Raw genomic sequence first — 72,089 nt, forward strand, 5'->3', positions numbered from 1 at the left:
TAGCCTAGCGGTTAGAGCGTTGGGCCAGTAACTGACAAGATGAAAAATCTGTTGCTGTACCTTGAGCAAGGCACTTAACCCAATTGCTTCAGGGTCGCAGTTGATTTCACACATTCGTATTAATGCACACTTGTACATGTGTGAAATAGGACACCCACCGATGTGATGCCTGAATGTATTTGTGAAGGCATTTATATGTGTGAACGTGTGAGTGTGTGTTAACTTTTGTTGGATAGGGGGCAGCATTCGGATTTATGGATGAAAAGCATGCCCAAAGTAAACTGCCTGCTACTCAGGCCCAGAAGCTAGGATATGCATATAATTGGTAGATTTGGATAGAAACACTCTAAAGTTTCTAAAACTGTTAAAATAATGTCTGTGAGTATAACAGAACGTATTTGGCAGGGGAAACTCTGAGGACAAACCATCCAGGGAAAAAAAATGTTGAGGTGACTCTGTTTTCAATGAGGTTTCTATGGAAACCTATATTTCTGTGGCACTTGGTTGCGGTTCCTATTGCTTCCACTAGATGTCAACAGACTTTAGAAATTGGTTGATGTTTTTCTTTAGAGAAATGAAGAAGTACGGCTGTTCAGAACGAGGGTCCAGCCTAGTGCTCTCTAATGTTTTGATGCGCACTCCAGGTCACACGCTTCACGTTGTTTTGTATTCCGTATTGAACACAGTTTATCCTGTCTTCAATTTTATCGATTATTTATATTTTAAAATACCTAATGTTGGATTAGGAAAGTTGTTTGAAATGTTTGGACAGCGTTTACAGGAAACTTATTAGATATTTTGTTGTCATGCTGGCCAGTTGGAACCGGTGTTTTTCTGAATCAAACGCGCCAAATAAATGGACATTTTGGAGATATAACGAAGGAATTAATCGAACAAAAGGACCATTTGTGATGTTTATGGGACATATTGGAGTGCCAACAGAAGAAGTTCTTCAAAGGTAAGGCATGAATTATATTGTTATTCCTGAGTTTTGTGTTGCGCCTGGCGGGTTGAAATCTGATTTTCATGTGTTGGTTGGAACCCCTATCCATAACGGAGCCTATGCCATTGGTCCCGTTAAAATCTCTTTATTAATGGGACACGTTACATTTTGTACGGAGCTAGCCAGTTCTCAGTTTAATCACAAATATGTGACTCGTTTCAGGAAACTAGGTGTATGTCGCGTGTGACTACATTTACATTTTACATTTTAGTCATTTAGCAGACGCTCTTATCCAGAGCGACTTACAAATTGGTGCATTCACCTATAATATCCAGTGGAACAACCACTTTACAATAGTGCATCTAAATCTTTTAAGGGGGGGGGGTTAGAAGGATTACCTTATCCTATCCCAGGTATTCCTTGAAGAGGTGGGGTTTCAGGTGTCTCCGGAAGGTGGTGATTGACTCCGCTGTCCTGGCGTCGTGAGGGAGCTTGTTCCACCATTGGGGTGCCAGAGCAGCGAACAGTTTTGACTGGGCTGAGCGGGAACTGTGCTTCCTCAGAGGTAGGGAGACGAGCAGGCCAGAGGTGGATGAACGGAGTGCCCTTGTTTGGGTGTAGGGCCTGATCAGAGCCTGAAGGTACGGAGGTGCCGTTCCCCTCACAGCTCCGTAGGCAAGCACCATGGTCTTGTAGCGGATGCGAGCTTCGACTGGAAGCCAGTGGAGAGAGCGGAGGAGCGGGGTGACGTGAGAGAACTTGGGAAGGTTGAACACCAGACGGGCTGCGGCGTTCTGGATGAGTTGTAGGGGTTTAATGGCACAGGCAGGGAGCCCAGCCAACAGCGAGTTGCAGTAATCCAGACGGGAGATGACAAGTGCCTGGATTAGGACCTGCGCCGCTTCCTGTGTGAGGCAGGGTCGTACTCTGCGAATGTTGTAGAGCATGAACCTACAGGATCGGGTCACCGCCTTGATGTTGGTGGAGAACGACAGGGTGTTGTCCAGGGTCACGCCAAGGCTCTTAGCACTCTGGGAGGAGGACACAAGGGAGTTGTCAACCGTGATGGCGAGATCATGGAACGGGCAGTCCTTCCCCGGGAGGAAGAGCAGCTCCGTCTTGCCGAGGTTCAGCTTGAGGTGGTGATCCGTCATCCACACTGATATGTCTGCCAGACATGCAGAGATGCGATTCGCCACCTGGTTGTCAGAAGGGGGAAAGGAGAAGATTAATTGTGTGTCATCTGCATAGCAATGATATGAGAGACCATGTGAGGATATGACAGAGCCAAGTGACTTGGTGTATAGCGAGAATAGGAGTGGGCCAAGAACAGAGCCCTGGGGGACACCAGTGGTGAGAGCACGTGGTGCGGAGACAGATTCTCGCCACGCCACCTGGTAGGAGCGACCTGTCAGGTAGGACGCAATCCAAGCGTGCGCGGTGCCAGAGATGCCCAGCTCGGAGAGGGTGGAGAGGAGGATCTGATGGTTCACGGTATCAAAGGCAGCAGATAGGTCTAGAAGGATGAGAGCAGAGGAGAGAGAGTTAGCTTTAGCAGTGCGGAGAGCCTCCGTGACACAGAGAAGAGCAGTCTCAGTTGAATGCCCAGTCTTGAAACCTGACTGATTAGGATCAAGAAGGTCATTCTGAGAGAGATAGCAAGAGAGCTGGCCAAGCACGGCGCGTTCAAGAGTTTTGGAGAGAAAGGAAAGAAGGGATACTGGCCTGTAGTTGTTGACATCGGAGGGGTCGAGTGTAGGTTTTTTCAGAAGGGGTGCAACTCTCGCTCTCTTGAAGACGGAAGGGACGTAGCCAGCGGTCAAGGATGCGTTGATGAGCGAGGTGAGGTAGGGGAGAAGGTCTCCGGAAATGGTCTGGAGAAGAGAGGAGGGGATAGGGTCAAGTGGGCAGGTTGTTGGGCGGCCGGCCGTCACAAGACGCGAGATTTCATCTGGAGAGAGAGGGGAGAAAGAGGTCAAAGCACAGGGTAGGGCAGTGTGAGCAGGACCAGCAGTGTCGTTTGACTTAGCAAACGAGGATCGGATGTCGTCAACCTTCTTTTCAAAATGGTTGACGAAGTCATCCGCAGAGAGGGAGGAGGGGGGGGGGAGGGGGAGGAGGATTCAGGAGGGAGGAGAAGGTAGCAAAGAGCATCCTAGGGTTAGAGGCAGATGCTTGGAGTTTAGAGTGGTAGAAAGTGGCTTTAGCAGCAGAGACAGAAGAGGAAAATGTAGAGAGGAGGGAGTGAAAGGATGCCAGGTCCGCAGGGAGGCGAGTTTTCCTCCATTTCCGCTCGGCTGCCCGGAGCCCTGTTCTGTGAGCTCGCAGTGAGTCGTCGAGCCACGGAGCAGGAGGGGAGGACCGAGCCGGCCTGGAGGATAGGGGACAGAGGAGATCAAAGGATGCAGAGAGGGAGGAGAGGAGGGTTGAGGAGGCAGAATCAGGAGATAGGTTGGAGAAGGTTTGAGCAGAGGGAAGAGATGATAGGATGGAAGAGGAGAGAGTAGCGGGAGAGAGAGAGCGAAGGTTGGGACGGCGCAATACCATCCGAGTAGGGGGAGAGTGAGAAGTGTTGGATGAGAGCGAGAGGGAAAAGGATACAAGGTAGTGGTCGGAGACTTGGAGGGGAGTTGCAATGAGATTAGTGGAAGAACAGCATCTAGTAAAGATGAGGTCAAGCGTATTGCCTGCCTTGTGAGTAGGGGGGGAAGGTGAGAGGGTGAGGTCAAAAGAGGAGAGGAGTGGAAAGAAGGAGGCAGAGAGGAATGAGTCAAAGGTAGACGTGGGGAGGTTAAAGTCACCCAGAACTGTGAGAGGTGAGCCATCCTCAGGAAAGGAACTTATCAAGGCGTCAAGCTCATTGATGAACTCTCCAAGGGAACCTGGAGGGCGATAAATGATAAGGATGTTAAGCTTGAAAGGGCTGGTAACTGTGACAGCATGGAATTCAAATGAGGAGATAGACAGATGGGTCAGGGGAGAAAGAGAGAATGTCCACTTGGGAGAGATGAGGATTCCAGTGCCACCACCCCGCTGGCTCGATGCTCTAGGGGTATGCGAGAACACGTAGTCAGACGAGGAGAGAGCAGTAGGAGTAGCAGTGTTATCTGTGGTGATCCATGTTTCCGTCAGCGCCAGGAAGTCTAGGGACTGGAGGGTAGCATAGGCTGAGATGAACTCAGCCTTGTTGGCCGCAGACCGGCAGTTCCAGAGGCTGCCGGAGACCTGGAACTCCACGTGGGTCGTGCGCGCTGGGACCACCAGGTTAGAGTGGCAGCGGCCACGCGGTGTGGAGCGTTTGTATGGCCTGTGCAGAGGAGAGAGAACAGGGATAGGCAGACACATAGTAGACAAGCTACAGAAGAGGCTACGCTAATGCAAATGAGATTGGAGTGACAAGTGGACTACACGTCTCGAATGTTCAGGAAGTTAAGCTTACGTTGCAAAAATGTTATTGACTAAGATGATACAGTACTGCTGGCTGGTGGAGTAGGCTAGCTAGCAGTGGCTGCGTTGTTGACTTTGAACGTGTAGCTGGCTAGGTAACCTCGGTAGTTTCAGTACTACACCTTGTCATGATACAAAGCAACTTTGTAGCTAGCTAGCTAACATAACACTAATCAAGACGTTCCTTGTAGTGTATTTAGTTTCAACAATGCTGCTCGTCGGTAATAGTTGGCTAGGTTAGGAAAAATGGCGTCGCGGGGGACGGAAATAGCTGGCTAGCTAACCTCGATGGCTGGCTAGCTAACAATTATCAATTAACAATTATCAAGTTATGACAAAGACAACTAGGTAGCTAGCTAGGTAACACTGCACTAGTCTAATCGTTCCGTTGTTTAGTATTAGTAACTACAGCGCTGCTAGTCGGTAACGGATGGCTAGCTGGCAGTGGGTTAATGATGACTAGGTGTGTTGAGTAAGTCTGGCGCCGCGTCGCGGCTGGCTAGAACACCTCGATAATACTCAAACTCAAACTACACAATTATCTTAGATACAGAGACAGCACGGACAACTATGTAGCTGGCTAACTAACACTAACACCACACTAATCAAGTCGTTGCGTTGTAATGTAATAGTTTCTGCTAGTCGGTAGAAGTTGGCTAGCTAACGGTGATGACTAGCTAGCTAGCAGCTAGCAGTGTTGACTACGTTAGGAGGACGAAGATAGCTAGCCTCGATAATTACTCAGTTACTCTAAACTACACAATTATCTTTGATACAAAGACGGCTATGTAGCTAGCTAAGAAGAATTGCTCAGATCAAACAAATCAAGCCGTTGTAATGTAGCGAAGTGGAATATTACCTGTGGAGCGAAGCGTGGTGCGACTGCTCGCTCTGCTCGCTCCAGATGGTATTTTGCAGGAGAGCCATTTGAACGTAAACTTTTTTTTAGATCAAAATGTCACAACCTGATCTGTTTTCCCTGTTGAAGCTGCAACGTTTTCTGGGATTTGCCAACTTTTATCATCGCTTTATCTGGGGTTACAGCACCCTGGCTTCCCCCCTGTCTGCACTCACCTCTCCCAAGTTTCCGTTCACGTGGTCCCCAACTGCTGACCGGGCGTTCCGGGACCTCAAGCACCGCTTCATCACAGCTCCCATATTGGTTCATCCTCACCCGTCCCGTCAGTTCGTGGTGGAGGCTGATGCTTCGGATGTCGGAGTGGGGGCTGTCCTGTCCCAGCGTTCTGCCCTGGACCTCAAGTTACATCCCTGCGCCTCCTTCTCCCATCGTCTTAACGCCATGGGGAGGAATTATGATGTGGGGAATTGTGAGCTTCTTGCGGTGAAGATGGCGTTGGAGGAGTGGAGGAACTGGTTGGAGGGGGAGGAAAATCCTTACATTATGTGTGGACGGACCACAAGAACCTGGATTTTCTCCGCACCGCCAAGTGTCTCAATTCCAGGCAAGCTAGGTGGGCCCTGCTTTTCACTGTCGCTGTCACACCACTATAACGCTGCGGCTACACCCTCGGACCCCAAGGCCATCCTTCCCACTTCGTGCCTGACAATAGCACTCAGCTGGGGAATAGAGAATCAGGTCCGCGAAGGTGCAGTGTTCCCAGGCGAACACCAGGGGGGCCCAGATAACCTTGATGTTTGTTCCTTGTAGTTTTCCAAAGCCGCGCTTTTCATTCCTCTCCCCAAGCTACCGTCTGCCAAAGAGAAGGCCCAGCTCATGGTGTAGTAAGTCTTCCGGATCCATGGACTCCCGGTGGATATGGTCTCCGACCGGGGTCCTCAGTTCTTGTCCCAGTTATGGAAGGTGTTCTGCACACTCATTGGGTCATTGGCCAGCCTGTCCTCTGGGTTCCACTCTCAGTCTAACGGCCAGTCGGAGCGAGCCAATCAAGACCTGGAGACAACTCTTTGCTGCCTTGTCTACGCCAACCCCACCACCTGGAGCCAGCAACTCGTGTGGGCCACCCCTCTTCCCCGTCTCATCGATGGCCAACCGGCATACACGGTGAGGCGCCTCAGGTTTGACTGCAGTGCAGGAGATTCCAGTACCTGGTTGACTGGGAGGGTTATGGCATGGAGGAGAGGTGCTGGGTCCCTGCTAGGGACATTCTGGACACAGGCCTCATCGCTGAGTTCCACCACCGGCACCCCTAGGGGGGGTACTGTCACACCCTGATCTGTTTCACCTCTCACTGTGCTTGTCTCCACCCCCCTGTCGAGGTGTCGCCCATCTTCCCCATTATCCCCAGTGTATTTATACCTGTGTTCTCTGTTTGTCTGTTGCCAGTTCATCTTGTCTTGTCAAGCCTACCAGTGTTTTTCCCATACTCCTGTTTTTCTCTAGTCCCTGTTTTCTAGTTTGCCCGGTTTGACCATTCTGCCTGCCCTGACCCTGAGCCTGCCTGCCGTTTTGCACCTTATGACACTACCCTGGATTACTGACCTCTGCCTGCCCTGACCCTGAGCCTGCCTGCCGTTCTGTACCTTTCGGACTCTGCTATGTATTACTGACCTCTGCCTGCCCTTGTCCTGTCGTTTGCCTGCCCTCTGTCTTTGTAATGAACTTTTGTTACTTCGAACTGTCTGCATCTGTGTCTTCTCCTGAGCCGTCTTACAAAATGCATATTTTGGCAGAAATGCATTCTGGAACATGTGAACTTTCATATGCCTTAATAGCAAACCTGTAGGACATCTGTAAATACTGATAAAATTGCCTAGTTGGTTTAGCCACAGAAAAAGTGAGCAACCTTCCCACTAGCATTGATTAGCTGAGATAATGAATGGGCTGGACATGCCAAGAGATGAGTTTAGATTGGTCTGCCATGTAGAACGCTTCCGTCTATAACATGAGCTGGTCAGTATGTGTAGGTAATCCTTTCTAATGCTGCTTTTTTTTAAGTGTTGCTCTCCACTTTTTGGAGGACCAAGTTTTGAAATCAGTGGGAAATTCTGGCTTTTGATTGCAAATATGCAGACGGAGTTGAAAAGAGAACACACAGAAAGCTGTTGTATAAAACACCTGTCTCTAGATTGTCATGTCCTGACCAGTAGAGGGTGTAGTTGGGTCAGGACGTGGCAGAAGGGAGTGTGTGTGTTTTATTGTTTCATTGATTTTGGCCGTGTGACTTCCAATCAGGCACACCAGTAGAGGGTTGTGGTTGATTGGGAGTCACACATAAGTTGCCTATGTTTCCTTTGTGTTTCGTGGGTAATTGTGCTTGTCATTGTGGTTGCACCTGACAGGACTGTGTTGGCTGTCAGTTTTGTTGTTTTGTAAATTGCATAGTGTTCGTGTAATTAAATATGACGAACCCTAACTCCGCCGCATTTTGGTCCACTTCTTCCTCAGACAGCTGTTACAGAATTACCCACCAAACCAGGACCAAGCGGCGGAGGAGGAAGGAGCAGCAGGAGTACAGCGTTATGGACAAATGGACTTGGGAACAAATCCTGGACGGAGAGGGACCATGGACTCAGGCTGGGGATTATCGCCTCCCGCAGTGGGAGATTGAAGCGGCAAGAGCGGAGAGGCGCTATTACGAGGAGAGAGAGCGCAACGAGCGCGAGAGGCAGCCCCAATAATTTTTTGGGGGGGGGCACACGGGAAGGTCCGTGGAGCTGAGGTCGGAACCAGAGCCAGTCGGGATGACATTGGAGGTGAGCGAGGGATATGAGGCAGAGACTGTGACGGGGTTAATGGGGAAATTAGGAGAGAGAGAGATGAGAGAGCTGCTAGTATGGTGCATAAAATACGGCATTCGCCCTAATGAGCGTGTCGTGGGAATGATGTCACCTGAGGTAGCTCTCCATACTCGTCCTGAGGTGCATGCTGGTTGTCTGGTAAAGACTGTGCCTGCGCCCAGAAACAGGCCTCCTGCATGTCTTCCCAGCCCTGCACGTCCTGTGCCTACGCCCAGAACCAAGCCTCCTGCATGTCTTCCCATCTTGGTCAAGCCCGTGCCTCCTCCACGGACCAGTACTCCAGTGGGTCTCCCTATCCTGGTCAAGCCCGTGTCTCCTCCACGGACCAGTCCTCCAGTGGGTCTCTCCACCCTGGTCTCTCCTGTGCCATCTCCTCAAACCAGGCCTCCAGTGGGTCTTCCCAGACTGGTGAGTCCAGGGCCTGCGCCCAGAGCCAGGTCTCCGTTATGTCTCCCCAGCCTGGTGAATCCTGAGCCGGGTCTGCCAGAGTGGCCAGACTGCCCGGAACTGCCAGAGTGGCCAGACTGCCCGGAACTGCCAGAGTGGCCAGACTGCCCGGAACTGCCAGAGTGGCCAGACTGCCCGGAACTGCCCGAGGGGCCCTCCTGCCCTCCGGCCCAGCCCGAGGGGCCCTCCTGCCCTCCGGCCCAGCCCGAGGGGCCCTCTTGTCCTCCAGCCCAGCCCGAGTGGTCCGTCTGCCAGGGTCAGCTATCGGCGCCATCAAAGTGGGCAACGCCGAAGGTGGAGCGAGGTCCTCGTCCTGCACCTGAGCCACCTCCAGGATAGGTGGGTTGGGGAGGGAGGGTGTAGCACAGTGCCGTCGGTGAGGGCAGCCACCCTCCCTTCCCTCCCTTATTGTTTAGGTGTTATTTTTTTGTTGGGGTATTGGGGATTTTCTTGTGTTTTCCTTTTTTAGGTGCTGTTAATTCCTGACCAGTAGAGGGTGTAGTTGGGTCAGGACGTGGCAGAAGGGAGTGTGTGTGTTTTATTGTTTCATTGATTTTGGCCGTGTGACTTCCAATCAGGCACACCAGTAGAGGGTTGTGGTTGATTGGGAGTCACACATAAGTTGCCTACGTTTCCTTTGTGTTTCGTGGGTAATTGTGCTTGTCATTGTGGTTGCACCTGACAGGACTGTGTTGGCTGTCAGTTTTGTTGTTTTGTAAATTGCATAGTGTTCGTGTAATTAAATATGACGAACCCTAACTCCGCCGCATTTTGGTCCACTTCTTCCTCAGACAGCTGTTACAAGATTACACTTTCAAACGAAGGGCAACCATGGCATCCGTGACAGAGAGGGAGAAGCGTTTCTCTCATTTTGTCAGAAAGTTGTTTTCATTTCAGGTTAAAGTGTACTGTTAACCCCTGGTCGGGCTACGGGACGGACATCCAGCGAAAAATCCTATCGCCATTAGCATAACGAAATTAATTATTTATTTTTTTCAAATATAGGACTATGTTATATCGTTTTATAGATACACCTCTCCTGAATCGAACCACGTTGTCCGATTTCAAAAAGGCTTTACAGCAAAAGCAAAACATTAGATTATCCTGTTATGGCTAGGGGGCAGTATTTTCACGGCCGGATAAAAAACGTACCTGATTTAATCTGATTATTACTCCTGCCCAGAAACTAGAATATGCATATAATTATTAGCTTTGGATAGAAAACACTCCAACGTTTCTAAAACTGTTTGAATGGTGTCTGTGAGTATAACAGAACTCATTTGGCAGGCCAAACCTGAGAAGATTCCTTACAGGAAGTGCCCTCTCTGACAAGATCTTGCCCTTCTTGATTATCTCTATCCAATACAGGGGATCTCTGCTGTTACACGACACTTCCTACGGCTCCATGGGCTCTCAGAAGGCGGCAAAAAGCTCAATCGTGGCTTTGCAGGCTCTGGCTGAAAAACATTAGCGCGTTTGGATAGTGGCCGTCACAGTACTATGAAACTCAGGCTCGTGCACGAGGGGATCCCATGCTTTTATTTTCTCTCTCTTTGTACGTATACACGCTTTCCCGGTCGGAATATTATCGCTTTTTTACGAGAAAAATGGCATAAAAATTGATTTTAAACAGCGGTTGACATGCTTCGAAGTACGGTAATGGAATATTTAGAATTTTTTTGTCACGAAATGCGTTGTGCTCGTGACCCTTATTTACACTTCGGAGAGTGTCTTGAACGCACGAACAAAACGCCGCTATTTGGATATAACAATGGATTATTTTGAACCAAACCAACATTTGTTATTGAAGTAGCAGTCCTGGGAGTGCATTCTGACGAAGAACACCAAAGGTAATCAAACTTTTCTAATAGTAAATCGGAGTTTGGTCAGGGCTAAACTTGGTGGGTGTCTAAATAGCTAGCCGTGATGGCTGGGCTATCTACTCAGAATATTGCAAAATGTGCTTTCACAGAAAAGCTATTTTAAAATCGGACATATCGAGTGCATAGAGGAGTTCTGTATCTATAATTCTTAAAATAATTGTTATGTTTTTTGTGAACGTTTATCGTGAGTAATTTAGTGAATTCACCGGAGGTTTGCGGGGGGTATGCTAGTTCTGAACGTCACATGCTAATGTAAAAAGCTGGTTTTTGATATAAATATGAACTTGATTGAACAAAACATGCATGTATTGTATAACATAATGTCCTAGGAGTGTCATCTGATGAAGATCATCAAAGGTTAGTGCTGCATTTAGCTGTGGTTTTGTTTTTTGTGACATTATATGCTAGCTTGAAAAATGGGTGTCTGATTATTTCTGTCTGGGTACTCTGCTGACATAATCTAATGTTTTGCTTTCACTGTAAAGCCTTTTTGAAATCGGACAGTGTGGTTAGATTAACGAGAGTCTTGTCTTTAAAATGCTGTAAAATAGTCATATGTTTGAAAAATTGAAGTTTTTGTATTTTTGAGGAATTTGTAATTCACGCCACGCCTATCATTGGAGCAGGTGTTCCGCTAGCGGAACGTCTAGATGTAAGAGGTTATGTTAGAGGAGTATATCGTAAAAGTAGCCACATAGCCATTTTCCGACCAACCACATGCATCACAAATAACCAAAAAACAGCTAAATGCAGCACTAACCTTTGACAATCTTCATCAGATGACACCCCTAGGACATAATGTTACACAATACATGCATTCTTTTGTTCGATAAAGTTCATATTTATATATAAAAATAGCATTTTACATCGGCGCGTAACGTTGACTAACTATTTTCCCTCAAATGCATCCGGTGAAACAGCGCTACAATTTACTAAATTACTATTCGAAAACATTTTTTTAATTTAATATTGTCATTCTAAGATTTATAGATTAGCATCTCTTGAAAGCACCTGCAATGCCAGATTTAAAAATAACTTTACTGGGTAATCACACTTTGCGATAAAAGGGGATGCGATACTCAGAAAAATAGGCTAGCAATACAGGTCAGCGCCATCTTGGAACAATCGCATATCAAATCTAGTCTTGTATACTATTGTCAATAATCCCTTACCTTTGATTGTCTTCACCAGAAAGCACTTCCAGGAATCCCAGGTCCACAAAAAATGTATTTTCGTTCGAAAAAATGAATCCTTTATGTTCCAATAGCTTGTTCTTGTTAGCGCGTTCTGAAGGCTGCTCCAAAACTTCCGTCGTGCACAGGACACCTCTTTCGAAAAAACGGATATTTTTTTTATTTAGGTTCGTTCAAACATGTCAAACGTTGTATAACATAAATCTTTAGGGCCTTTTTCAACCAGAGCTCCAATAAGATTCAAGGGGGATGATTGCATTGTCTTTCAAAACGTTTCGAAAGGAGAGGGTAGCCAGGGGCGCCGGCGTCATAATGGTGATGGCCCTCCTCGTGACCACGTTCCACTGCGTCTCATTCATTCAGTTTTCACAGTAGAAGGCTCAAATCACTTTGTAAAGACTGGGGACATCTAGTGGAAGCAATAGGAAGTGCTCAATGAACCATTGCTCACTGTGTGAATTACAGGCAAAGTGGTGAAGTTGAGTCTGCAATTCAGAATTCCACATCCTCTTACGATCGGTCTCGGTGTTTTGACTGCCATATGAGTTCTGTTATACTCACAGACACCATTCAAACAGTTTTAGAAACTTTAGGGTGTTTTCTATCCAAAAGTATTAATTATATGCATATCCTAGCTTCTGAGTTTGAGTAGGAGGCAGTTTAAAATGGGCACGAATTATTTTCTAAAATCGCTGTAGCGCCCCCTATCCTAGGCGACCGTCAAGAGGTTAACTAGCTAGCTGACGTTAGCTGGCTGGCTCGCAAGCTAACGTTACGTGTTTGAGATCTGTGTAGTTATATTATTTGTAGCTCAGAGCCATATTCATTGCTAGTTATTGCCTAATGTTAGCTAGCTAATATTGAACCTGGTTGGTTAGCTACCTGTAGATTCATGCAGGGTAGTAACGTTATGAGATGGGTTTATGGTTCATTGTTTAGCTAGCTACATGTCTAAACAAAAGACTCCACTATGCAAGTAACCATTTCAATAGAATGTTCATGATGTCACTGCAACAACTGTCGATAGACGTAGCTGGTACATTCCCTCTGGCTATCTACTCCAATTTCAGAGCACTCTCATGTGAGTGCGCCAGAGTGCAAAATAACGGATAAATTTACAAATACTAAACACCCGTTAAATATGGAAGTAGCTAGCAAGCTAGCCAACGTTAACCAGTTAGCTTGGTGCTTGACTGCTGTTGTTAGGTCAAAACACTCGGATCAACCCTACTCCTCGGCCAGAGTGCGCTCTGAATGCTCCAAGATTGAAAGCTCTGAATTGACAAATGGACAATCTGGCAATGTTCTGAGTTTATGAACGCCCAGAGAGCACTCTGAGCAGACTCTGGCACTCCAGATTAAATTTACGAACCCACCCGTAGTATAAACCAGCCTTTAGTCTTGAAATCTTTGGTTGTTTAGTACATGGCCTCACATGTGAATCCTTAAAGAGATGGGTGGGGCTAAGGCTTTAGAGGGTGTGAACGATGCTGAATGGGTGTAGACAGAGAAGAGCTTTCCAGTATGTGTACCAAAACATTCAAGGCCATTTTCTAAAAGTGGGGTTACAAGTTTATCAACTTTCAAAGAAGAAATACTTTCCCTTTGTTCCTCAACTGTAGTGTATGATATACAATTGTCTAGCTCCGAGTCTATACTTTTATCCAATGTAAAAAACACAATTTCAAATGTTGCTACATAAGACCGAATTTATGAAGACATTTATGAAGGCATGTAGGAAGAGATGAGAATGTCAGCATGCAAAAAGCGCACTGGTGTCATTTGAAAAATCCAATGGAAAGACATCATTCTGTCTTTCCTCTTTCACTGTAAAATGCCATAAGCCACGCACGCACGCACGCACGCACGCACGCACGCACGCACGCACGCACGCACGCACGCACGCACGCACGCACGCACGCACGCACGACACACACACACACACACACACACACACACACACACACACACACACACACACACACACACACACACTTGGCAGGCAAGAACACTGTTACATGTTATACTTAATTCTCAGCTGTCCAACCAAACTCATGAAAGACTTAATTAGATACTGTTTGCTCCTGTCCCTAAGGGTGTGTGTGTGTGTGGTGTGTGTGTGTGGTGCGTACATGTGTATGTGTCTCCAGTGTGTGCAGCATCTGGCACCATCACATTAAACAGTGTCCCCTGGTACCTCTGTATTTACATTAACATACAGGTCATCTCTGCTTTCACTGCTTCACAATAACCACTGATTACTACGGAGGGAGGGAGGGAGGGAGGGAGGGAGGGAGGGAGGGAGGGAGGGAGGGAGGGAGGGAGGAGAGGTGCCACCAAGAGAGGAGGAGAGGTGGAGTGGGGTAAGGAGGAGAGGATGAGAGGGGGAGATGGGGAGAGGAGGAGGGGAGGAGCGGAGAGGAGAGTAGGAGCGGGGCAGGGGTAGGAGTAGAGGAGGAGAGGGAGAGGAAGAGAGGAGGAGAGGAGGAGAGGAGGAGAGGAGTTAAGTAGGAGAGGAGGAGGGAGGAGAGGAGCAGAGGTGGAGAGGAGGATAGGAGGATAGGTGAGAGGAGAGAGGAGGAGGGAGGCGAGGAATTAGAGGTGTAACAAAGAGAAGAAGAGAGGTGGAGAGGGGAGAGGAGAAGAAAAGAGGAGGAGAGGAGGAGAGGGGAAAGGAGGAGAGGAGGAGAGGGGAGAGGAGGTGTGGAGGAGGGAGAGGGGAGGACAGCTGATGAAGGAAGGATAGAGAAGACAGCAGGGGTCACAGTAAAAAAAGTGAAAGGTCTTCACTTGTGGCAAACAGTGATTGTCATTAATAGACCTGTCACACACACACACACACACACACACACACACACACACACACACACACACACACACACACACACACACACACACACACACACACACACACAGGTCTGCTGTTCAGTAGGCTGTGCACGTATCCTTGCTGCTGCGTCTTAATATTTTATTGGCGGTTTACTGCAAGAGAGGGACTACTTTACACACACACACAGCCTGTGCAGGTGGGGGAATACTCTACACAACAAAGAAATCTCCTACCACACAGCTGTACTGCAAGTGAGGAAATAATCTCCTCTACACAACCTTTATACATAACTATGCAACATACACACACTCACTCTCACACACACATCTAAATTATAATTTCTATTGCTGGTAAGACTGTAATTCTGCAGTGTGTTAGGCCTAAGGTGTTCTGTGCATCAGTCTGACTTTCTGAAAATATTGAACGCAGCCCATTACCCCAAATCACACTGCCATTACCCGAGTGATTCTCCTCCGTTTCCATGCCCTTTGTTTGAGACATTGTCTCCGGCGACTCCATAGCGGCTAGTTTCCTCCAACTATATTTATAAATGACACGGTGGAAAGTGGCAGACGGGTCCCTGGAGCCACACAGATCAGTGGGTGTCTTCTGAGCCTTTATTCATTCTAGGGCAGGGTAACAACAGAGGAGGGGAACAGTGATTACCATAACATTAATAAAACAAAAGGTAAGCTTAGACAAGGTGAAAAACAAAAAGGCGGCATTCATGTTTTCCCCATGGAATGGCAGAGCGGTATTCATTTCAGAGAACGCGCAGACACACTAACACAGAGGGGTGTTTATCCAGGCTTGTAATGGTATTATTCCTCTGAAAGGTTAATTTCTCCAGCTCAGGGCGAGTAAGAGAGAGAGAGACAGAGAGAGAGAGAGATGGAGAGAGAGTGGGAGAGAGGGTGAGAGAGAGGGAGAGAGCAAGAGAGAGTGGGGGAGAGAGAGAGGGAGAGAGGGAAAGAGAGAAAGGGAGAGAGAGAGGGAGAGATATATATCTATAGAGAGAGAAAGAGGAGAGAGAGAGAGAGAGAGAGAGAGAGAGAGAGAGAGAGAGAGAGAGAGAAAGAGTGGGAGAGAGAAAGGGAGAGAGAAAGGGAGAGAGAGAGGCAGAGAGGTGCAGAGGGAGAGAGATGCAGAAAGAGAGAGAGACACAGAGAGTGAGAGAGAGAGAGAGAGAGAGAGAGAGAGAGAGGAGAGACGAGAGAGAGAGAGAGAAGAGAGAGAGAGAGAGAGAGGAGAGAGAGAGAGAGAGAGAGAGAGAGAGGAGAGAGAGAGAGAGAGAGAGAGAGAGAGAGAGAGAGAGAGAGAGAGAGAGAGAGAGATAATGACAGTGCAACAGAATTGGACCCAACCAAATTATGAGAAAACAAAGAAAGAACTATTTCACTTACTGGAAAGAACAAGAGCAAATTGTAATGCTATCTGGCCCTAAACAGAGAGTACCTGACCACTGTTACTGACCCAACACTTTCAAAATCATTGACTATGAACAGATTCAGTGAGCATAGCCTTCCTATTGAGAGATGCCGCCATTGGCAGACTTGGCTCTTGAGAGAAGACACACTGCCCACAAAATTAGGTGGAATCTGAGCTGCACTTCCTAACCTCCTGCCAAATGATTGGCAACGTTAGAGACACATATTCCCGACAGATCACACAAACCCACAAAGAATTTGAAAACAAATCACTGATAAACTCCCACATCTGTTATGCAAAATGCTGCAGTCTGCAATCACAGCAGCAATATTTGTGACCTGTTGCCATGATAAAAGGGGAACAAATGCAGCACAAACAACATTGTAAATACCACCAATATTTATGTGTTTATTTATCTTCCCCTACTATCCCTACTATTTGGACAATACTAAAACACTATCTGACAACATAACACTTCAATGTCTATCTTTTTAAACCTTTGTGAGTGTTTACATTTTGATAATTATTTATTTCACTTGCTTTCACAATGTAGAGAGAGAGAGAGAAACAATTGGAGATGGAGATCAAGGAAGGGAAAGAGAGAGAGAGAGAGAGAGAGAGAAGAGTGTCAGCGAGGCAGACGGACAGATGGGGAGAGAGAGAGCGACAGAGGTCATCTGCCTTTGGCCTAAAGAGCAGGAACCCAGACTTCATCAAAGAAATTGGAAATGTAGACATAGGTTACAGAGAGCTGGTGGTCCCATCCACCAAACTACCAGGTGTGAAACAGGGAAGAGACTCAGGGGGTATGCTAATTTGGTCTAGAGCAGACCTAATCTACTCTATTAAATTAGTCAAAACAGGAACATTTTACATCTGGCTAGAAATTAATAAGGAAATTATCTCAACAGAGAAAAATGTCCTCATGTGTGCAACCTATATCCTCCCAATAGAATCCCCATACTTTAACAATGACAGCTTCTCCATCCTTGAGGGGAGATCAACCATTTCCAGGCCCAGGGACATGTACTAGTCTGTGGCGACCTAAATGCCAGAACTGGACAATAACCTGACACTCTCAGCACACAGGGGGACAAACATATACCTGGAGGTGACAGTATTCCCTCCCAAATATGTCCCCCTAGACACAGCTATGACAAAACAACAAACAAAAATGGCTCATAACTCCTGCAGCTCTGTCGCACGCTGGGTTTGAACATAGTCAATGGTAGGCTTCGTGTAGACTCCTATGGTAGGTAGACCTTCAGCTCATCTCTTGCCACTGACCTCAACCCAGAGTCTCTCAGAGCATTCACAGTCAGTCTGCTAACACCCCTATCAGATCACAGCAAAATCACAGTCTACTGTACCTGAACAGAGCAATACTCAATCTTGAGCCATCAACGCCAAAGGAACTGCACAATTTTAAGAAATGCTATAGATGTAAGGAAAGTCGTGCAGAAACCTACCAAAAACAATTAGGCAACAACAAATGAAATCCCTTTTAGACAAGTTCGTGACAAAACATTTCACTGTAAAAGTGAAGGTGTAAACTTGGCAGTAGAAAGCCGAAACAGTATTTTGGACCTTTCAGCTTCCCTATCAAATAAAACCATTTCAAGCAGACAACCTAAGAAAATTAACAACAATGACAAATTGTTTGATGAAGAATTAAAAAACCTAAAAGGAATTGAGAACCCTATTCAACCAAGAGCATAGAGACCCAGAAAACCTGAGTCTACGCCTTCACTATGGTGAATCACTAAAACAAAACCGAAATACACCATGGGAAAAAAAGGAACAGAAAATCAGAAATCAGCTCAATGTAATTGAAGAATCCATAGACTCTAACCACTTCTGGGAAAATTGGAACACACTAAACAAACAACAACAAAAGGAATTATCTACCCAAAACAGAGATGTATGGATAAACCACCTCTCCAATATTTTGGACTCTACTGTATAACAAAGAACAAACAGCGAAACATATACATGATCAATTACACATCATAGAATCAGTTATTAAAGACTACTATAACCCACTGGATTATACAATTACATTGAATGAACTACAGGACAAAATTACAAACCCTTCAACCCAAAAAGGCCTGTGGTGTTGATGGTATCCTGCATGAATTTATCAAATATACAGAACACAAACTCAAATTGGCTATACTTAAACTCTTTAACATCATCCTCAGCTCTGGCATCTTCGTCAATACTTGGAACCAAGGACTGATAACCCCAATCCACAAAAGTGGAGACAGATTTGACCCCAATAACTACCGTGGGATATGCATCAACTGCAACCTTGGAGTAATCCTCTGCCTTATCATTAACAGCAGTGAAATGAAAAAAATGTACTGAGGAAATGTCAAATTGGCTTTTTACCAAATTACTGTACGGTAGACCATGTATTCACCCTGTACACCGTAATTGACAAACAAACAAACCAATACAAAGGCAAAGTCTTCTCATGCTTTGTTGACTTCAAGAAATGTTGTGACTCAATTTGGCATGAAGGCTGGCTATACAAATTGATAGAAAGTGGTGTTGGGGGAAAAACATACAATATTATAAGAAACCATAAACACAAACAAAAAGTGTGCGGATAAAAAAATACAAATTTCTTTCCACAGGGCCACTTCAACATATGTATTTGGTATTTTATTAGGATCCCCATTAGCTGTTGCAAAAGCAGCAGCTACTCTTCCTGGGAACCACACAAAACATGAAACATAATAAAGAACATCATATGAGCGATTTGCAAAGGCACTAGAACAGTCTGCAGCACCGGGCCTCACCCTACTAGAATCTGAAGTCAAATGTCTACTGTTTGCTGATGATCTGGTGCTTCTGTCACCAACCAAGGAGGGCCTACAGCAGCACCTAGATCTTCTGCACAGATTCTGTCAGACCTGAACCCTGACAGTAAATCTCAGTAAGACAAAAATAATGGTGTTCCAAATTGTTTTCCAGTTGCCAGGACCACAAGTACACATTCCATCTAGACACCGATGCCCTAGAGCACACAAGAAACGATACATACCTCGGCCTAAACATCAGCACCACAGGTAACTTCCACAATGCTGTGAACGATTTGAGAGACAAGGCATGTAGGGCCTTTTGTGCCATCAAAAGGAACATAAAATTTGACATACCAATTAGGATCTGGCAAATAAAACTTGAATCAGCTATAGAACCAAATTCCCCTTTATGGTTGTGAGGTCTGGTGTCTGTTCAGCAACCAAGAATTCACAAAATGGGACAAACACCAAATTAAGACTCTGCATGTAGAATTCTGCAAAAATATGCTCTGTGTACAACGTAAAACAACAAACAATGCATGCAGAGCAGAATCAGGCCAAAACCCGTTAATTATCAAAGTCCAGAAAAGCCCCATTAAATACTTCAATCACCTAAAAGGAAGTGATTCCCAAACCTTCCATAACAACAGAGAGATGAACCTGGAGAAGAGTCCCCTAAGCAACTGGTCCTGGGGCTCTGTTCACAAACACAAGAGCCCCATGACAGCAACACAATTAGACCCAACCAAATCATGAGAAAACAAAAATATAATTACTTAACACATTGGAAAGAATTAACAAAAAAACGGAGCAAACTAGAATGCTATTTGGCCCTAAACACAGAGTACACAGTCGCAGATTACCTGACCACTGTGACTGACCCAAAATTAAGGAAAGCTTTGACTATGCTCAGACTCAGTGAGCATAGCCTTGCTATTGAGAAAGGTCGTTATAGGCAGACCTGGCTCTCAAGAGAAGACAGGCTATGTGCACAGTGCCCACAAAATGAGGTAGAAACTGAGCTGCACTTTAACTCCTGCCAAATACATGACCATATTAGAGACACATATTTGCCTCAGATTACACAGACCCACAAAGTATTTGAAAACAAATCCAATTTTGATAAACTCCCATATCTATTCGAATCAAATGTATTTATCAAGCCCTTCTTACATCAGCTGATATCTCAAAGTGCTCTACAGAAACCTAGCCTAAAACCTCAAACAGCAAGCAATGCAGGTGTAGAAGCACGGTGGCTAGGAAAAACTCCCTAGACAGGCCAGAACCTAGGAAGAAACCTAGAGAGGAACCAGGCTATGAGGGGTGGCCAGTCTTATTCTGGCTGTGCCGGGAGGAGATTAGAACAGAACATGGCCAAGATGTTCAAATGTTCATAGATGACCAGCAGGGTCAAATAATAATAATCACAATGGTTGTTGAGGGTGCAACAGGTCAGCACCTCAGGAGTAAATGTCAGTTGGCTTTTCATAGCCAATCATTCAGAGTATCTCTACCGCTCCTGCTGTCTCTAGAGAGTTGAAAAGAGCAGGAGGTCTGGGACAGGTAGCACATCCAGTGAACAGGTCGGGGTTCCATAGGCAGAACAGTTGAAACTGGAGCAGCAGCACAGCCAGGTGGACTGGGGACAGCAAGGAGTCATCAGGCTAGGTAGTCCTGAGGCATGGTCCTAGGGCTCAGGTCCTCTGAGAGAGAGAAAGAAAGAAAGAATTAGAGAGAGCATACTTCAATTCACACAGGACACCGGATAAGACAGGAGAAATACTCCAGATATAACAGACTGACCCTAGCCCCCCGACACATAAACTACTGCAGCATAAATACTGGAGGCTGAGACAGGAGGGGTCGGGAGACACTGTGGCCCCATCCGACGATACCACCGGACAGGGCAAAACAGGCAGGGTATAACCCCACCCACTTTGCCAAAGCACACATAGTTAAAGTACAAAAGGGAAAATACATAAACGTATATATGGGTTGTATTTACAATGGTGTTTGTTCTTCATTGGTTGCCCTTTTCTTGTTGCAATAGGTCACACATCTTGCTGCTGAGATTGCACACTGTGGTATTTCATCTATTTATTTATTTTCCCTTTTTGTGGGCTATACTCGGCCTTGTCTCAGGATGGTAAGTTGGTGGTTGAAGATATCCCTCTTGGCCATGTTCTGTTCTAATCTCCTCCCGGCACAGCCAGAATAAGACTGGCCACCCCTCATAGCCTGGTTCCTCTCTAGGTTTCTTACATCAGAGAGATATCTTCACTAGAGGGATATCTTCAACCACCAACTTACCATCCTGAGACAAGGCCGAGTATAGCCCACAAAAAGGGAAAATAAATAAATAGATGAAATACCACAGTGTGCAATCTCAGCAGCAAGATGTGTGACCTATTGCAACAAGAAAAGGGCAACCAATGAAGAACAAACACCATTGTAAATACAACCCATATATACGTTTATGTATTTTCCCTTTTGTACTTTAACTATTTGCACATCGTTACAACACTGTATTTAGACATAATATGACATTTGAAATGTCTCTATTATTTTTTAACTTCTGTGAGTGTAACATTTATTGCTCACTTTTTATTGTTTATTTCACTTTTGTTTATACATCGCTTTGGCTTTGAACGTAAGCTTTTGTTTTTTTGTCACAAATTGTTTTTGGGCAGAAATTCCTTCTAGAACATGTGAACTTTCATGTGACTTAATTACAAACGTTTATGCCATCTGTAAATACGGATAAAATTGTTAAATTACGAGCCTAGTTGGTTTAGCAACTTTCACGCGAGATAATGAGTGGGCTGGACATGCCGAGAGATGAGTTCGGATTGGTCTGCCATATAGCACAATTCTGTCTATTTGAGCTAGTCAGTATGTGTAGGTAATCCTGTCTAACGTTGCTTTAAAAAATATATATTGCACAGTAGAACAGCATAAGTGTTGTTTTCTACTTTCTGGTGTATCGAGTTTTGAAATCAGTGGAATTCGAGTATGATAGCTAAGGAGATGGAGAAAACACCTGTCTCCGGATGACATATTCAAACTAAGGGCAACCATGGCATACGTAATACATGGTCCATCCATGTATACGGATAAAATAGTCTAGCTAGCTACATTTTCAGCTATTACACGTTTCTAATTTTGTCAGAAAGTTGTTTTCATTTCAAGTTAAAGTGTACTGTTAGCTAGCTGACTGGCTCGCTAGGTAACATTATGTGTATGATCTGTGTAGTAATATTATTCGTATCTCAGAGCCATATGCTTTGCTAGTTATAGCCTAATGTTAGCTAGCTAACAATGAACCTGGTTGGTTAGCTACCTGCAGATTCATGCAGAGTAGTAACATGGGTTGGGATTATGGTTCATTGCCTTAACAAAAGGCTCCACTATGCAAGTATCCACTTCAATAGAATGTTCATGATGTCACTGTGACACGACAGCTTTTGATAGACGTAGCTGGTAAATTCGCTCTGGCTATCTACTCCGATTTCAAAGCACTCTCATCTGAGCGTGTCATAATATTATTTCTATCTAAGAGCCGTTTGCTTTGCTAGATATTGCCTAATGTTAGCTAGCTAACATTGAACATGGTTGGTTAGCTACCTGCAGATTCATGCAGAGTAGTAACGTCATAAATTGGGATTATGGTTCATTGTTTAGCTAGCTAGCTACATGTCTTAACAAAAGACTCCACTATGCAAGTAACCATTTCAATAGAATGTTAATGATGTCACTGTGACAAATGTCGATAGACGTAGCTGATACATTCGCTCTGGCTATCTACTCCGATTTCAGAACACTCTTGTGTGAGTGTGCCAGAGCGCAGAATAACCTAGAAATTTAAGAACGCTCAACACCTGTTGAATATGGCCAGTGTCAGTAAACAATGGCATAAAAAGAGTAAATTGTTGCCAGTAGCACAGTTGCAGTTACCAACGCTCTGGATAACATTAAAACAGCCTAACCAGCTCTGCTAGGGTGAGTAAAATCGTCAGAGTGAGCTGTTCCTTCATTTGTGTCTGGAAGTCGCTAACAAGCTAGCTAACATTAGCACGTTAGCTTGGGTGCTTGACTGCTGTTTTTAGGACAGAACGCTCGGATCAACTCTTAACCTGTTGGGGGTAGGGGGCAGTATTTACACGGCCGGATAAAAAACGTACCCGATTTAATCTGGTTATTACTACTGCCCAGAATATAGAATATGAACTAGAATATGAACTATTACTACTGCCCAGAAACTAGAATATGCATATAATTATTGGCTTTGGATAGAAAACACCCTAAAGTTTCTAAAACTGTTTGAATGGTGTCTGTGAGTATAACAGAACACATATGGCAGGCAAAAACCTGAGAAGATTCTGTACAGGAAGTGGCCTGTCTGACCATTCCTTGAGCTTCTTGGCTCTGTTTATTGAAGACTGAGGATCTTTGCTGTAACGTGATACTTCCTACGGCTCCCATAGGCTCTCAGAAGGCGGGAAAAAGCTGAATGATGAAATTCCAGCCCCAGGCTGAAACACATTAGCGCTTTTGGCAAGTGCTTTATCAGAGGACAATGGGCTGAGGCGCGTGCACGAGTTGACCCCATGTTTTATTTTCTTTCGTCTTTGAACCTAAACACGCTTTCCCGGTCGGAATATTATCGCTTTTTTACGAGAAAAATGGCCTAAAAATTTATTTTAAACAGCGGTTGACATGCTTCGAAGTACGGTAATGGAATTTTTTTGTCACGAAATGCGTCGTGCGCATCACCCTTCTTTACCATTCGGATAGTGTCTTGAACGCACGAACAACACAGAGGATATTTGGATATAACTATGGATTATTTTGAACCAAACCAACATTTGTTATTGAAGTAGAAGTCCTGGGAGTGCATTCTGATGAAGACAGCAAAGGTAATAACATTTTTCTTATAGTAAATCTGATTTTGGTGAGTGCTAAACTTGGTGGGTGTCTAAATAGCTAGCCCTGTGATGCCGGGCTATTTACTGAGAATATTGCAAAATGTGCTTTCACCGAAAAGCTATTTTAAAATCGGACATAGCGAGTGCATAGAGGAGTTCTGTATCTATAATTCTTAAAATAATTGTTATGTTTTTTGTGAACGTTTATCGTGAGTAATTTAGTAAATTCACCGGAAGTTTGCGGGGGGTATGCTAGTTCTGAACGTCACATGCTAATGTAAAAAGCTGGTTTTTGATATAAATATGAACTTGATTGAACAAAACATGCATGTATTGTATAACATAATGTCCTAGGGTTGTCATCTGATGAAGATCATCAAAGGTTAGTGCTGCATTTAGCTGTAGTTTGGGTTTATGTGACATTATCTGCTAGCTTGAAAAATGGGTGTCTGATTATTTCTGGCTGGGTACTGTGCTGACATAATCTAATGTTTTGCTTTCGTTGTAAAGCCTTGTTGAAATCGGACAGTGTGGTTAGATTAACGAGAGTCTTGTCTTTAAAATGGTGTAAAATAGTCATATGTTTGAGAAATTGAAGTAATAGCATTGATTAAGGTATTTGAATAACGTGCCACGGGATTCACCTGGCTGTTGAGTAGGTGGGACGATTTCGTCCCGCCGACCCTAGAGAGGTTAACCTGTTAGGGCTAGGGGGCAGTATTGACATGGCTGGGTACGATTTAATCTGGTTACCACTCCTACCCAGTAACTAGAATATGCATATACTTATTACATATGGATAGAAAACACCCTAAAGTTTCTAAAACTGTTTGAATGGTGTCTGTGAGTATAACAGAACTCAAATGGCAGGTCAAAACCTGAGAGATTCCTTTACAGGAAGTGGCCTGTCTGACCATTTCTTGAACTTCTTTTCCATCTCTATCTTTTACTAAGGATCTCTGCTCTAACGTGACACTTCCTACGTCGTCCATAGGCGCTCAGAGCCCGGGAAAAACCTGAATGTCGTCATCCCAGCCCCAGGCTGAAACACATTATCGCCTTTCTCAAGTGGCCGATCAAGGGACTCTGGGCTTAGGCGCGTGACCCGACCGCCCCCGCCTTTGTGATTTTTTCCTCTGTTTGCCGAAAAGGAGATTCCCTGTCGGAATATTATCGCTTTTCTACGAGAAAAATGGCGTAAAAATTGATTTTAAACAGCGGTTGACATGCTTCGAAGTACGGTAATGGAATATTTAGAATTTTTTTGTCACGAATTGCGCCATGCACGCGACCCTTCTTTACCATTTCGGATAGTGTCTGAAACGCACGAACAAAACGCCGCTATTCGGATATAACGATGGATTATTTTGGACCAAACCAACATTTGTTATTGAAGTAGCAGTCCTGGGAGTGCATTCTGACGAAGACAACAAAAGGTAATCAAACTTTTATAATAGTAAATATGATTATGGTGAGTGCTAAACTTGCCGGGTGTCTAAATAGCTAGCCCGTGATGCCTGGGCTATGTACTTAGAATATTGCAAAATGTGCTTTCACCAAAAAGCTATTTTAAAATCGGACATATCGAGTGCATAGAGGAGGTCTGTATCTATAATTCTTAAAATAATTGTTATGCTTTTTGTGAACGTTTATCGTGAGTAATTTAGTAAAAGGTTAGCGAATTCCCCAGAAGTTTGCGGGGGGTATGCTAGTCCTGAACGTCACATGCTAATGTAAAAAGCTGGTTTTTGATATAAATATGAACTTGATTGAACAAAACATGCATGTATTGTATAACATAATGTCCTAGGGTTGTCATCTGATTAAGATCATCAAAGGTGAGTGCTGTATTTAGCTGTCTTCTGGGTTTTTGTGACATTATATGCTAGCTTGAAAAATGGGTGTCTGATTATTTCTGGCTTGGTACTCTGCTGACATAATCTAATGTTTTGCTTTCGTTGTAAAGCCTTTTTGAAATCGGACAGTGTGGTTAGATTAACGAGAGTCTTGTCTTTAAATAGCTGTAAAATAGTCATATGTTTGAGAAATTGAAGTAATAGGATTTTTAAGGTTTTGAAAATCGCGCCACAGGCTTCAAGTGGCTGTTACGTAGGTGGGACGAATTCGTCCCGCCTAGCCCATAGATGTTAAAGAGATGGGTGGGGCTAAAGCTTAAGGGGGTGTGAACGATGCTGAATGGGTGTAGACATAAAAGGGCTCTCCAGTAGGTATACCAAAACTTTCAAAGGCCATTTTCGCTAAAGTTTTTCAACTTTCAAAGCAGAATTACTTTACCATTGTTCCTCAGCTGTAGTGTATGATATTACATTTTCTAGCTCTGAGCCTCTACTTTTATCATTTCAAATTTTGCTACATAAGACCGAATCGAGCCGGTCGGTCACATATGTTTCCCATGCCAATAAAGGCTCTTGAATTGAATTGAAATGAAATTGAAGAAGAGAAAGAGACAGAGAGAGAGAAAGACACGGAAAGAGGAAGAGGAAACGGGCAGGGAGACAGAGGGAGACAGAAGGAGAAAGAGAGAGAGAGAGTGGAGAGAGGGAGAGGGAGAGCGATATAGAGAAAAGAGAGTTGAAGAAGGGACAGAGGAGAGCGAGACAGGTAGAGAGAATGCAGAGCAAAGTAAGGAGAGAAATAAAGTCAAAGAATTTCAGGGAAGTGACAGAACGAACAAGAGATTGAGAGAAAAAAACATGGACAGAGAAAAATATGGAGAGGGGAGCGCAGCCGATCGATTCCACGGTGACGAAATACCAAATGAGTGTTTCTTAATTCTAATTCAGGGCCGTTGTCATGGTGTGGTGCTTTTCAACTCCAGAATATGGCCACACTTAATCAAGCTAACGATCTCACTCAACAAGCTCATTATTCTCCCTAATTTATGCTCCTGGAGAGACTCCTGTTTGGGGCCAGACAATAGCAGCAAACCAAAACTAGATGAATTTTGAAGTGACCAATAAACACAATTAAAACCAAAGGGAGAATATATCCAAAGTGTTTAATGAACTAACTCAGCTGGTGTTAAATGTTGCAGGTGAGGAGGCAATAGTTAGCTGTGGGCTGTGGCTTTCAGTATTTGTTATCACTCTATTTGTATACCTTATGAACTGCTTGTGAAGCACTACTAAATAGTTTAATAGAGAAGGCTCCTCAGAGAAAGAAGGGGAGGACCATCCTACTCAGTGAATTTCTGAAAAAAATCATAATAATCAAACATAAAAAATGTTTTTAGATAAAACTATACTAAATATATTCACGTCACCAAATACCTGATTAAAACACACTGTTTTGCAGTGAAGGTCTTCAATGGCCTCAACAGCATTCTGTAGTGTAGCACCATGGTGTAGCCGGAGACAGCTATTTTCCGTCCTCCTCTGGCTACATTGACTTCAATAATAAACCTACTGTAGGAAGATTGTGCTGCTGACCCCGTTCCATAGACCTACATGTTAGTTATGACATCTGAAGGACGTCCTCCAACCAATCAAAGCTTGTGAAGTTTGAACTGACATGTTGTCCATCTAATCAAAGGATCAGAAAATGAACCTAGTACTACGCATGTGAAATTTAGAAGCTTGGTGAGTTGGTGTCATAAATGGATAGATTGAGCATTATTAGGATATTATTCACTTCAAATTAATGTAGTTTCTTCAAACTACAGGAGACGGAGAAGGTAGATTATATATAGTTTTTTTGGTTTTAGAAGTTTATCTCTGTGTTGAGTGCAATGTATTTCAATTTGTGTTGCTAACTTCAGTAGCAAATAGCTACCTGTTTTCTTCACCAGAACGGCTAACCCTGTGAGTTCTGTTGTCCAATCATAGTTGTTGTCTCTGAGTCTGTGTAGAGCAACAGCATTCCCATTCCCCCTAGTATTTCACTATAAAGGTCTGTTTAGTCAAAAATTATTTGTCTGCTTTTTAAAGACATTTTTCCATCTCTGTGCGTTCCGCGCCTATACCGTGGGTCTACCATCCTCCTAAATTGTTCAAGTCAACAGCCTCCACTGGTGTGATCATCATTAGTATCATTAGTAAAGCACACACACACACACTCACACTCACACGCACACAAACAAACACATCTCTCTTTCTCGCCCCCTTTTCTCTCTAATCTGTGTGGATTACGACTGTTCTCCACCTGTTGGCTAGCACACGATCACCCAATGCAGTAGTCCAGGAAAAGGTTCAGGAGAAATGAATTGCAGATTTTTTAAAAAGGAGGATAAAAATGCTTCCTCGCACCGTCTGTCATAGAGGGAGAGTAGAAGGAAGCGGCGGAATGGGACCGGGATGGGATAGAAATGCGTTCGTCAGGGTGAAGAGGAAAGATATAAGGCAGACCCACACTTAAAAAGAAATACATTAATTTAGCCAGAGTAGGTTGTCAGATGTAGCGTGGTTTTACCGCAGGAGGGGAGAAGATTATAGCCTTCATGTTGGATCTCTCGCTGTGTGTCGCGCCACAAATGGGATTTTCCACCATTTCCTCTGTTTCACAGATGCTGCATTTGAGCAATGCTGTAGCACAGCAAAGCAGAGGTAGATAAACAGCCAAGTGCTTGGAAGTTGTTTGGGGTTATGTTTCGGTATCATTTCATTTTTTATTTTATTTAACCTTTATTTTGACAGGGAGTCATGCTGAGACCAAGGTCTCTTTAACAGATGAGCTTGCTTTGAGCTACCTGTGTGTAATGCATTATATACAGGTAGCACAAAGAAGGTGATACCAAAGATCTCCTTTTCTTGTTCATGGAGAAAACTCCATTATGGGAATCAATCCCTTAACTCTGGATTTTCAAGCACCATGCTCCAATCAACTGAGCTAATCGAACTACACAATATTGGTGTCAAGTAGGGCTGCGTCGGTCATAACATTTTGTCAGCCGGTGATCGTCAAGCAAATAACTGCCAGTCTCATGGTAATTGAACGTTAATTAACCTAAACACATTTATAATCTCCTGGCTTCCACAGATACAAGCCACTGATGCAGATCTTTGTAACATCTACATTTTAAAAAGTCTAATAAATCCATGTAATATAGCCAACACCATCACAATAAATCCATTATCAGGTCCAAAGAAACATGATGTAAAGAAAATATAGTGTATTTCAGAAGAACAGAATAGCATACTCTGAGTTGTCCTTATGTTAGGTCCTGATCTGGCTATGTCGTATGGCTGGTGCTACACTAGTTCATTTAGCAGACAAGATTTGCTTAGAATTCTGTGGCATTATTTTATATTGTTTTATAGTATGAAGAATAGAGTTGAACATAGCTCAATAAAATACCAAGGATGTTTTCTCCAAATAATTTCTGAGCGAGTGCACGCATGTGGCTATTCTGTGTTAACCTGTTAGGGCTAGGGGGCAGTATTTGCACGGCTGGATAAAAAAAAATGTACCCGATTTAATCTGGTTACTAATCCTACCCAGTAACTAGAATATGCATATACTTATTATATATGGATAGAAAACACTCTAAAGTTTCTAAAACTGTTTGAATGGTGTCTGTGAGTATAACAGAACTCATTTGGCAGGCAAAACCCTGAGACATTTTCTGACAGGAAGTGGATACCTGATGTGTTGTATTACCTTTAAACCTATGCCATTGAAAAACACAGGGGCTGAGGAATATTTTGGCACTTCCTATTGCTTCCACTAGATGTCACCAGCCTTTACAAAGTGTTTTGAGTCTTCTGGAGGGAGATCTGACCGAACAAGAGCCATGGAACGATGATGGCCCATTAGACACCTGGCGCGCGAGTTCATGTTGGGTACCCTCGTTCCAATACGTTATAAAAGAGTATGCATTCGTCCACCTTGAATATTATTCATGTTCTGGTTAAAAAAGGCCCTAATGATTTATGCTATACAACGTTTGACATGTTTGAACGAACGTAAATATATTTTTTCCCCTCGTTCATGACGAGAAGTCCGGCTGGCTTAGATCATGTGCTAACAAGACGGAGATTTTTGGACATAAATGATGAGCTTTTTTGAACAAAACTACATTCGTTATGGACCTGTGATACCTGGAAGTGACATCTGATGAAGAGAATCAAAGGTAATGGATTATTTACATAGTATTTTCGATTTTAGATCTCCCCAACATGACGTCTAGTCTGTATCGCAACGCGTATTTTTCTGGGCGCAGTGCTCAGATTATTGCAAAGTGTGATTTCCCAGTAAGGTTATTTTTAAATCTGGCAAGTTGATTGCGTTCAAGAGATGTAAATCTATAATTCTTTAAATGACAATATAATATTTTACCAATGTTTTCTAATTTTAATTATTTAATTTGTGACGCTGACTTGACTGTCGGTTATTGGAGGGAAACGATTTCCTCAACATCAATGCCATAGTAAAACGCTGTTTTTGGATATAAATATGAACTTGATAGAACTAAAAATGCATGCATTGTCTAACATAATGTCCTAGGAGTGTCATCTGATGGAGATTGTAAAAGGTTAGTGCATCATTTTAGCTGGTTTTATGGTTTTGGTGACCCTGTCTTTGACTTGACAAAACATTACACACAACTCTTGTAAATGTGCTGTCCTAACATACTCTAAATTTATGCTTTCGCCGTAAAACCTTTTTGAAATCGTAAAACGTGGTTAGATTAAGGAGATGTTTATCTTTCAAAGGGTGTAAAATAGTTGTATGTTTGAAAAATTTGAATTTTGACATTTATTTGGATTCAAATTTGCCGCTCTTGAAATGCACCTGCTGTTGATGGAGTGCACCACGGGTGGCACGCTAGCGTCCCACCTAGCCCATAGAGGTTAAATCTGGCAAGTTGATTGCGTTCAAGAGATGTAAATCTATAATTCTTTAAATGACAATATAATATTTTACCAATGTTTTCTAATTTTAATTATTTAATTTGTGATGCTGACTTGACTGCCGGTTATTGGAGGGAAACGATTTCCTCAACATCAATGCCATTATAAAACGCTGTTTTTGGATATAAATATGAACTTGATAGAACTAAAAATGAATGCATTGTCTAACATAATGTCCGAGGAGTGTCATCTGATGGAGATTGTAAAAGGTTAGTGCATCATTTTAGCTGGTTTTATGGTTTTGGTGACCCTGTCTTTGAATTGACAAAACATTACACACAACTCTTGTAAATGTACTGTCCTAACATACTCTAAATTTATGCTTTCGCCGTAAAACCTTTTTGAAATCGTAAAACGTGGTTAGATTAAGGAGATGTTTATCTTTCAAAGGGTGTAAAATAGTTGTATGTTTGAAAAATTTGAATTTTGACATTTATTTGGATTCAAATTTGCCGCTCTTGAAATGCACCTGCTGTTGATGGAGTGCACCACGGGTGGCACGCCTGCGTCCCACCTAGCCCATAGAGGTTAACAATGTTTTCGAATAGTAATTTTGTAAATTGTAGCGCTAATAAACCGGAAGCATTTGAGGCAAAAGATTTTCTGAACGTCATGCGCCGATGTAAAATGCTGTTTTTATATATAAATATGAACTTTATCGAACAAAAAATGCATGTGTTGTGTAACATGATGTCCTAGGAGTGTCATCTGATGAAGGTTGTCAAAGGTTAGTGCTGCATTTAGCTGTGTTTTGGGTATTTGTGATGCATGCTAGTTGCTTTGAAAATGGCTGTGTGATTATTTCTGGCTGGGTACTCTGCTGACATAATCTAATGTTTTGCTTTTGCTGTAAAGCCTTTTTGAAATCGGACAACGTGGTTCGATTCAGGAGAGGCGTATCTATAAAACGGTGTAAAATAGTCATATGTTTGAGAAATTGAAGTTATAGCATTTATGAGGTTTTGCATTTAGCATGACACGATTCCACTGGCTGTTGATTAGGGTGGGACGCAAGCGTCCCACTGGCCCAGAGAGGTTAACCTCTTGGGGCTAGGTGGGACGCTAGCGTGCCACCCGTGGTGCACTCCATCAACAGCAGGTGCATTTCAAGAGCGGCAAATTTGAATCCAAATAAATGTCAAAATTCAAATTTTTCAAAAATACAACTATTTTACACCATTTGAAAGATAAACATCTCCTTAATCTAACCACCTTTTACGATTTCAAAAAGGTTTTACGGCGAAAGCATAAATTTAGAGTATGTTAGGACAGTACATTTACAAGAGTTGTGTGTAATGTTTTGTCAAGTCAAAGACAGGGTCACCAAAACCATAAAACCAGCTAAAATGATGCACTAACCTTTTACAATCTCCATCAGATGACACTCCTAGGACATTATGTTAGACAATGCATGCATTTTTAGTTCTATCAAGTTCATATTTATATCCAAAAACAGCGTTTTACTATGGCATTGATGTTGAGGAAATCGTTTCCCTCCAATAACCGGCAGTCAAGTCAGCGTCACAAATTAAATAATTAAAATTAGAAAACATTGGTAAAATATTATATTGTCATTTAAAGAATTATAGATTTACATCTCTTGAACGCAATCAACTTGCCAGATTTAAAAATAACCTTACTGGGAAATCACACTTTGCAATAATCTGAGCACTGCGCCCAGAAAAATACGCGTTGCGATACAGACTAGACGTCATGTTGGGGAGATCTAAAATCGAAAATACTATGTAAATAATCCATTACCTTTGATTCTCTTCATCAGATGTCACTTCCAGGTATCACAGGTCCATAACGAATGTAGTTTTGTTCAAAAAAGCTCATCATTTATGTCCAAAAATCTCCGTCTCGTTAGCACATGATGTAAGCCAGCCGGACTTCTCGTCATGAACGAGGGGAAAAAATATATTTACGTTCGTTCAAACATGTCAAACGTTGTATAGCATAAATCATTAGGGCCTTTTTTAACCAGAACATGAATAATATTCAAGGTGGACGAATGCATACTCTTTTATAACGTATTGGAACGAGGGTACCCAACATGAACTCGCGCGCCAGGTGTCTAATGGGACATCATCGTTCCATGGCTCTTGTTCGGTCAGATCTCCCTCCAGAAGACTCAAAACACTTTGTAAAGGCTGGTGACATCTAGTGGAAGCAATAGGAAGTGCCAAAATATTCCTAAGCCCCTGTGTTTTTCAATGGGATAGGTTTAAAGTCAATACAACACATCAGGTATCCACTTCCTGTCAGAAAATGTCTCAGGGTTTTGCCTGCCAAATGAGTTCTGTTATACTCACAGACACCATTCAAACAGTTTTAGAAACTTTAGAGTGTTTTCTATCCATATATAATAAGTATATGCATATTCTAGTTACTGGGTAGGATTAGTAACCAGATTAAATCGGGTACATTTTTTTTATCCAGACGTGCAAATGCTGCCCCCTAGACCCAACAGGTTAATTACAGTTACATGATTAATCAGGTTTATCGCGTAATAATAATTACAGAGAGTTATTTGATAAATATGTCTTCAGTTTTAATGATGCCAAAGACACCACACTTGTGTTGTTAAGAAGGCAGAGCATTGCTTTATTATATATAGACTTCTCCCCATCTTAGCTACTACTGCATCAATATGTTTTGACCATGACAATTTACTATCTAGTGTTACTCCAAGCAGTTTAGTCATCTCAACTTTCCCAATTTCCACATTATTTATTACAAGATTTAGTTGAGGTTTAAAGTTTAGTGAGTGTTTTGTTCCAAATACAATGCTTTTAGTTTTAGACATATTTAGGGCTAACTTATTCCTTACCACCCACGCTGAAACTAACTGCAGATTTTTGTTGAGTGTTGCAGTCATTTCAGTCGCCGTAGTAGCTGACATGTATAGTGTTGAGTCATCTGTATACATAGAAACTCTGGCTTTACTCAAAGTCATTGGCATGTCATTAGTAAAAATTGAAAAAAGCAAGGGGCCTAAACAGCTACCCTGGGGAATTCCTGATTCTAAATGGATTATATTTGATAGGCTTCCATTATTAACTAGGAAGTCGGGCCACCAAGGAAAATATTCAGATTACAAAGTTATAATTTTCCTAATATAACTTTCAGATATTTTAATATCTGATCAATTAGTCTTCGAATTAATGAATTATTATTTACCTCACGCCAGTCTCATTCCAAACGTCGTAAATTGTTGGTTATCTGCACGAACACAGTCTTCACTATGAGTCACCCATACATCAATTGTCTTAAAATCATTTATTTACTAACTAAGTAATTCACAGAAATGCATAACAAACAGTAGATATCGTTACAAAGAAATGATAGAGGAATGTGCCCTATTGGTCTAAACCGGCATGGCGGCTTCTTAGACAAAAGGGGAGTGGGGGTCAGCTGAGAAGGCACTACAGAGTTGATAATTATAACAATTGAAATGCTAAACCTTTGCACATGAACGCTCACTCATTCGGGAATAACTGCAATCAATATATGTATTTACGCTCAGTGTGTCGTCGGGATCTCTGTTGAAAAGTTTGTTTCTGTTGGAGAGTTTGTCCGCTCTCTCTCTCTCTCTCTCTGTCATGGTTAGAATGGGTAGTTCAGAGTGACATTCATTAATGTCGTTATAGGACAGATGTTTCGGCAGTTGTCGGTCTTCGCGTTCAATGATACTGAATTCCTAGCTGCAGACTAGTAATTAATATCAAAGAGTTGTTCTTATTCTGTCGGTATCAATAGTCTAAGAGTTTAACCACATGGTATGGTTAAAAGTTCATCAAGAGAACTGCATGTCTCCAACCTTTAGCCATCTCGTAATTGAGGTAAGCTCGGTCTCCAACCTTTAGCCATCTCGTAATTGAGGTAAGCTCGGTCTGGTGATAGAAAACCGAGGTGGGGGTTTTATTCGGAAGAGCAGAATGCAGAAGCTGTCCCATGACGCCAGGTCCTGTCTGTGTCCCTGGGGGCGTGCCAAGGACTTAGTGAAACTTTAAACAGAAATACAACTCTCTCACATTAACATCATTACATAGCATCCCATCATCTCACAAATAGCTTCGTCCTTATTCATTCATTTTATACAACCATTTAGATGTAAGTCTCATAAATGAGGCTATTGTATAAACATGATTATGGTAATGTGGCCGTATTGTCTCTCATGAGTTTCACGAAATTGTACCAAACGGACCAGTTCATAGCTGGATTCTTCACCGATCTTTTATACCTTCTCCAGAACCTGAATATTGTTCGGTCTAATGAAGTGTTTGATTATATTTGCACTGATGTCAGAATGATTAGAGGGACAATGGAGTGATGAGCACCAGGCAGCAAGTTTGGTAGGCTACTAATGACCATCAGCAGCCACAGATCTTGGAGAAGCCTAGTGATTCACATAGAATCTGACAGCGGTGTGGAGGTAATACGGTCACGGCAACAGCCCAAGTGTCAACTCTTTGTTAATACTTATTTCTAGATCTCTCTCATCCCCCAAAGTCATCCTAAAACCATCCTCCAGTACCCAAAGCAAATGAGAAAATCCATGAATTTCTTCATTTTCAATTTGTCTACATTCTCCCATTTTTTCATTTTCTTTCTGGGGTTCCTCCAGCCTGGTGTGAGTGATGGAGCAGGAATGGTATCTAGTTTTCTAGCCCATTTGGTGCCAGCAGCAGTTAGTGTAATGTTGTGTGTCTAATGTCCACAGGCAGCCATGTTCAGTAATGATGGTAATTTACCATGGTGGCCAATGATGATGATGTGTGCTATGAGGACATTTAAAGAGCCACTCTTGTGGTATAATTAGTGAACATGGGGCGGTGGCTTCATATAGATGGTGTACTGTGGAGATATAGAGACCAAAACTGCCACTCTATTGGAAACAGTTCTTATCCCTCCTGTCAATCCCCCTCTGTCTCTTCACTCTCGTTTCACCCTCACCCATCACACTTCAAAACACTAGACTCACACCCCATCTCCCCCTCTACACCTCTCCACCTCTCCTCTAGTTAACCATCTCAAACTCAGATGACAAAATCTCTGGTAATCCCTCTATCTATCAAATTTACTTACAAAATCCTTACATCAGCAGATGTCACAAAGTGCTATACAGAAACTCAGCCTAAAGCCCAAAAAAGCAAGCAATGCAGATTTAGAAGCACGGTGGCTAGGAAAAACTCCTTAGAAAGGTAGGAACATAAGAAGAAACCGAGAGAGGAACCAGGCTCTAAACAGGTAGACTGTTCTCTTCTGGCTGTGCCGGGTGGAGATTATAAGAGTACATGGCCATTAAGGCCAGATTACTCTTCAAGATGTTCAAACGTTCATAGATGACCAGCAGGGTTAAATAATAATCACAGTGGTTGTAGAGGGTGCAACAGGTCAGGACCTCACAAGTAAATGTCAGATGGCTTTTCAAAGCCAATAATTCAGAGGCAGAGACAGCAGGTGCTGCAGAGAGAGAGAACGAGAGAGAGAGAGAGAGAGAGAGAGAGAGAGAGAGAGAGAGAGAGAGAGAGAGAGAGAGAGAGAGAGAGAGTTGAAAACAGCAGGTCCGGGACAAGGTGAACAGGTCAGGGTTCCATAGTGCAGTACAAACTGTTGAAATTGGAGCAGCCAGGAGTCATCAGGCCAGGTAGTCCTGAGGCACAGTCCAAGGGAGAGAGAGAGAGAGAATTAGAGGGAGCATACATACATTCACATAGGACACCAGATAAGACAGGAGAATCACACCTCTCCTGTCCTCCCTCTCTCCACCACTCTTTCCCTCACTCTCTCCAACTTTCCTGTCCTCCCTCTCTCCACCTCTCCTGTCCTGCCTCTCTTCACATCACCTGTCCCGCCTCTCTCCACCTCTCCTTTCCTCCCTATATCCACCTCTCCTTCCCTCCCTCTCTCCACCTCTCCTTCCCTCCCACTCTCCATCTCTCCTGCCCTCCCTCTCTCCACCTCTCCTGTCCTTCCCTTTCTCCACCTCTCATTCCCTTCCTCTCTCCACCTCTCCTTCCCTCCCTCTCTCCACCTCTCCTTCCCTCCCTCTCTCCACCTCTCTCCTTCCTTACCTCTCTCCACCTCTCCTGCCCTCCCTCTCTCCACCTCTCCTGTCCTCCCTTTCTCCACCTCTCATTCCCTACCTCTCTCCACCTCTCCTTTCCTCCCTCTATCCACCTCTCCTTCCCTCCCTCTCTCCACCTCTCCATCCCTCCCTCTCTCCATCTCTCCTGTCCTCCCTCTCTCCATCTCTCCTGTCCTCCTTCTTTCCACCTCTCCTTCCTTCCCTCTCTCCACCTCTCATTCCCTCATTCTCTCCACCTCTCTTTCCCTCCCTCTATCCACCTATCCTTCTCACCCTCTCTCCACCTCTCCCCCTCTCCATCTCTCCTGTCCTTCCACTCTCCTCCTCTCATTCCCTCCCTGTCGCCATCTCTCCTATCCATCCTCTCTCCTCCTCTCATTCCCTCCCTCTCCCCACCTCTCATTCCACCCTCTCTCCAACTCTCATTCCCTCCCTCTCTCCACCTCTCCTTCCCTCCCTCTCTCCATCTCGCCTGTCCTTCCTCTCTCCACCTCTCATTCACTCCCTTTCTCCACCTCTCATTCCTTCCCTCTCTCCATCTCTCCTTCCGTACATCTCTTCTGCCCTCCCTCTCTCCACCTCTCCTGTCCTCCCTCTCTCCATCTCTCCTGCACTCTCTCTCTTCACCTCTCATTCCCTATCTCTCTCCACCTCTCCTTCCCTATCTCTGTCCACCTCTCCTGCCCTCCCTCTCCACCTCTCCTGTCCTCCCTTTCTCCACCTCTCCTTCCCTCCCTCTCTCCACCTCTCCTTCCCTCCCTCTCTCCACCTCTCCTTCCCTCCCTCTCTCCACCTCTCCTTCCTTACCCCTCTCCATCTCTCCTGCCCTCCCTCTCCACCTCTCCTGTCCTCCCTTTTCCACCTCTCATTCCCTCCCTCTCTCCATCTCTCCTGTCCTCCTTCTCTCCATCTCTCCTGTCCTCCTTCTTTCCACTTCTCCTTCCTTCCCTCTCTCCACCTCTCATTCCCTCATTCTCTCCACCTCTCTTTCCCTCCCTCTATCCACCTATCCTTCTCACCCTCTCTCCACCTCTCCCCCTCTCCATCTCTCCTGTCCTTCCACTCTCCTCCTCTCATTCCCTCCCTGTCGCCATCTCTCCTATCCATCCTCTCTCCTCCTCTCATTCCCTCCCTCTCCCCACCTCTCATTCCACCCTCTCTCCAACTCTCATTCCCTCCCTCTCTCCACCTCTCCTTCCCTCCCTCTCTCCATCTCGCCTGTCCTTCCTCTCTCCACCTCTCATTCCCTCCCTTTCTCCACCTCTCATTCCTTCCCTCTCTCCATCTCTCCTTCCGTACATCTCTTCTGCCCTCCCTCTCTCCACCTCTCCTGTCCTCCTTTTCTCCACCTCTCATTCCCTCCCTCTCTCCATCTCTCCTTCCCTCTCTCTCCACCTCTCCTTCCCTCCCTCTCTCCATCTCTCCTGCCCTCTCTCTCTTCACCTCTCATTCCCTATCTCTCTCCACCTCTCCTTCCCTATCTCTGTCCACCTCTCCTGCCCTCCCTCTCCACCTCTCCTGTCCTCCCTTTTCCATCTCTCATTCCCTCCCTCTCTCCACCTCTCCTTCCCTCCCTCTCTCCATCTCTCATGTCCTCCTTCTCTCCATCTCTCCTGTCCTCCCTCTCTCCACCTCTCCTTCCTTCCCTCTCTCGACCTCTCATTCCCTCCTTCTCTCCACCTCTCTTTTCCACCCTCTATCCACCTATTCTTCTCTCCCTCTCTCCACCTCTCCAACTCTCCTTCCCTCCTTCCCTCCCTCTCTCCACCTCTCCTTCCCTCCCTGTCTCCACCTCTCCTTCCTTACCTCTCTCCATCTCTCCTGCCCTCTCTCTCCACCTCTCCTGTCCTCCCTTTTCCACCTCTCATTCCCTCCCTCTCTCCACCTCTCCTGTCCTCCCTCTCTCCATCTCTCCTGCCCTCTCTCTCTACACCTCTCATTCCCTCACCCCTCCACCTCTCCTTCCCTCCCTCTCTCCATCTCTCCTGCCCTCCCTCTCTCCACCTCTCCTGTCCTTCCCTTTCTCCACCTCTCATTCCCTTCCTCTCTCCACCTCTCCTTCCCTCCCTCTCTCCACCTCTCTCCTTCCTTACCTCTCTCCACCTCTCCTGCCCTCTCTCTCTCCACCTCTCCTGTCCTCCCTTTCTCCACCTCTCATTCCCTACCTCTCTCCACCTCTCCTTTCCTCCCTCTATCCACCTCTCCTTCCCTCCCTCTCTCCACCTCTCCATCCCTCCCTCTCTCCATCTCTCCTGTCCTCCCTCTCTCCATCTCTCCTGTCCTCCTTCTTTCCACCTCTCCTTCCTTCCCTCTCTCCACCTCTCATTCCCTCATTCTCTCCACCTCTCTTTCCCTCCCTCTATCCACCTATCCTTCTCACCCTCTCTCCACCTCTCCCCCTCTCCATCTCTCCTGTCCTTCCACTCTCCTCCTCTCATTCCCTCCCTGTCGCCATCTCTCCTATCCATCCTCTCTCCTCCTCTCATTCCCTTCCTCTCCCCACCTCTCATTCCACCCTCTCTCCAACTCTCATTCCCTCCCTCTCTCCACCTCTCCTTCCCTCCCTCTCTCCATCTCGCCTGTCCTTCCTCTCTCCACCTCTCATTCCCTCCCTTTTCCACCTCTCATTCCCTCCCTCTCTCCACCTCTCCTTCCCTCCCTCTCTCCATCTCTCATGTCCTCCTTCTCTCCATCTCTCCTGTCCTCCCTCTCTCCACCTCTCCTTCCTTCCCTCTCTCCACCTCTCATTCCCTCCTTCTCTCCACCTCTCTTTTCGACCCTCTATCCACCTATTCTTCTCTCCCTCTCTCCACCTCTCCCCCTCTCCATCTCTCCTGTCCTTCCACTCTCCTCCTCTCATTCCCTCCCTCTCTCCACCTCTCATTCCCTCCCTCTCTCCACCTCTCATTCCCTCCCTCTCTCCTCCTCTCATTCCCTCCCTCTATCCACCTCTCCTGTCCTTCCTCTCTCCACCTATCCTGCCCTCCCTCTCTCCACCTCTCCTGCCCTCCCTCTCTCCACCTCTCCTCCCCTATCTCTCTCCACCTCTCCTTCCCTCCCTCTCTCCACCTCTCATTCCCTATCTCTCTCCACCTCTGCTTCCCTATCTCTCTCCATCTCTCCTTCCCTTTCTCTCCACCTCCTTTCCTCCCTCTATCCACCTCTCCTTCCCTCCACCTCTCCTGTCCTTCCTCTCTCTACCTATCCTGCCCTCCCTCTCTCCACCTATCCTGCCCTCTCTCTCTCCACCTCTCCTTCCCTCTCTCTACACCTCTCCTTCCCTATCTCTCTCCACCTCTCCTTCCCTCCCTCTCTCCACCTCTAAACCTCTCCTTCCCTCCCTCTTTCCATCTCTCCTTCCCTCCCTCTCTCTTTCTCGCCTGTCCTTCCTCTCTCCACCTCTCATTCCCTCCTTTCTCCACCTCTCATTCCTTCCCTCTCTCCACCTCTCCTTCCATCCATCTCTCCTGCCCTCCCTCTCTCCACCTCTCCTGTCCTCCTTTTCTCCACCTCTCATTCCCTCCTTCTCTCCACCTCTCCTTCCCTCTCTCTCCACCTCTCCTTCCCTCCCTCTCTCCATCTCTCCTGCCCTCTCTCTCTTCACCTCTCATTCCCTCCCCCCTCCACCTCTCCTTCCCTCCCTCTCGCCACCTCTCCTGCCCTCCCTCTCTCCACCTCTCCTGCCCTCCCTCTCTCCACCTCTCCTGTCTTCCCTTTCTCCACCTCTCATTCCCTCTCTCTCTTCACCTCTCCTTCCCTCCCTTTCTCCACCTCTCCTTCCCTCCCTCTCTCCACCTCTCCTTCCCTATCTCTCTCCACCTCCCCTTCCCTCCCTCTCTCCATCTCTCCTGTCCTCCCTCTCTCGACCTCTCATTCCCTCCCTCTCTCCTCCTCTCCTTCTCTCCCTCTCTCCACCTCTCCACCTCTCCATCTCTCCTGTCCTTCCACTCTCCTCCTCTCATTCCCTCCTTCTCTCCACCTCTCTTTTCCACCCTCTATCCACCTATTCTTCTCTCCCTCTATCCACCTCTCCCCCTCTCCATCTCTCCTGTCCTTCCACTCTCCTCCTCTCATTCCCTCCCTCTCTCCACCTCTCATTCCCTCCCTCTCTCCACCTCTCATTCCCTCCCTCTCTCCTCCTCTCATTCCCTCCCTCTATCCACCTCTCCTTCCCTTTCTCTCCACCTCTCCTTTCCTCCCTCTATCCACCTCTCCTTCCCTCCACCTCTCCTGTCCTTCCTCTCTCTACCTATCCTGCCCTCCCTCTCTCCACCTATCCTGCCCTCCCTCTCTCCACCTCTCCTTCCCTATCTCTCTCCACCTCTCCTTCCCTATCTCTCTCCACCTCTCCTTCCCTCCCTCTCTCCACCTCTCCACCTCTCCTTCCCTCCCTCTTTCCATCTCTCCTCCCTCCCTCTCTCTTTCTCGCCTGTCCTCCCTCTCTCCACCTCTCCTGCCCTCCCTCTCTCCACGTCTCCTTCCCTATCTCTCTCCACCTCTCCTTCCCTCCCTCTCTCCACCTCTCCTTCCCTATCTCTCTCCACCTCTCCTTCCCTATCTCTCTCCACCTCTCCTTTCCTCCCTCTATCCACCTCTCCTTCCCTCCACCTCTCCTGTCCTTCCTCTCTCTACCTATCCTGCCCTCCCTCTCTCCACCTATCCTGCCCTCCCTCTCTCCACCTCTCCTTCCCTATCTCTCTCCACCTCTCCTTCCCTATCTCTCTCCACCTCTCCTTCCCTCCCTCTCTCCACCTCTCCACCTCTCCTTCCCTCCCTATCTCTTTCTCGCCTGTACTTCCTCTCTCCACCTCTCATTCCCTCCCTTTCTCCACCTCTCATTCCTTCCCTCTCTCCACCTCTCCTTCCATCCATCTCTCCTGCCCTCCCTCTCTCCACCTCTCCTGTCCTCCTTTTCTCCACCTCTCCTTCCCTCCCTCTCTCCACCTCTCCTTCCCTATCTCTCTCCACCTCCCCTTCCCTCCCTCTCTCCATCTCTCCTGTCCTCCCTCTCTCGACCTCTCATTCCCTCCCTCTCTCCTCCTCTCCTTCTCTCCCTCTCTCCACCTCTCCCCCTCTCCATCTCTCCTGTCCTTCCACTTTCCTCCTCTCATTCCCTCCTTCTCTCCACCTCTCTTTTCCACCCTCTATCCACCTATTCTTCTCTCCCTCTCTCCACCTCTCCCCCTCTCCATCTCTCCTGTCCTTCCACTCTCCTCCTCTCATTCCCTCCCTCTCTCCACCTCTCATTCCCTCCCTCTCTCCACCTCTCATTCCCTCCCTCTCTCCTCCTCTCATTCCCTCCCTCTATCCACCTCTCCTGTCTTTCCTCTCTCCACCTATCCTGCCCTCCCTCTCTCCACCTCTCCTGCCCTCCCTCTCTCCACCTCTCCTTCCCTATCTCTCTCCACCTCTCCTTCCCTCCCTCTCTCCACCTCTCATTCCCTATCTCTCTCCACCTCTCCTTCCCTATCTCTCTCCACCTCTCCTTCCCTATCTCTCTCCACCTCTCCTTCCCTTTCTCTCCACCTCTCCTTTCCTCCCTCTATCCACCTCTCCTTCCCTCCACCTCTCCTGTCCTTCCTCTCTCTACCTATACTGCCCTCCCTCTCTCCACCTGTCCTGCCCTCCCTCTCTCCACCTCTCCTTCCCTATCTCTCTCCACCTCTCCTTCCCTATCTCTCTCCACCTTTCCTTCCCTCCCTCTCTCCACCTCTCCACCTCTCCTTCCCTCCCTCTTTCCATCTCTCCTTCCCTCCCTCTCTCTTTCTCGCTTGTCCTTCCTCTCTCCACCTCTCATTCCCTCCCTTTCTCCACCTCTCATTCCTTCCCTCTCTCCACCTCTCCTTCCATCCATCTCTCCTGCCCTCCCTCTCTCCACCTCTCCTGTCCTCCTTTTCTCCACCTCTCATTCCCTCCTTCTCTCCACCTCTCCTTCCCTCTCTCTCCACCTCTCCTTCCCTCCCTCTCTCCATCTCTCCTGCCCTCTCTCTCTTTACCTCTCATTCCCTCCCCCCTCCACCTCTCCTTCCCTCCCTCTCGCCACCTCTCCTGCCCTCCCTCTCTACACCTCTCCTGTCTTCCCTTTCTCCACCTCTCATTTCCTCTCTCTCTTCACCTCTCCTTCCCTCCCTTTCTCCACCTCTCCTTCCCTCCCTCTCTCCACCTCTCATTCCCTATCTCTCTCCACCTCCCCTTCCCTCCCTCTCTCCATCTCTCCTGTCCTCCCTCTCTCGACCTCTCATTCCCTCCCTCTCTCCTCCTCTCCTTCTCTCCCTCTCTCCACCTCTCCCCCTCTCCATCTCTCCTGTCCTTCCACTCTCCTCCTCTCATTCCCTCCTTCTCTCCACCTCTCTTTTCCACCTTCTATCCACCTATTCTTCTCTCCCTCTCTCCACCTCTCCCCCTCTCCATCTCTCCTGTCCTTCCACTCTCCTCCTCTCATTCCCTCCCTCTCTCCACCTCTCATTCCCTCCCTCTCTCCACCTCTCATTCCCTCCCTCTCTCCTCCTCTCATTCCCTCCCTCTATCCACCTCTCCTTCCCTTTCTCTCCACCTCTTCTTTCCTCCCTCTATCCACCTCTCCTTCCCTCCACCTCTCCTGTCCTTCCTCTCTCTACCTATCCTGCCCTCCCTCTCTCCACCTATCCTGCCCTCCCTCTCTCCACCTCTCCTTCCCTATCTCTCTCCACCTCTCCTACCCTATCTCTCTCCACCTCTCCTTCCCTCCCTCTCTCCACCTCTCCTTCCCTCCCTCTTTCCATCTCTCCTTCCCTCCCTCTCTCTTTTACGCCTGTCCTCCCTCTCTCCACCTCTCCTGCCCTCCCTCTCTCCACCTCTCCTTCCCTATCTCTCTCCACCTCTCCTCCCTCCCTCTCTCCACCTCTCCTTCCCTATCTCTCTCCACCTCTCCTGCCCTCCCTCTCTCCACTGCTCCTTCCCTATCTCTCTCCACCTCTCCTTCCCTCCCTCTCTCCACCTCTCCTTCCCTATCTCGCTCCACCTCTCCTTCCCTATCTCTCTCCACCTCTCCTTCCCTTTCTCTCCACCTCTCTTTTCCTCCCTCTATCCACCTCTCCTTCCCTCCACCTCTCCTGTCCTCCCTCTCTCCACCTCTCCTGTCCTCCTTTCTCCACCTCTCATTCCCTCCCTCTCTCCATCTCTCCTTCCCTCTATCTCCACCTCTCCTTCCCTCCCTCTCTCCATCTCTCCTGCCCTCTCTCTCTCCACCTCTCCTTCCCTATCTCTGTCCACCTCTCCTGCCCTCCCTCTCCACCTCTCCTGTCCTCCCTTTCTCCACCTCTCCTTCCCTCCCTCTCTCCACCTCTCCTTCCCTCCCTCTCTCCACCTCTCCTTCCCTCCCTCTCTCCACCTCTCCTTCCTTACCTCTCTCCACCCCTCCTGCCCTCCCTCTCCACCTCTCCTGTCCTCCCTTTTCCATCTCTCATTCCCTCCCTCTCTCCACCTCTCCTTCCCTCCCTCTCTCCATCTCTCATGTCCTCCTTCTCTCCATCTCTCCTGTCCTCCCTCTCTCCACCTCTCCTTCCTTCCCTCTCTCGACCTCTCATTCCCTCCTTCTCTCCACCTCTCTTTTCCACCCTCTATCCACCTATTCTTCTCTCCCTCTCTCCACCTCTCCCCCTCTCCATCTCTCCTGTCCTTCCACTCTCCTCCTGTCATTCCCTCCCTCTCTCCACCTCTCATTCCCTCCCTCTCTCCACCTCTCATTCCCTCCCTCTCTCCTCCTCTCATTCCCTCCCTCTATCCACCTCTCATGTCCTTCCTCTCTCCACCTATCCTGCCCTCCCTCTCTCCACCTCTCCTGCCCTCCCTCTCTCCACCTCTCCTTCCCTATCTCTCTCCACCTCTCCTTCCCTCCCTCTCTCCACCTCTCATTCCCTATCTCTCTCCACCTCTCCTTCCCTATCTCTCTCCACCTCTCCTCCCCTTTCTCTCCACCTCTCCTTTCCTCCCTCTATCCACCTCTCCTTCCCTCCACCTCTCCTGTCTTTCCTCTCTCCACCTATCCTGCCCTCCCTCTCTCCACCTATCCTGCCCTCCCTCTCTCCACCTCTCCTTCCCTATCTCTCTCCACCTCTCCTTCCCTATCTCTCTCCACCTCTCCTTCCCTCCCTCTCTCCACCTCTCCACCTCTCCCTCCCTCCCTCTTTCCATCTCTTCTTCCCTCCCTCTCTCTTTCTCGCCTGTCCTTCCTCTCTCCACCTCTCATTCCCTCCCTTTCTCCACCTCTCATTCCTTCCCTCTCTCCACCTCTCCTTCCATCCACCTATCCTGCCCTCCCTCTCTCCACCTATCCTGCCCTCCCTCTCTCCACCTCTCCTTCCCTATCTCTCTCCACCTCTCCACCTCTCCTTCCCTCCCTCTTTCCATCTCTCCTTCCCTCCCTCTCTCTTTCTCGCCTGTCCTTCCTCTCTCCACATCTCATTCCCTCCCTTTCTCCACCTCTCATTCCTTCCCTCTCTCCACCTCTCCTTCCATCCATCTCTCCTGCCCTCCCTCTCTCCACCTCTCCTGTCCTCCTTTTCTCCACCTCTCATTCCCTCCTTCTCTCCACCTCTCCTTCCCTCTCTCTCCACCTCTCCTTCCCTCCCTCTCTCCATCTCTCCTGCCCTCTCTCTCTTCACCTCTCATTCCCTCCCCCCTCCACCTCTCCTTCCCTCCCTCTCGCCACCTCTCCTGCCCTCCCTCTCTCCACCTCTCCTGTCTTCCCTTTCTCCACCTCTCATTCCCTCTCTCTTCACCTCTCCTTCCCTCCCTTTATCCACCTCTCCTTCCCTCCCTCTCTCCATCTCTCCTTCCCTATCTCTCTCCACCTCCCCTTCCCTCACTCTCTCCATCTCTCCTGTCCTCCCTCTCTCGACCTCTCATTCCCTCCCTCTCTCCTCCTCTCCTTCTCTCCCTCTCTCCACCTCTCCCCCTCTCCATCTCTCCTGTCCTTCCACTCTCCTCCTATCATTTCCTCCCTCTCTCCATCTCTCCTGTCCATCCACTCTCCTCCTTTCATTCCCTCCCTCTCTCCACCTCTCATTCCTCCCTCTCTCCACCTCTTATTCCCTCCCTCTCTCCACCTCTCATTCCCTCCCTCTCTCCACCTCTCATTCCCTCCCTCTCTCCATCTCTCCTTCCCTCCCTCTCTCCACCTCTCCTTCCCTATCTCTCTCCACCTCTCCTTCCCTATCTCTCTCCATCTCTCCTTCCCTATCTCTCCACCTCTCATTCCCTCCCTCTCTCCATCTCTCCTTCCCTCCCTCTCTCCACCTCTCCTTCCCTATCTCTCTCCACCTCTCCTTCCCTATCTCTCTCCACCTCTCCTTCCCTATCTCTCCACCTCTCCTTCCTCCCTCTCTCCACCTCTCCTTTCCTCCCTCTCTCCACCTCTCATTTCCTCCCTCTCTCCACCTCTCCTTCCCTCCACCTCTCCTATCCTGCCCTCCCTCTCTCCACCTATCCTGCCCTCCCTCTCTCCATCTCTCCTGTCCTCCCTCTCTCCACCTCTCCTTCCCTATCTCTCTCCACCTCTCCTTCCCTATCTCTCTCCACCTCTCCTTCCCTATCTCTCTCCACCTCTCCTTCCCTATCTCTCTCCACCTCTCCTTCCCTCCCTCCCTCCTGTCCTTCTTTTCTCCATTTCTCATTTTTCTTCTTTCATATCCTCTCTCTCTTCAACTTTCTTCTTCTTTCTCCTACTCCCTTCTCTTCTCCCTTTCTCCCCCCTTCCTTCCACACTGTAACGATCACTCTATCCACTTCGCTCTTCAGTCTCATACCCTTCCACTTGTGTTCCTTTTTTACGAGGCAGTCATTTCAGAGGCGAGGGAGCCGAAGTTTAACCCAGGCTTTCTTTGATGTGACAATAGTTAGGGTTCGGGGAGGAATTTTTATTTCAAAATGTCGCTGTTCAATGTCACATTTTCATGGTAGTTGTAAGGAAGGACTTTTGTGTTTCAGCCAGTAAAATCATCATAAACTTTCAGGATAAATCTCCCATTCCCTTTTAGCATGCAGGGACAGGAATCTGTCTATGAAAATTCAGAGTGAGCCATTTCAACATGGAATAGACATTGAGTCAGAGCAGAGTAAGAGCAGTAACAGCTAATGTTATGCTGTATATTGGTATTACAATATAGATGGATATCTTTATATGATTGAACTATTTCTAGGGGTGCAGCAGAGAGAAGAATATAGGAAATATTTCCCATTTCTTTGCACTTTTCATTTTAAGAGCCGTTCCCAATAACTTGATCTCTCGTTTTATGGAGAAACACATTTTTGGGGTTTATTGTAGCCAGTAAAATTGGTGTCGCTTTCCTCAGAGTGTTGTATTCATTTTTTAACGTGCCAATTACCCTTTAAAGGTTAAATAAACAATCAGAGAGCTTCCCGTGTTTGAATCTCACTTTTTAATGACCTCACTCTGGCACAAGCTAATGACACAGAGAGTTGTGATGTCAAATGGGTTTTATGCATGGCCAGACTGGCATGGCCCAATTGCAATCAGAATGATGCAGCACATCTCTCTCTCTATCACACAGAAGCAAGCATACTCAAATCAACACCAGAGTGACTAAAAATAAGTCCGATATTAGTCCTATAGAACCCACTTCCTCCCTGATTACACATCTCCAACAGGGTTCTGCATCCCAGATTGAGAGGCAAAGGTTTTCAGCACCAGGTGCCTGCCTACTACAAACATACACACATTTACAGAGATACACGCATCCGCTAAACAGCCTATTTCCTGTGTTTGGCATCATACACAGTCATCAATACTGTAACCCAATACCCTCCTCTCGTTATTACGATTCACCCTCACCAATTTCCCCCAGTGGGATCCCTTTCATTCTCAGTCGCCCTCTCGCCCCTGAAGAAAAATATGGAAGGAGACAGAGAGGTTTCCATCTCTCTCATCAGTCTCTACTTCAATCAGAGACAATGAGCTGCTGGTAGGTTAGCCAATTTTTCTGAAACAGAGCATGATTGGGCTGATTGAGATGATGGACTCCGCACACACACACACACACACACACACACACACACACACACACACACACACACACACACACACACACACACACACACACACACACACACACACACACACACACACACACACATATGCATGCACATGGGCACACACACACAAACACACACACACATATGCATGCACGCGGGCACACAAACACACACATGCTGGCAGTGTGTGATGGACAGGGAAGGGCACAGATCACTGCGTGACAAGGCAGGAAATCAGTGTGGTAACCAGGATGTTATTAACCCCTGTGCGGCCTCCGTCCCGTATGCATTTTTTTTTTCAAATTATATCGTTTTATAGATACACCTCTCCTGAATCGAACCACGTTGTCTGATTTCAAAAAGGCTTTACAGCAAAAGCAAAACATTAGATTATGTTAGAGGAGTATATCGTAAAAGTAGCCACATAGCCATTTTCCGACCAACCACATGCATCACAAATAACCAATAAACAGCTAAATGCAGCACTAACCTTTGACAATCTTCATCAGATGACACACCTAGGACATCATGTTACACAATACATGCATTCTTTTGTTCGATAAAGTTCATATTTATATATAAAAACAGCATTTTACATCGGTGCGTAACGTTGACTAACTATTTTCCCTCAAATGCATCCGATGAAACAGCGCTACAATTTACTAAATTACTATTCGAAAACATTTTTAAAATGTAATATTGTCATTCTAAGATTTATAGATGAATATCTCTTGAAAGCACCTGTAATGCCAGATTTAAAAATAACTTTACTGGTTAATCACACTTTGCGATAAAAGGGGATGCGATACTCAGAACAATAGGCTAGCAATACAGGTCAGCGCCATCTTGGAACAATCGCATATCAAATCTAGTCTTGTATACTATTGTCAATAATCCCTTACCTTTGATTATCTTCATCCTTAGGCACTTCCAGGAATCCCAGGTCCACAACAAATGTATTCTCGTTCGAAAAAGTTCATCCTTTATGTTCCATTAGCTTGTTGTTGTTAGCGCGTTCTGAAGGCTGCACCAAAAGTACCGACGTGCGCGGGGCTACTCTTTCAACAAAATGCATTTTTTTTCTTATTTAGGTTCGTTCAAACATGTCAAACGTTGTATAACATAAATCTTTAGGGCCTTTTTCAACCAGAGCTCCAATAAGATTCAAGGGGGACGATTGCATTGTCTTTATAAACGTTTCGAAAGGGGAGGGTAGCCAGGGGCGCCGGCGTCATAATGGTGATGGCCCTCTCCGTGTGACCACGTTCCACAGCGTGTCATTCTGTCAGTTTTCACAGTAGGATACTCAAATCACTTTGTAAAAACTGGGGACATCTAGTGGAAGCAATAGGAAGTGCTCAATGAACCATAGCTCACGGTGTGATAAATAGGCAACGTGATGAAGTTGAGTCCGCATTTCAGAATTCCACTTCCTGTTTCGATCTGTCTCGGGGTTTTGACGGCCATATGAGTTATGTTATACTCACAGACACCATTCAAACAGTTTTAGAAACTTTAGGGTGTTTTCTATCCACAAGTATTAATTATATGCATATCCTAGCTTCTGAGTTTGAGTAGTAGGCCATTTAAAATGGGCACAATTTTTTTTCAAAATGCGCTGTGGCGCCCCCTATCCTAGGTGACCGTCGAGAGGTTAACCAGATGCTGCAGCTGTAACTCCTCCTCCAACACACACACACAGACACATATCCTAACCAACACTCACACACACAGCGCACACACAGCGCACACACACAGCACACACACAGCACACACACAGCACACACACAGCACACATGCCCCCAAAAAACACACACTCCCTTCCACTCGCTCACAAATACACTGTAAAGTGCAGACACCAAGGCTGCTGGTTGATGGTTATGGGTATTGATGGGCCAATCTCAGATATGCTTCACCTTCCTAAACCCTTCAACCTGACTGCTTCACCTTCCTAAACACTTCAACCTGACTGCTTCACCTTCCTAAACACTTCAGCCTGACTGCTTCACCTTCCTAAACACTTCAACATGACTGCTTCACCTTCCTAAACACTTCAACATGACTGCTTCACCTTCCTAAACACTTCAACCTGACCAGAGACAGGCCAAGAAAGGGCCCCCACACACACTGAAGAGTGACTGTTGAGGAGATTGAATAATTAAAGTGTGTGTGTTCGTGTGTGTGTGGTGTGTGTAATTGATGAGGCTGGACAGGAGGCAGGAAGGCAGGCGTGTGGTCTGGCCCAGGGGGGGACGGGACAGTGCTGAGAGGGCAATACTTCACTGGAGAGAGACACACACACACACACACACACACACACGCACACACAGGCACATGCACACACACACACACACATACTCCATTACCGATAATGAGATGATAATGAGATGATAATCCCAGGGCATACGTACATCCAATTCCAAGTGATTAAGGAGTTGACTTTGTCTGAGGAGATGATAAATTATCCGTGGTTTCTGGGATCCTTACAGAATGAAAGCCTGCCTCTCTATGATCAGACAGAGGAGATGGAAGGTCTGGGAGAAGAGAGAGATGGGTAGAGAGGTAGAAAGAAGAGGAGGAGTAAAGGGGGGAAGAGAGAGAGAGAGATGGTAGAGAGGTAGATAGAAGGGGATGAGTAAAGGGGGAGAAGAGGGAGATAGAAAGAGGGAGAAAGATATATAAGGAGAAATTGAAAAAGGAGGCAAAAGAGGCAAGAGAACAAAGGGAAATAGCTAGGGAAATAAAGTAGAGAGAGGGACGCTGTCTCATATCTTTGCCATCATATGCTTGAATAAGGTGAGTCTAAAGCAGTGTGTAAATGTGTATTATTTCATCAGACTATTATCTCTCAACACCGTTATTGCTGTCTCCCTCTGGGAGATGAATAGATTTAATAACCACCACATTAGACATGCTGCTTTTTCCTCGTGTGTGTGTGTGTGTGTGTGTGTGTGTGTGTGTGTGTGTGTGTGTGTGTGTGTGTGTGTGTGTGTGTGTGTGTGTGTGTGTGTGTGTGTGTGTGTGTGTGTGTGTGTGTGTGTGTGTGTGTGTGTGTGTGTGTGTGTGTGGCTCTGTCTGCGTATGTGAGTACATGTGTGTGTTAGCAAAGTATTCTCTCCCTCCTATGCCTGATCTCTGAGATGTGAAAAAGGTCAAAGCGCTCATTCTTTTGAAGACCCACTATAGTACAGTGATTGTAGTGACTAACGGGAGATGAGGGGTGGAGCCATATTCACCTTCAACCCCTCACTTCCAAGACACACACACTTTCTCTCCCTCACATATAATGTATTTTATTCTCACAGACACACACACTTTCTTTCCCTCACATATACTGTCTTTCATTCTCACAGACACACACACACACATAAACACACACACACACACTCATTCTCTCCCGCATACGCACTCACTCACTCATTCTCTCCCGCATACGCACTCACTCACTCACTCACTCACTCACTCACTCACTCACACAGACACACACACACACATACACTCACACATACGCAAACACAAAACACACAAACACAAGCACACAAACAAACACATACACACACACTGACCTTTGTAGCTTCACAGGCACCTTGGGAGGTGTTGGCAGAGTAAGACATGTACATGATCTAAATGAACACACAGACACACTACACTGACACTACACTGACACACTAAATCAAATCAAATGTATTTGTAAAGCCCTTCTTACATCAGCAGATATTTCAAAGTGCTGTACAGAAACCCAGCCTAAAACTCCAAACAGCAAGCAATGCAGATGTAGAAGCACAGTGCTTATGAAAAACTCCCTAGAAAGGAAGGAACCTTGGAAGAAACCTAGAGAGGAACCAGACTCTGAGGGGTGGCCACTCCAGGGGGAGATTATTAGAGTACATGGCCATTAAGGCCAGATAGTTCTTCAAGATGTTCAAAAGTTCATAGATGACCAGCAGGGTTAAATAATAATTACAGTGGTTGTAGAGCAGGGCTACCCAACCCTCTTCCTGGAGATCTACCATCCTGTGGGTTTTCAGTCCAACCCTCTTCCTGGAGATCTACCGTCCTATGGGTTTTCAGTTCAACCCTCTTCCTGGAGATCTACCGTCCTGTGTGTTTTCAGTCCAACCCTCTTCCAGGAGATCTACCGTCCTGTGGGTTTTCAGTCCAACCCTCTTCCTGGAGATCTACCGTCCTGTGGGTTTTCAGTTCAACCCTCTTCCTGGAGATCTACCGTCCTGTGGGTTTTCTGTCCAACCCTCTTCCAGGAGATCTACCATCTTGTGGGTTTTCAGTCCAACCCTCTTCCTGGAGATCTACCATCCTGTGGGTTTTCAGTCCAACACTCTTCCTGGGCAGCTCTGTTGTAGAGGGTGCAACAGGTCAGCACCTCAGGAGTAAATGTCAGTTTGTTTTTTATAACTGAACATTCAGAGGTTGAGACAGCAGGAGGGAGACAGAGAGAGAGGGAGGGAGAGAGGGAAAGAGGGAGAGAGAGAGAGAGAGAGAGAGAGAGATAGAGAGAGAGAGAGGCAGAGAGAGAGAAACAACACAACAGGTCCGGGACAAGGTACCACGTCCAGTAGACAGGTCAGGGTTCCATAGCCTCGGCAGAACAGCACAAACCAGGTGGACTGGGGGCGGGAGATGTCAGGCCAGGTAGTCCTGAGGCACTGTCCTAGAGCTCAGGTCCTCCGGGAGAGGGGGAGAGAGGCAGAGGCAGATATTTCCTCTAAGCTGATTTGCTTGTAAAGAAGTAGAGCTCTGTATAAATGTGACCTTCAACCTGTCTCAATGAACACCTGGATTAAACCCCATCCAGCAAGCAGTGTGGGACACAAACACACACACACACAAACACAACATGCACACGCTCTAAAAATCCTTCACAGGAAGTAGTTACAGTGGTAGTAACACTGACATAGTGGCAAGAAACTGGTGAGGGATCTTAAACAAGTTGTTGTTGTTCTGAGCAAGTGCAACAACCAAGAATGATAGACTCTGCAGTAGCTCGCATCTGATGGAGTCAAACACACACACACACACACACACACAGACACAGACACACACACACACACACACACACACACACACACACACACACACACACACACACACACACACACACACACACACACACACACACACACACACACACACACACACACACACACACTCCGCAGCACTTAACGTCTGACAGAGTCATAAAGGAAACAGCACACTCATTACATTCAGCCATAAACAACAGTAGCAGACAATCTCTGTGTATGGATCTGCAAATGAATCAATATGCAAAGTGAATATAGTGTTTCCTGTCGAGCCTGGGGAAGGATTTTAATGTGACACACGCGTAACCCTATAAAGAGCAGGCATCAGTTACCCGAAAGTACAGCCGACTAAGAGGTTCGCTCATACACACAGTGATAAATCTAGACAGACACACACAAACACTCAGACACACTCAGACCGCTGATTGGAGGAAAGGAGGGAGGGAGGGAGGGAGGCAGGTTGACATTTATTGTCATGAGTATTGTCCTGGAGGCAGAACTGAGCAATATCCCCTTAGATAGGCCAGTTGCAAAGTCAAAATTTTCTATATTGTAAAAATGAATGAAAACCGAAATCTGCTTTTTGGTTTTCATTTAAAGGGATACTTTGGGATTTTGGCAATGAGGCCCTCTATGTACAGTGCATTCGGAAAGTATTCAGACCCTTTGACTTTTTCTACATTTTGTTACGTTACAGCCTTATTCTAAAAAAGTTTTTTTCCTCATCAATCTACACAAAATACCCCATAATGACAAAGTGAAAAAAACTGAAACACCTTATGTACATAAGTATTCAGACCCTTTGCAATGAGATTCGAAATTGAGCTGAAGTGCATCCTGTTTCCATTGATCATCCTTGCAATGTTTCTACAACTTGATTGGAGTCCACCTGTGGTAAATTGATTACACATGATTTGGAAAGGCACAAAACTGTCTATATAAGTCGCACAGTTGACAGTACATGTCAGAGCAAAAACCAAGCCATGAGGTTGAAGGAATTGTCTGTAGAGCCCTTAGACCGGATTGTGTTGAGGCACAGTTCTGGGGAAGAGTACCAAAACATTTCTGCAGTGTTGAAGGTCCCCAAGAACACAGTGCCCTCCATCATTCTTAACCTCTTGGGGCTAGGTGGGACGCTAGCGTGCCACCCGTGGTGCACTCCATCAACAGCAGGTGCATTTCAAGAGCGGCAAATTTGAATCCAAATAAATGTCAAAATTCAAATTTTTCAAAAATACAACTATTTTACACCATTTGAAAGATAAACATCTCCTTAATCTAACCACGTTTTACGATTTCAAAAAGGTTTTACGGCGAAAGCATAAATTTAGAGTATGTTAGGACAGTACATTTACAAGAGTTGTGTGTAATGTTTTGTCAAGTCAAAGACAGGGTCACCAAAACCATAAAACCAGCTAAAATGATGCACTAACCTTTTACAATCTCCATCAGATGACACTCCTAGGACATTATGTTAGACAATGCATGCATTTTTAGTTCTATCAAGTTCATATTTATATCCAAAAACAGCGTTTTACTATGGCATTGATGTTGAGGAAATCGTTTCCCTCCAATAACCGGCAGTCAAGTCAGCGTCACAAATTAAATAATTAAAATTAGAAAACATTGGTAAAATATTATATTGTCATTTAAAGAATTATAGATTTACATCTTTTGAACGCAATCAACTTGCCAGATTTAAAAATAACCTTACTGGGAAATCACACTTTGCAATAATCTGAGCACTGCGCCCAGAAAAATACGCGTTGCGATACAGACTAGACGTCATGTTGGGGAGATCTAAAATCGAAAATACTATGTAAATAATCCATTACCTTTGATTCTCTTCATCAGATGTCACTTCCAGGTATCACAGGTCCATAACGAATGTAGTTTTGTTCAAAAAAGCTCATCATTTATGTCCAAAAATCTCCGTCTCGTTAGCACATGATGTAAGCCAGCCGGACTTCTCGTCATGAACGAGGGGAAAAAATATATTTCCGTTCGTTCAAACATGTCAAACGTTGTATAGCATAAATCATTAGGGCCTTTTTTAACCAGAACATGAATAATATTCAAGGTGGACGAATGCATACTCTTTTATAACGTATTGGAACGAGGGTACCCAACATGAACTCGCGCGCCAGAGTCTAATCGGCCATCACCGTTCCATGGCTCTTGTTCGGTCAGATCTCCCTCCAGAAGACTCAAAACACTTTGTAAAGGCTGGTGACATCTAGTGGAAGCAATAGGAAGTGCCAAAATATTTCTAAACCCCTGTGTTTTTCAATGGGATAGGTTTAAAGTCAATACAACACATCAGGTATCCACTTCCTGTCAGAAAATGTCTCAGGGTTTTGCCTGCCAAATGAGTTCTGTTATACTCACAGACACCATTCAAACAGTTTTAGAAACTTTAGAGTGTTTTCTATCCATATATAATAAGTATATGCATATTCTAGTTACTGGGTAGGATTAGTAACCAGATTAAATCGGGTACATTTTTTTTATCCAGACGTGCAAATGCTGCCCCCTAGCCCCAACAGGTTAAATGGAAGAAGTTTGGAATCACCAAGACTCTTCCTAGAGCTAGCTGCCCGGCCAAATTGAGCAATCGAGGGAGAAGAGGCTTGGTCAGGGAGGTGACCAAGAACCCAATGGTCACTCTGACAGAGCTCTAGAGTTCCTCTGTTGAGATTGGAGAACCTTCCAGAAGGACAACCATCTCTGCAACACTCCACCAATGGTACCCTGCGTCACCACTTCATTGCTCCAGACCAGCGCATGGGGGAGTTAGATCACTGAATATGCTTTTTGGTCCTGCTTTGTCTCTAACTGACAATGAATGGGCGACATAAACCTAAATAGAAACTGATAATTGTTCACGACTTCAGTATTACTTACTAAAACTGTTGTTACACTAAGGTTTTTATTATTTTATTTTCTTAGGATTATTTTGCTCTTACTGTAGTACTGTAGCCCACTCCCGACCGGTCACATTGAGTGGTGCAGCAGTCTAAGACACTGCATAGCAGTGCAAGTTGTGTTGCTACAGATGCTGGTTCAATACCTGTGCAGGCCTCGACTGGGAGACCCATGAGATGATGTAAGGTTTTAGTTTTTTCTCCCTCTAAAAACAGAAATAAATAATTCTAAATAACAAACTGGCTTTATTTACAAATTAGTTACAATGTCTCACCCAATGTTCAAGAATGGCCTTTTTCTCGCTCATTTTACGTTATTTGAAAACGAAATCATCTCCAACATTTTTAAGGGGCAGTGCACTAATAAGTGTGCTGACTAGGGAAATGATCCCGCTATTCTGTTCTTTGTGCCAGTCTGCACATTCAAACTAAAACAATGTAACTAATAATGGCATCTTTCTGTTTTCATTAATAAAATAACGATAAAAATACTCTTTCAAAATGCCGATGTTTGTTTAGTCATGGATCCATAACGAATTACTATGGGAATAAATATGACTTAATTACAGAAATATCCTCCATTCCTCTGTATTTAATTATTGGCTGAGAGTGGCGTCATATTTTTTGATATACTGTAGGCCTACCGTACGCGACATGAGTCTCACTAGTGTTGAGTAATGTCCTGTTAAAAGTGGTGTAGGTCTTATTTATTTAAAGAGCATATTGAAGTTAGAAGCAATAGCCTACAACTATTTTAGCACCATTTCACGCTGCTCTGAGACAAGCATGGGGACTGGTCTTCATAAATCAATGAGATTTTTATATTCACTGAATCTCTGTTTGGGTATTGGTTAGACTAGAATTAGAAAATTAGAGTGTAGAAATGGTATGCTCTTAGTGTAACCTATATTTAACTAGGCAAGTCAGTTAAGAACAAATTCTGCTTTACAAGGACAGCCTACCCTACTCCTTCCTCCCCATTGGGGAAGTGAACCCTGGTCTCCCGCAGGACACTGGATTCTTTAGCTAAATAGCCCAGTACTGTATTCCACACTGTCACGTTGTACAGCGCCATATTTTCTGTTCCATCCTTACGGAAACCCAGAGGGTTTTTCGTTTTCTTTGTAATAGAAATACCATAACATTAATCAAATTAATCCCAAACTCTAAAAGTAATTGGAAAGGTAGATACAAATTATTTGTGACATTGTGGTTACAATAAAGATTGTAAAGAAGATGTAAACAAGATGCTGTGTTTTTATTTGCAGTAGTGATGGAGAGCTGGTGGCATTTTGAAAACAGGTTTTCAAACCCAATTATTAGGACAATAGACTCTTTATAGCCCGGCGACTGTATTTGTGAACATCCCCCTGCCTGCAATGTATTCAATGCTTAAGTACTCTGAAGTGTTACATTTCTAACTCAAAACAGCAGTACTGTATTTCTTCATCAGCATATTTACGCTTTTGTTAATAAATAAAATAATGATAAAATACTCTTTCAAAATGCTGATGTTGATTTAGTTATGAATCCGTAACGAATTACTATGGGAATAAATACTAATGAATTATAGAAATATTCGAACAAAGTTGTCTAATGAAGGCAAACAAATTGTTGCTTACTGGAAAATACTCTTTCAAACATACATGGTCACGTTGTACAGCATCATTATGGCTATTAGCAGGGCTATATTTTAACCTTTATAAATATTATGTTGCCCTTTATTCAGATTACAATTGCTCACTGTTGTTTTTTTGAAAACCAAATAATCTCCAAAATGTCCTTATATACAGCCTTCAAGCTGTGGACGTCTATTTCAGCACTCTTTCGCGCTGCTCTGAGACAAGCATGGAGAAACGAAAATGTTCAATTATATTTCATGATATTCTTAACTTGTTATGGATAGGGGGCAGTATTTTCACGGCCGGATAAAAAACGTACCCGATTTAATATGATTATTACTCCTGCCCAGAAACTAGAATATGCATATAATTATTAGCTTTGGATAGAAAACACTCCAAAGTTTCTAAAACGGTTTGAATGGTGTCTGTGAGTATAACAGAACTCATTTGGCAGGCCAAAACCTGAGAAGATTCCAAACAGGAAGAGCCCTCTCTGACTATTTCTTGGCCTTCTTGATCATCTCTATCCAAAACAGGGGATCTCTGCTGTAACGTGACATTTTCTAACGCTCCCATAGGCTCTCAGAAGGCGCCAGATCGTTGAATGATGACTTTGCAGGCCATGGCTGAAAAACAGTAGCGCATTTGGTAAGTGGTTGATCTGAGAACAATGAGACTGGTGCGCGCGTGCACGAGACGACTCCATGTTTTTATTTTCAGTCTTTGAACGAAAACAGGGTTTCCCGGTCAGAATATTATCGCTTTTTTACGAGAAAAATCACATAAAAATTGATTTTAAACAGCGTTTGACATGCTTCGAAGTACGGTAATGGAATATTTTGAATTTTTTTGTCACGAAACGCACCGGGCGCGTCACCCTTCTTTACCCTTCGGATAGTGTCTTGAACACACAACAAAACGCCGCTATTTGGATATAACTATGGATTATTTGGAACCAAACCAACATTTGTTATTGAAGTAGAAGTCCTGGGAGTGCATTCTGACGAAGAACAGGAAAGGTAATCCAATTTTTCTTATAGTAAATCTGAGTTTGGTGAGTACCAAATTTGGTGGGTGTCAAAATAGCTAGCCATGATGGCCGGGCTATCTACTCAGAATATTGCAAAATGTGCTTTCACCGAAAAGCTATTTTAAAATCGGACACCGCGATTGCATAAAGGAGTTCTGTATCTATAATTCTTAAAATAATTGTTATATTTTTTGTGAACGTTTATCGTGAGTAATTTAGTAAATTCACCGGAAGTGTTCGATGGGAATGCTAGTTCTGAACGTCACATGCTAATGTAAAAAGCTGGTTTTTGATATAAATATGAACTTGATTGAACAAAACATGCATGTATTGTTTAACATAATGTCCTAGGAGTGTCATCTGATGAAGATCATCAAAGGTTAGTGCTGTATTTAGCTGTGGTTTTGTTTTTTGTGACATTATATGCTAGCTTGAAAAATGGGTGTCTGATTATTTCTGGCTGGGTACTCTGCTGACATAATCTAATGTTTTGCTTTCGCTGTAAAGCCTTTTTGAAATCGGACAGTGTGGTTAGATAAAGGAGAGTCTTGTCTTTAAAATGGTGAAAAATAGTCATATGTTTGAAAAATGGACGTTTTCGGATTTACGAGGAGTTTGTATTTCGCGCCACGCCTATCATTGGATATTGGAGCAGGTGTTCCGCTAGCGGAACGCCTAGATGAAAGAGTTAAGATATATGTGTTGACTGAATATAAGCAAGTGATGTCTGCTAAATAATCAAGTCAGGTTTCTCCAGAAATAAATAATTCTAAACAACAAACTGGCTTTATTTACAAATTAGTGAGAATGTCTCACCCCATGTTCAAGAATTGCCTTTTTCTCGCTCACTCTAGGTTAAATGAAAACGAAATCTCCAAAATAGTGTTACTTTTTAAACAAAGCGATTATTATTGTTATTATTTCATTTAGAATTATCTTCTTCGGGCTAGGGGGCAGTATTCGGAAGTTTGGATGAATGAGGTGCCCTAAGTAAACTGCCTGTTACTCAGGCCCAGAAGTTAGGATATGCATATAGTAGTTGGTAGTATTGGATAGAAAACACTCTAAGGTTTCCAAAACTGTTAACCTGTTTGGGATAGGGGGCAGTATTTTCACGGCCGGATAAAAAACGTACCAGATTTAATCTGGTTATTACTCCTGCGCAGAAACTAGAATAGGCATATAATTAGTAGATCTGGATAGAAAACACCCTAAAGTTCCTAAAACTGTTTGAATGGTGTCTGTGAGTATAACAGAACTCATTTGGCAGGCCAAAACCTGAGAAGATTCTATATGGAAGTGCCCTGTCTGACCATTTCTTGGCCTTCTGTAGCCTCTTTATCGAAAATACAGGGTCTCTGCTGTAACGTGACATTTTCTAAGGCTCCCATAGGCTCTCAGAAGGCGCCAGAACGTGGAATGATAACTCTGCAGTCTCTGGGCGAAAAACAGTAGGGGTTTTGGAGAGTGGTCCTTCTGAGAACAATGACACTGGCGTGTGCATGCATGTGAAGACTCCATTTTCTTATTTCAGTGTTTGATAGGATACAACGTCTCCCGGTCGGAATATTATCGCTATTTTACGAGAAAAATCGCATAAATTGATTTTAAACAGCGTTTGACATGCTTCGAAGTACAGTAATGGAATATTTAAAAAAAATTGTCACGAAACGCGCCGGCGCATCACCCTTCGGATAGTGATTTGAACGCACGAACAAAACGCAGCTATTTGGATATAACCTCTCTAGGCTAGGCGGGACGAATTCGTCCCACCTACGTAACAGCCAGTGTAATCCAGTGGCGCGATTTTCAAAACGTTAAAAATCCTATTACTTCAATTTCTCAAACATATGACTATTTTACAGCCATTTAAAGACAAGACTCTCGTTAATCTAACCACACTGTCCGATTTCAAAAAGGCTTTACAACGAAAGCAAAACATTAGATTATGTCAGCAGAGTACCAAGCCAGAAATAATCAGACACCCATTTTTCAAGCCAGCATATAATGTCACCAAAACCCAGAAGACAGCTAAATGCAGCACTCACCTTTGATGATCTTCATCAGATGACAACCCTAGGACATTATGTTATACAATACATGCATGTTTTGTTCAATCAAGTTCATATTTATATCAAAAACCAGCTTTTTACATTAGCATGTGACGTTCAGAACTAGCATACCCCCCGCAAACTTCCGGGGAATTCGCTAACATTTTACTAAATTACTCACGATAAACGTTCACAAAAAGCATAACAATTATTTTAAGAATTATAGATACAGACCTCCTCTATGCACTCGATATGTCCGATTTTAAAATAGCTTTTTGGTGAAAGCACATTTTGCAATATTCTAAGTACATAGCCCAGGCTTCACGGGCTCGCTATTTAGACACCCGGCAAGTTTAGCACTCACCATAATCATATTTACTATTATAAAAGTTTGATTACCTTTTGTTGTCTTCGTCAGAATGCACACCCAGGACTGCTATTTCAATAACAAATGTTGGTTTGGTCCAAAATAATCCATCGTTATATCCGAATAGCGGCGTTTTGTTCGTGCGTTCCAGACACTATCCGAAATAGTAAAGAAGTGTCACGCGCATGGCGCAATTCGTGACAATAAAATTCTAAATATTCCATTACCGTACTTCGAAGCATGTCAACCGCTGTTTAAAATCAATTTTTACGACACTTTTCTCGTAGAAAAGCGATAATATTCTGACAGGGAATCTCCTTTTCGGCAAACAGAGGGAAAAATCCCAAAGGCGGGGGCGGTCGGGGTCACGCGCATAAGCCCGTGTCCCTTGATCGGCCACTTGAGAAAGGCGATAATGTGTTTCAGCCTGGGGCTGGAATGACGACATTCTGTTTTTTCCCGGGCTCTGAGCGCCTATGGACGACGTGGGAAGTGTCACGTTAGAGCAGAGATCCTTAGTAAATGATAGAGATGGAAAAGAAGTTCAAGAAATGGTCAGACAGGCCACTTCCTGTAAAGGAATCTCTCAGGTTTTGACCTGCCATTTGAGTTCTGTTATACTCACAGACACCATTCAAACAGTTTTAGAAAATTTAGGGTGTTTTCTATCCATATGTAATAAGTATATGCATATTCTAGTTACTGGGTAGGAGTGGTAACCAGATTAAATCGGGTATGTTTTTTATCCAGCCGTGTCAATACTGCCCCCTAGCCCTAACAGGATAACTATGGATTATTTGGAACCAAAACAACATTGGGTGTTGAAGTAGAAGTCCTGGGAGTGCATTCTGACGAAGAACAGCAAAGGTAATCCAATTTTTCTTATAGTAAATCTGAGTTTGGTGAGTGCCAAACTTGGTGGGTGTCAAAATAGCTAGCCGTGATGGCCGGGCTATCTACTCAGAATATTGCAAAATGTGCTTTCACCGAAAAGCTATTTTAAAATCGGGCACCGCGATAAAGGAGTTCTGTATCTATAATTATTAAAATTATTGTTATGTTTTTTGTGAACGTTTATCGTAAGTAATTTAGTAAATTCACCGGAAGTGTTCGGTGGGAATGCTAGTTCTGAACGTCACATGCTAATGTAAAAAGCTGGTTTTTGATATAAATATGAACTTGATTGAACAAAACATGCATGTATTGTATAACATAATGTCCTAGGAGTGTCATCTGATGAAGATCATCAAAGGTTAGTGCTGCATTTAGCTGTGGTTTTGGTTTTTGTGACATTATATGCTAGCTTGAAAAATGGGTGTCTGATTATTTCTGGCTGGATACTCTCCTGACATAATCTAATGTTTTGCTTTCGTTGTAAAGCCTTTTTGAAATCGGACAGTGTGGTTAGATAAAGGAGAGTCTTGTCTTTAAAATGGTGTAAAATAGTCATATGTTTGAAAAATTGAAGTTTTCGGATTTTCGAGGAATTTGTCATTCGCGCCACGCCCTATCATTGGATATTGGAGCGGTGTTCCGCTAGCGGAACATCTAGATGTAAGATTAAGCTGCGGCTGGCCCAGAACAGAGCGGCACATTTTTCTCTTAATTGTTATCAGAGGGCTGATATACAGTTGAAGTCAGAAGTTTACATACACTTAGGTTGGAGTCATTAAAACTAATTTTTCAACCACTCCACAAAAAAGCAAGGAGGCCTACAAACCTGATTCAGTTACACCAGCTCTGTCAGGAGGAATTTGCCAAAATTCACCCAACTTATTGTGGGAAGCTTGTGGAAGGCTACCCGAAACGCTTGACCCAAGTTAAAGAATTTAAAGGCAATGCTACCAAATACTAATTGAGTGTATGTAAACTTCTGACCCACTGGGAATGTGATGAAAGAAATAAAAGCTGAAATAAATCATTCTCTTTACTATTATTCTGACATTTCACATTCTTAAAATAAAGTGGTGATGCTAACTGACCTAAAACAGGGAATTTTTACTCAGATTAAACATCAGGAATTGTGATAAACTGAGTTTAAATGTATTGGCTAAGGTATATGTAAACTTCTGACTTCAACTGTAAATACTATGCATGCCAGTCTCGCTTGGCTAAGGGGTTAAGAAACATTAATGTGTTGAAAATCCCAAATTGTTTGCGTAGTCAACTTACACACAGCTCTGACACACACACTTATCCCACCAGACATGCCACCAGGGGTCTTTTCATAGTCCCCAAATCCAGAACAAATTCAAGAAAGGTACAGTATTATATAGAGCCATTATTGCATGGAACTTCCTTCCATCTCATATTGCTCAAATAAACAGAAAACCTGGTTTCAAAAAACAGATAAAGCAACACTTCACGGCACAACACCTCTCCCCTATTTGACCTAGATAGTTTGTGTGTATGCATTGATATGTAGGCTACGTGTGCTTTTTTTAAAATGTATGTAGTTCTGTCCTTGAGCTGTTCTTGTCTAATGATGTTCTGTCTTATGTCATTCTATATTATGTTTCATGTTTTGTGTGGACCCCATGAAGAGTAGCTGCTGATTTGCAACAGCTAATGGGGATCCTAATAAAATACCAAATACCAAATATGGGAGACTATCAAATGCTTCTCAAAGTTGCCCTCTGGTGGTCAAACTAGCACTAACTTGCATTAACAGAAAAATGGCTGACGATTAAATAACGTGCCATAGAATGCTGCAGCAGCCCGCTAGGTGTGCTGCAGTATGATGCAACTTTTAAAGGAGGAACCACTGTAGTGACCACTCTGTAGAGCTACCTTCAGAACAAAATTCATTATGAAAAACACTAACCTGCGGGAGGGAGGGAGGGTGGGACGGAACTTTCAGTTACTTTCTTGAGCGGAGCTTTGATGGGTGTCAGAAAGTCAATGCTTTCATTCAGGAGTACTTTCTCTTGCTCTGTCTCTCTCTATCATTTGTCTTTCTCTCTCTTTTTCTATCTCTCTCCCTAGTGTTCCGATCAATGGCTCCTTTTCTCTTCAAAGAAAGCATGTTAGTGCTAATTCAATGGAGTGCAGGTGGGCAGGCCAGTTTTGAAGCAGGGCTAGGAGTAAGGGAAGAGGATAGGGGAAGTCCTTAGGGGTAGGGCCTAGTGGGAGTATCTAGGGGTAGAGGCTGTCTCTGGACTTCCAACCAAACAAGATGATGACAGAGAAGAGGCAGGAGAGTGCAATGAGATGGAGGGAGGAGAAAGATGGGAAGTTGCTGAAAGCCCATCTGTCAGTGATAAACTCAACTCAAGGCATAAACACTCATCACTTTCACTGCCGTTTAACCACTCTTTTCCGTGAAAGGATGGATGTAACCACCAATCCTCACCCCTCCTCTCCTCCGTCTTCCCTCCTTCCCACCAAAGTGCAGAGAGCTCTTGATCAATATGAGATCACCAGAAACGGCATTACACTTTTCACCCTGAACAACCATAAAAGCCTGCATGTGTCAATAGCATGGTTTAGCATAAGCAGTTTATATCTTATGCAAGTACCTGCTCTGTCTCCTTCATTCTCTCTATAATGGGTTAGTCAGTCATGTCCCTGGACATGTACACTAAAACCATTCTCTGCCTGAAGACAATATAAGCTCCCCAAGGACACAGGAGTCATATTGTGGTGTTTCTTCTGCAGCGAGGAGCAGGGCTAGGTATCTGAGACACACACACACCCACTAGTTTAACTGGATTTAATAGATCTGTGGTATAGATGGCTCTATCGCAACCCGTCTTTAATAATGCCAATGTGTCTCCCTGGGTCTGGCTCGGTGCAGACAAATATCTATAATATCTTTATTTCAGAGCTTTTCTGCTTTCTCTTGTCTAGACAGCTAAAATAAGGATGTCTGCTTCCCATTCCAACCAAAGAAATGGGTAATAATAGTAATGCACCATGTGTAGACAGCATTGTACTGCAAATTAACCCTTTCAAACACACTTTCATCTGCTTAGATAATGTCACACACACAAACAACCAGACACAAACACAACCACACATTCACAGTGGCACACACACACACACACACACACACACACCACACACACACACACACACACACACACACACACACATACACACACACACACACACACACATACACACATACATAACCAACACACACCCACACAAACACATAACCAACACACATACACACTCACTAGGTCACAGTATCATATTGGATAGACAGAGCAATTTAATATCAAGGGAATGGTACACTGGAAAGTAGTGGAAGGACTCTCTCTCTCTCTCCGTCTCTCCCTCTCCGTCTCTCCCCCTCTCTCCCCGTCTCTCCCTCTCCATCTCTCTCCCTCTCCCTTCTCCAGTGGAGGCTGATGATGGCTGGAATGAAGCAAATGGAATGGCACCATGTGTTTGATGTATTTGATACCATTCCACTCATTCCACTCCAGCCATTCCCACGAGCCCGTCCTCCCCAATTAAGCTGCCACCAACCTCCTGTGACCCTCTCCGTCTCTGTCCCCCTCTCTCTCTTTCTCTCTCTCTGTCCCCCTCTCTCTCTCCGTCTCTCTTCTCTCTCTCTCCTTTTATTCAGCAGTTCTCCTCTAAATCCAACTGATAGTTTGACCATTGACAGGAAAGGTCATCAGAGCGACCGTGAAAATGAATCTATCTGTCACTTACAGAGGTATCATAAACTGTGTGTTTAAATGTGTGTGTGTGACAGAGGTTGAGATAGGCATTGTGAATCTGTCACTTGGAGACAAGGACGGAAGCATGTTGAGATCTCTGTAAACCTCCCATTATTACTTTACCAGTATGTGTAACGCTATAGTGTCTTTACAAGTCTGTTGAGAAAATAAGAGTTCCAGAAGCAACCAGATATTTTCCATAAACTAGCTGTGGTGTGTCTGGACTGTTTCTCTAAGCATCACATAGAAACAGCATACAGTGTGTACGTATAGGAGGGTATGTACCAACGGCGCCAACACAATGTAAGCTGATCCATTTATGTTATTTAACTAGGCAAGTCAGTTAAGAAAAAAATATTCTTTGCAATGACAGCCAACTCCGGCCAAACCCAGATGACGCTGGGCCAATTGTGCGCCACTCTATGGGACTCCCAATCACAGCTGGATGTGATATAGCCTGGATTCAAACCAGGTACAATAGTGAGAAGCAGTGCCTTAGACCGCTGCGCCACTCGGGAGCCCATTCAGCATCGTTCATGTTGGATTTATATTTAGCCTCCATTTAATCCTAAAGACTCTCAACCATAGAGTTAGGAAGTAGAATACTACAATGGATATGAACCTTATGATGGGATAAAGGTCAGCCATTTTGGTCAGGGAGTTGGTCAAATCAAATTCAATTGTATTGGTTGCATATACTTATTTTGCAGATGTTATTGGAGGTAATGCTTATGCTTCTCCAACAGTAATGTTTACCTAAGAATACAAAACAATACACACAAATCCAAAAAATAAAAACAAAGAAATTAATAAATACCAGAACGAGCAATGTCAGAGTCAGGAATATAAATATAGATACATATACAGTGCATTCGGAAAGAATTCAGACCCCTTCCTTTTCCAAGTTTTGTTACGTTACAGCCTTATTCTAAAATTGATTCAAGAAAAATGTTTCATCATCAATCTACACCGAATACCCATAATGACAAAGCAAAAACAGGTTTTTAGACATTTTTGCAAATGTATTAACACAAAAAAACACAAATACCTTATTTACATAGGTATGACAGCCAGCTTGGAGTTTGCCAAAAGGCACCTAAAGGACTCTCAGACCATGAGAAACAAGATTCTCTGGTCTGATGAAACCAAGATTGAACTCTTTGGAGTTCAAGCGTCACGTCTGGAGGAAACCTGGCACCATCCCTACAGTGAAGCATGGTGGTGGCAGCATCATGCTGTGAGAATGTTTTCCAGCAACATGGAATGGGAGACTAGAGCACTCAGGACCTCAGACTGGGGCAAAGGTTCACCTTCCAACAGGACAACAACCCTAAGCACACAGCCAAGACAATGCAGGAGTGGCTTTCGGGCAAATGTCTTTGAGTGACCCAGCCAGAGCCCGGACTTCAACCTGATCTAACATCTCTGGTCTCTGGAGAGACCTGAAAATAGCTGTGCAGTGATGCTCCCCATTCAACCTGACAGAGCTTTAGAGGATATGCAGAGAGGAATGGGAGAAACTCCCCAAAAACAGGTGTGCTAAGCCGGTAACGTCATACCCAAAAAGACTCAAAGCGATAATCGCTAACAAAGGCGCTAGAACAAAGTACTAAGTAAAGGGTCTGAATACTTATGTCAATATAATATTTCCATTTTTATTTTTAATACAATTACAAATATGGAGAAAAAAAACGGTCTATTCTTTGTCATTATGTGGTATTGCATGTAGATTGATGAGGGAAAAAAACGATCTAATACATTTTAGAATAAGGCTGAAAAATAATAAAACGTGGAAAAGGTCAATGGGTCTGAATACTTTCCGAACGCACTTTTCACTGAGTGTACAAAACATTAAGAACACCTGCTCTTTCCATGACATTGACTGACCAGGTGAATCCAGGTGAAGCTATGATGCCTTATTGATGTCACCCGTTAAATCTATTTCATTCAGTGTAGAGGAAGGGGAGGACACAGATTAAAGAAGGATTATTAACCCTTGAGACAATTGAGACATGGATTGGGTGAACGGGCAAGACAAAAGATGTAAGTGCCTATGAACGGGGTATGGTAATAGATGCCAGGTGCACTGGTTTGAATGTGTCAACACACAACTATAAATGTTGCTGGGTTTTTCACACTCAACAGTTTCCCTTGTCTATCAAAAATGGTCCACCACCCAAAGGACATCCAGCCAACTTGACCCAACTGTGGGAAGCATTGGAGTCAACATGGGCCAGCATCCCTGAGGAATGCTTTCGACACCTTGTAGAGTCCATGCCCTGACGAATTGAGGTTGTTCTGAGAGCAAAAGGGGGTACAACTCAATATTAGAAAGGTGTTCCTAATGTTTTGTACACTCAGTGTAGCTATCTGTAGACTACTGGGTCAATTTCGCACCAAATTGTCTGAAGCAGCAGGACTTTTCTCGAGGGCTCTATTTCCCTATTTGGGAGTATTGCGAACTGTAGTTTGGGATTTTTGACCTGATTACATATACATTGAACAACAGCAGCCTTTCAGCATGTTTGGTTATTTCTGTTTAATAACAAAAATATAGATAATGAAGTTGGCTCTTTTACAATGGGGGTAAATGAAAAGAATAATTGTGTTTGAGGGACATTCCTTCTTATGACATGAATACCGACTCAGGAGTACATGCCACCTTTCCATTCAAACAATGCAGTCAATCCACACTGGCTGAAATCAGTTGATGATACGACTTAGACAAGTTAAATGCAACAAGTACTGATATTGTATCATGTAATAGCAAAAATTACAGTTTTCCAAGAAAATTTAAAAAATAACATTTATGGTCTGTTTACCTATATATTAGAGGCTATTTATTTAGAAAATAAAAAATACATACACAACAAGTGTTGGTCCCATTTTTCATGTGCTGAAATAAAAGATCCCATAAATGTTCCATATGCACAAAAAGCTTATTTCTCTCAAATGTTGTACACAAATTTGGTTACATCCCTGTCAGTGAGTATTTATCCTTTGCCAAGATATTCCATCCACCTGATAGGTGTAGCATATAAAGAAGCTGATTAAACAGCATGATCATTACACAGGTGCACCTTGTGCTGGGGGCAATAAAAAGGCACTCTAAGATGTGCAGTGCCACAGATATCTCAAGTTCTGAGGGAGTGTTCAATTGGCATGCTGACTGCAGGAATGTCCTCCAGAGCCGCCTCCAACGTCCTTTTAGTGAATTTGGCAGTATGTCCAACCAGCCTCACAACCACAGACCACGTGTAACCACGCCAGCCCAGGACCTCCACATCTGGCTTCTTCACCTGCAGGATCTTCTGAGATCAGCCACCCAGACAGCTGATGAAACTGTGGGTTTGCACAACCAAAGAATTTCTTCATGAACTGTAAGAAACCGTCTCAGGAAAGCTCATCTGCGTGCTGGTCATCCTCACCAGGGTCTTGACCTGACTGCAGTTCGGCATCATAACCGACTTCAGTTGGCAAATTTTCATCTTTGATAGCCACTGGCACACTGGAGAGGTGTGCTCTACACGGATGAATCCTGGTTTCAACTGTACTGGGCATATGGCAGACAGAGTGTGTGGCATCGTGGAGACGAACGGTTTGCTGATGTCAGCATTGGGAACAGAGTGCCCCATGGTGGCGGTGGGGTTATGGTATGGGCAGGCATAAGCTAAGGACAACAAACACAATTGCATTTTATTGACGGCAATTTGAATGCACAGAGATACCGTGACAAGATCCTGAGGCCCATTGTCGTGCCATTCATCCTCCACCATCACCTCATGTTTGTGGACCCATGTCGCAAGGATCTGTACACAATTCCTGGAAGCTGAACGTTTCCCTGTTCTTCCATGGCCAGACATGTGGAATAACATTCCACAGGCCACAATCAACAGCCTAATCAACTCTATGCAAAGGAGAAGTTTGGTGCTGAATGAGGCAAGTGATGGACACACTAGATAGTGACTGGTCTTCTGATCCACGCCCCTACCTTTTTTTAAAGATATCTGTGACCAATAGATGCATATCTGTATTCCCAGTCATGTGAAATCCATAGATCAAGGCCTAATTAATTAATTTAAATTGGCTGATTTCCTTATATGAACTGTAACTCGGTAAAATATTAGAAATTGTTGCATGTTGAGTTTACATTTTTGTTCAGTGTATATTGATGATTAGAAATCAAATCAAATCAAATGTTATTTGTCACATGCGCCGAATACAACAGTTGTAGGCTTTACAGTGAAATGCTAACTTACGAGCCCCAAACCAACAATGCAGTTTTAACAAAAGAATAACAATAAGAAATAAAAGTAACAAGTAATTAAAGAGCAGCAGTAAAATCACAACAGCGAGACTATATACAGGAGGGTACCGGTACAAAGTCAATGTGCGGGGGCACCGGTTAGTTGAGGTAATATGTACATGAAGGTAGAGTATTAAAGTGACTACGCATAGATGATAATGAGGCCAAAATTGGAGTGGGTCTAAGGTTTCTGGGATAATGGTGTTGATGTGAGCCATGACCAGCCTTTCGAAGCACTTCATGGCTACAGATGTGAGTGCTACGGTTCTGTAGTTCTTTAGGTAGGTTTCCTTAGTGTTCTTGGGCACAGGCACTATGGTGGTCTGCTTAGAACATGTTGGTATTACAGACTCAGACAGGGAGAGGTTGAAAATGTCAGTGAAGACACTTGCCAGTTAGTCAGCGCATGCCCGCAGTGCACGTCCAGGTAATCCTTGTGAATGTTGACCTGTTTAAAGGTTTTACTCACATTGGCTGCGGAGAGCGTGATCACACAGTCTTCAAAAAGTGTTATTTGCCTCGAAGCGAACATAGAAGTAGTTTAGCTAGTCTGGTAGGCTCGTGTTACTGGACAGCTCTCAGCTGTGCTTCCCTTTGTAGTCTGTAATGGTTTGCAAGCCCTACCACATCTGACGTGCGTCAGAGCCCATGTAGTACATTCCAATCTTAGTCCTGTATTGACGCTTTGCCTGCTAAATGGTTCGTCGGAGGGCATAGCGGGATTTCTTATAAGCTTCCGGGTTAGAGTCCCGCTGCTTGAAAGCGGCAGCTCTAGCCTTTATGTTGCCTGTAATCCATGGCTTCTGGTTTGGGTATGTACTGTCACTGTGGGGATGACATCATCGATGCACTCATTGATGAAGCCAATGACTGATGTGGTGTACTCCTCAAAGCCATTGGAGGAATCCCGGAACATATTCCAGTCTGTGCTAGCAAAACAGTCCTGTAGCTTAGCGTCTGCTTCATCTGACCACTTTATATTGGTGCTTCCTGCTTTAATTTTTGCTTGTAAGCAGGAATCAGGAGGATATAATTATGGTCAAATTTGCCAAATGGAGAGCAAGGGAGAGCTTTGTATGCTCTCTGTGTATGGAGTAAAGGTGGTCTAGAGTTTTTAAATCCTCTGGTTGCACATATAACATGCAGATAGAAATTTGGTAAAATTAATTTATGTTTCCCTGCATTAAAGTTCCCGGCTACTAGGAGCGCCACCTCTGGGTGAGCATTTTCTTGTTTGCTTATGGCGGAATACAGCTCATTGAATGCTGTCTTATTGCCAGCCTCTTGACTGTGGTGGTATGTAAAAAGCTACAAGCAAAACCTTGAGACTTCCTTAGATATCGTGCACCAGCTATTATTTACAGTAATACATAGTCCACCGCCCCTTGTCTTACCAGATGCTGCTGTTATATCCTGCCGGTGAAGCGTATAACCAGCCAGCTGTATGTTGATAGTGTCATCGTTCAGCCACGTCTTCGGGAAGCATAAGATATTACAGTTTTGAATGTCCAATTGATTGTTTCCTCTTCCGGGTAGGTAATAAACATTTTTTGTCCAAAGATTGCACGTTTGCTAGCAGAATGGAAGAAAGTGGGGGTTTATTCGATCACGTACGAATTCTCAGAAGGCAGCCCGCCCAATCCGGACCATTTTTCTCCGCCTCCTCTTCACGCAAATCACAGGGATCTGGGCCTGTTCCCGAGAAAGCAGTATATTGTTCGCGTCTGCCCGTCAAACTCGTTAAAGCAAAAAAAATATTCTGCCAGTCTGTGGTGAGTAATCGCAGTCCTGATGTCCAGAAGTTATTTTTGGTCATAAGAGACGGTAGCAGCAACATTATGTAAAACGTCTGCCTTCTTCTCCGGCGCCATCTTACATGACAATATTTTGCGTTATCAATAATCCAGTTACACATTTTCTGATATCACATGCCTTACTTTTATTTTCCAGCATAAGTAAAATCAAGATTATGCCTCTACTGCCATTAATTCCAATTAGACTAATTTGGATTATTTTACCAATACGGCTCTTATTTTAGTTGGAACTTTTAGGGTTTATGACATGGCCCTTTTAGTCATTTAATAGGATCTCTACGCTCTCAACATTGTGCTTGAGCATGTGTGTGTTTATGTGTATAAGGGAGTGTCACAGCCTGATCTGTTTCACCTGTTTTTGTGATTATCTCCACCCCCCTCCAGGTGTCATCCATCTTCCCCATTATCCCCTGTGTATTTATATGTATCTGTGTTGTCTGTTGCCAGTTTGTTTTGTTTCGTCAATCCTACCAGTGTTTTTACCTCTTTTCCTGTCTCTGGATTGTTCCTGTTCTATAGTTTTCCCGGTTTTACCTTTTCTGCCTCCCCTGACCCTGAGCTTGCCTGCCGTCCGGTACCTTTGCCCCACCTATCTGGATTATTGATCCCGGCCTGTCCTTGACCTGTATTTTGCCTGCCCCTGTTG

Source organism: Salmo salar, chromosome 14 (assembly GCF_965601325.2).
Source record: "Salmo salar chromosome 14, fSalSal1, whole genome shotgun sequence".
Classification (NCBI taxonomy): Eukaryota; Metazoa; Chordata; class Actinopteri; order Salmoniformes; family Salmonidae; genus Salmo; species Salmo salar.